Genomic DNA, 72089 nt, shown 5'->3' on the forward strand with positions numbered 1-72089 from the left:
CCGCTTATAAGACTCACATTTTGGTGGAACCCAAAGTGAATCTTATAAGCGGCGTTGTGTTGTCAAAACGTGGATAAGAAACCAACGTATCCTGCACTAGCTTTTCATCTCAACCTAGACCAAAGTATAATTAACTGAAACGATTAATACGTTAACTAAATACATATTTGGATTAATATAATAATTATATTTTTTTAAACTTAGCGACTAAAGCTCGGACAGGAAGGCATTTGTGCATGACCGTGGGATATTAGACGGAGAATGGTAATTGATTTCGTCCTTAATGGCGGCCTGGACGAAGGGAGGGCCCTGCGGACTTTAAATTGATTAAAAGCGGTCATCTGAAAAGGGTACAAGCGGCGGAAGAGAATTCACAGAGGTGGCGGCGGCCAATGGCAGAGGCAGGAAGTGAATAATTACTTCCGCTTTCCCTTACATTCACTCGGTTAACTTGGGACTCCCTTGGATCCTGGACGATGCTCGTTATAACCCCCGTAGCGTTCTGATCGTGATCGTTAAAAAAAAAGATATGTAGTTCCTAAGCTAACATAAGAAATAGAAGAATTTTTTTTAAAGTGTTACTAATTTACGTCTTGCTACTTATTGGAAGATTAAGATATTATAATGCTAATTAAATGCCATCAAAAGATAACATTCTGTGTTTTTTGCCGCTATTTAGACATATAATATCGTTTGTTTGGGTTTTTGGAGCGGATTTATTTATATTTTCATCATAAGAGCTAATTATGAACAAACCAAATTGTCAGTAATTTGAAGTGCAAAAAAATACATTCTATATGTGTTGCAGGCAATGAATTTGAACAGATAGCGATGACAGGATGACGAGTTCAAGTAAAGATCCGCGAGCTTTTGAATATAGACCCAAGTTAAATAAAAAAAAAAAAAAATTCTCTTAAGGTCTTCCCTCGTCTTTTTATACAGATATATGAAATTTATACAAGGCACCACAAGAGCATTCTCCGCTCCGTCCTGTATACATTAGGCTGATCTTTGTGTTAAACCTGTTAACTCTGTTAGGTACTGCTAGATCGAGAAAAATGATGACGTAGATTTGTAAAAATCGGCTAGTTAACATTGTTCGATCTAACAGGCCAGGGCCAATGTTAGATGTTAGGTAGAAAATGTAGTCGCATGGCTATCCGTTAGGGTGTAAGTAACCAACATGGCAGCCATGAATTTAACAGCTTTTTGTTGTTTACACGTATTTTTATTCTTAAATACCCATTAATTAAATCATACTAATACATTTATTTTGTTAATTTCTGAATTGTCCTTATACTCTCATTCATAATAGATACATCACATATCCTATAAAATTGTAGGCTGTTAGACGTTAGGATAGAAGTTAGGTATATCGGCACGAATTGAAGTGTGTCATTTGTTAATACTTTTCGTGTGCATAGCATTTTGAATGAAAGTGTTGATTAATTTTACTATTTTATTAACTTCTGGCATCTTACAATTTAACACAAACCAAAACCCAAACAAAAATCAACAAGCCTTCAAAGACTGTTATAGCTTTATTTTTGGTTATACCAATCGCCCCGCGCAGCATTGCGGAAAAATTAACGTTTAACATGCTAAGAAAAGACGGAGGCGTTCATCGAACCACGTTAAATTTAAAAAAAAAATGTGAATCCACAGTAGGTATACTATTAACCGTTGTATGTATATAAGCTTATGTTGATTTTTTCTCATTTAAAACCTAAAAAGTTAGAGTAATTTTACAATTCAGGTCTTCCCTCGTCTTTCTATACAGATGTATGAAATTAAGACAAGGCCCCACAAGAGTTTTCTTTGCTCCGTCCTGTATATAATAGGGGTATTCACGATCTTGGTGTTAACCCTGTTAACTATGTTAAGTCCAGTTAGATCGAGAAAAATGATGATGTAGACTTGCAAGAATCGGCTAGTTAACATTGCTCGATCTAACAGGCCAGAGCCAATATGGGGGGTTAGATCCATTTGATTACCTGGTCCGATTGACGAAATAACATCTTTCAATTAATTAATCTTTATGTAAGGTCTTGGTTGAGATAAAAAAGTCAGTGTCACGAGCGGGATTCGAACCCACGACCTTCGGCTAAACACGCCGTTGCTCTACACTTCGATACAATCGGACACCAACTCCCTATCTATTGTGCCACTAACTTTTTCATTTAAACGAAAATCTTACATAAAACGATTAATTGATTGAAAGAAGTAATTTGGGGGAAGTAATTAAGGTTTTTAGTTGAGACAAAAAAGTCAGTGTCACGAGCGGGATTCGAACCCACGAAGTTCGGTTCGATACGCCGCTGCTCTAACACTTGAGCAATCGTGACTCGTTCCACTCGGACAGCGACTTCCCATCTCAACCCAACCTTTCTAATTTTCCCTTATTTTTGCCATTTTTCATATGTCGGGTAATCTATTCGATTCTCGGCAAGAAATGAAATGGCTACGAAGAGCTTGAGTGAAGAACCTTCATTTACATACTAAATCCATTAGTTTTCATGGTCCGATTGACCAAATAACGGTATCGATTGAGGTAAAAAATTCAGTGTCACGAGCGGGATTCGAACTGGGGAAACATCTATCTGTTCTCTCACCTACCTGCCGGACGGTACAGTTTAGTATATTTTTCCTGCCGTGCCGATCTGTTCCGCTACAGTGAGGTGACTATGACCACGAAACTTCATTGTACAGGCCATTACTTCTGTCAAGAAGGTTAGGTTGAAAAAAAAAGATTTAGTTTACATAGAAGATAGCCTCGGCGGTCATTTGGACGAGTATTATTAGAAAACACATTAAATAAATAGTAAGATATATTTTATAAATTAAACAAGTTATATCGTAAACAAGTTAAATACTTTCAGGTTGAATATCGTTGCCGACCATATCGATTTATCGCATACAATCTGCATAATCCGAAATTTGTACAAAGAGTTTTCAATAGGGAACACTAGGCCAGCAATTAGCCGAGTTGTACACAAAGGGGACTCAAGCTTACAAAAAACGCTAAGTCTTCGTAACAACTAATACAATGGGACCGGATAACAATATCTGTTCGGTCCGACCCACACAATGGCTGATGGTGTAAACATTCCGAATAATGGAGAGTTCCATTATAATCCTCCTTTTGCGGGCAATAATAGGATCTAAGAGCTTTGGCATCTTACAACCAAATAGCTTAGTCAGCCGCATCGGGTCATTATCTACTCCTATTGACTTCCGACTTGCTATTGGCTTGTTCCTCATTTGCTCGATAGGTTTGCATTCATCTATCATTTCTATAATCTGAGCCTACGGATATTAAATTAATTTATTATTTATTTGGCAAATTACTTGACAGGGCGGATTAACATATCTGGCTATCACACACGGTTACGAGCGGATAAAGCCTCAATATTAAGAAGGATTAAAAAATTTTACTGTTTGATCTCAACAAAAAATTTGAAGACTTTTACGTTCTGATTTTTCCTTTCCGAAGGTCGGATAATAGGTCATATAAAAAATAAAAAACAGCTGTTTTCAATCCATGATGTTTCGGATTTATTTTAATACTTCCTCAGGTGAGTTGGCTCCTATAATTAGAACAAAGATTTCGTACATTTTTAGACAAACATGGTTATCATTGTTTCTTTACTGATTATAGTGGTTAAAACAGTGCTCTCAGTCATTAATATTTTGTAATAGCTTATTTTAAAAGAAGCCAGTGTGATACATTTTTAAGTCCTTCAAACTACGAAAAATTTTTGATTTGACTAATTTGACTATTTTGATCATGACTAAACCTTCATCACCACCTATCATGTGACTTTTCAACCTCTTATCAACACCTTGTCACAGACAAACAAATTAACATTAAAACCCACTCAACAATTAAACTTACATATTTACAAAACCCACATTTTTAAACAACGATTTTTAACGAATTTTAACAATTATTATCGCAGATCTTAAGTTCCATCCAAAGTTTAGAATGGACTAGCTTATTTCGATATGTTATTTAACAAATTATAATAACAATCACTTATCATATCACAGTTTTGACGGTGATTAACAGTTTATCAATTAATCTTTATGTAAGGTCTTGGTTGAGATAAAAAAAGTCAGTGTCACGAGCAGGATTCGAACCCACTACCTTCGGCGAAATACGCCACTGCTCTACCACTTGATATATCGTGACTTAGATCTAATTTAAAGGGCTTTTTTACGCTGAAAAATATGGCGCAATAGGTTTATAATTTGGTCAAAAAAGACAAAGTTATGGCAGAAAGTTTGAATAAACCATTCGTTTATTATTAATCACATTTCATGTTCGAACTGCCTACCTACATAAAGATGCAAAGATTTGCTGTTTTTAACCATTCTTCAGAATGTTAGAGTCAGGGGAGCTTGATTGACCATTGGTAGAGCAGCGACCAATTGAGCTATCGTGACTTTGATCCACTCGGACACTAACTTCTCACCTCAACACACCTTTCGAATGTTCCTCCTCGGCCAATACTCGTTCTTAAAGATTAATTAATTGAAAAATGTTAATTGGTCAATCAGACCACGAACTCTAATGGAGACAGTTTATCTTTTTTTATGCAAAGAGCCTCCAGGAACTTTCGTTTTTACTATATCGTTCTTTCGTAACAATACCCACATCATCAAATAAAAATCATTTTCAACAATTGCATGCTGTGCCAAGGCAGTTTCCTTGATTTTACCATTTAGAACTGCATATTTATGTTGATAGATCCTACTCTTCAGGTACTGTCTGGTTTCACCATAATATACTTTATTGCAGTCTTTGCAATCACTGCAATTGTGGTATATAAATACCAGGCCAAATTATTAATCCTTTCTCAACTTTATCTTCCAATGGTGGGTAGTACATTTTTTACCGCATTACTATTTATGAAGGCCAACTTTACTAGAGAGACCTTCCAGATATCTTCTCAGCTGTTCCGATAAATCTTGGATATAAGGAAAAGTGACACAGAAAATTTAAAAATCGTTTTGTACTAATTTAATAAATCTTTGTTCTGTGTATAGGCGCTAACCTACCCGAGGAAGGATTAAAATAAATACGAAACATTGTGTTTTGAAAAAAGCTGGTTTTTGAGTTTTTTTTTTATATGACCTATTATCGCACAATTCGAGGAGGAAAAATCAGAAGTTAAACTGTTGAGGTCGAAATAAAAAATATCGGTATTTTATGCTAAAACATGCTGTGAAAAAATGTGTTGTAAATAGTAGGAATAGTAGGGGAATGCACGATGTTTGTAAGATGTTAACTCGTGTTAACTCAAATAGAGAAATGTTCAGTAAGATCGTGAACGCCCCCTTCTTTTCTTAGCATGTTAAACGTTCATTTTTCCGCAATGCTGCGCGCGGCGATTGGTAGAACCAAAAATAATGCTATAACAGTACTTGAAGGCTTGTTGTTTGTTATGGTTTTGTATTTTGTTAAATTGTAAGGTGCCAGAAGTTAATAAAAAAGAAAAAATAATCAACTCTTTCATTCAAAATGATGCACTCGAAAAGTACTAACAAATGACACGCTTCAATTCGAGCCGATATACCTAACTTGTATCCTAAGGTCTAACAGTCTACAACTTTATAGGATAAGGGATATATCTCTTATGAATGAGAATATAAGGATAGGTCAGAAATTAACAAAAGAAATGTATTGGTCTGGTTTAATTGTAACCAACATACCTACGGTCTAACGGATAGCAATGTGACTACATTTTCCACCTAACACCTAACATTGGCCCTGGCCTGTTAGATCGAACAATGTTAAATAGCCGATTATTACAAGTCTGCGTCATCACATAACAGAGTTAACAGGGTTAACACAAAGATCGTGAATACCCCTAGTGAATGAATTTCTTTGAATATCTATAAACGAAGTTTTTCTGTCATGTAAAACCAAAATCTATGAGGCAACAGTCGGTGGTATTTATAAGTTGTGATGGAAGTTGCAAGTACCAACGTGTCGAAGAACATATAATTTTCAAAGGTTATTATTATTTTATTTTTATAAAGTTGTATTAATTTTATCCCTATTTACATACATGTCTATCTCCCTAAAATAGGAAAACCTCTACGTCTTAGGGGTTGACACAGACATAATGATGGCTAAGGGGGACAGATCGGTTCTATCTCTCCAATTTTCAAATAAATACTTTTATTCGAGAACGGTGGGTGATGATTTCTATTGTGTAAATGAAACTATTGTACAACGGAATCTACGATCTCCAGATTGACCCAATTTTTTTTTCAATAATCTGGAAGTCAAGTGAAGGAATTTTCCTCGGCAATCCAATTCGGCCAATTCAGGGTTAACATCCATTTAACCCCATCAATCACTCTTTGATAACCCTAGTTCTACTATCCCGACTTTTTAGTGATTTGGATCGAAACGCCGCTGGACCACCAGACCGAAACAATCTATGTGAAACTTTTATTTGTAAATCAACGGATTGCCAAAAAAGGAAGCACGCTGAGGAACGCTGGCTAACAAGAGGAAGCAACTTCTATTATCAATTATAATCTTTTGGTTTATCTAATTCTTCCTTATTTGACTAGGTACATTAACGCCCGTTGCTATGTTTTAGTTATTTCATTCGCTATCTTTATGATGTTGTAATTAATTAATCCGGTCAGTAGAAAGCTCATGAATGATAATCAAATTTTTGTTCCATTTGCAAGAGTACTTTATCAAAATTAAACAGAACTCTTCTAGCAATAACACCACTATGGGCCTGTTTATTCATCATTTTACTTCAATTTTTTTAATTTTCTTCGTATTATAGTTAATTTGTAATTATTTCAATATGAATGAATATTACGTAATTAAAGCTGGGAGGAAATAGAAAAATTCATAACTTACAATTAATTTTTATTAAAAAGCATATCAGACAAAAATTATTACAAAACGAGAAAATTGGATTGTTTTGGAATTAAATTTTCGAAAATGAAATAAACGGAAAATTTCTGTAAGTTAATGTTTAATGATAAATATACAATATTAGCTACGTATAAATATTAATAGCCTAAAGTGAAAAATTATATTGCTGTGGACAGCGTTTGCATACGTTACTTAAGCGGGAAACACACCCGATGCAACGCTATGGGACGCTCCCGATGCTACATGACGCTTTGTTACGTTTTGGTAGGATGTGCACATTTATGTGACGTCAAGCGCACGCCACGTACAGACACATCAGCGTATATCACAAATCCATATCACAATCGCAACGCCTCTTTTGTTCTTAATGCACGATTTCGAGCAAAACCATGTAATAAATTGCTAGTTAAATTTAACTGTTTTAATTAAAGTTATTCCGGTGTTTTGATAAATTTTCTTTCTAACCATCATAATTAAATAATGTTTTTAAAAAAAACATGAATTTTTGTTCTCGTTTAATTATATTAAAATAGGAATGTTGTAATTGATATAACGACAAAATTACATATACATAGTTGGAAATAAACTACAAAAAATATGAGCGTCCTGGTCTGACGCTACTCGACGAAAATGGTGTACTTTATGAGCAAAACCATGAAATAAATTGTTAGTTAAATTTTACGAGAAAAACCGTGTAATAAATAGTTAGTTAAATTTATTATATCAAAAAATGATATTCCGGTGTTTTGATCAATTTCCTACCAAACATTAAAATTTAAAAAAAAATTAATGACTTTTTGAGCTCGGTTAATTTGGTTTACATTAAAATAAGGATGTTGTAATTAATAGAACGACAAAATTACATATACAATAAACTAGGAAAAATATGAGTGTTCTGTTCTGACGCTATTCGACGAAAATGGTGTAACTTTATGAGCAAAACCATGAAATAAATTGTTAGTTAAATTTTATGAGCAAAACCGTGTAATAAATTGTTAGTTAAATTTTATGAGAAAAAACGTGTAATGAATTGTTAGTTTAATTTTATGAGAAAAACCGTGTAATAAATTGTTAGTTAAATACATTATATCAAAAACTGGTTTTCCAGTGTTTTGATCAATTTTCTACCAAACCATGGAAATAGATTAAAAAAATTAAAATAAAAGCTAATGAACTTTTGATCTCGGTTAATTTGGTTTATATTAAAATAAGTTTGTTGGAATTAATATAACGACAATAATCCATGTAGTTTGAGTAAAAATACGAGTGACCGGTTCTTTTGTTTTCGACTGTACTCAGTGCCACCTGACGAAAATGGGGGGATCGCGTAGCATAGAGTAGGGTAGCGTTGCATAGCATCGGGCAGATGTGCACGGGGGTCATGCGATCTTATGGAAAATTGGACTTTGGATTTGCTTCGGGTATCGTCGGGTAAGTGTGTCCCGGCTAAATGGCCGATTCTTCTTCACGAAAACGCCAGGCGATATGTCGCAATGCCAAGTCTGCGGAAACTTAAGGACCTCGGATATGTAACCTTACCGCACCCTCCATATTCCTCCGACCTCTCGCCTCCCGATTTCCACTTTTTTAGGCAATTAGATCACTTCTTGAGGGATAATATGTTTAGAGAACTGGTGTAGAGAAAAACGCCTTCCAAGACTTTGAGACTTTGTGGTGAGTCGAAATAAAGATTTTTATGTCAGTGGAATTAAGCCCTTATTAAATGTTGGCAAAGACGCATAGATTGTGATGGAAAATATTTCGAATAAATTGTCTTTATTTTAAAGCAATTAATTAATAGTTTGTCTGCCTTGTTAAAACCTGCATTATTTTTTGCACTACCCCAATATAAATCATTCTTTCAACTTTAGAGGCACTAGTTTCCAGTTATAACTTGCGATTCGGTTAACCTGGAAATCTATTTGTATGAAAAAGTTCAAATTATAATTAAACCCTTAAGACAAATCTGTTCAGACTAATTGATAGAAGCTTTTTTCCTTGGTGCCGGGGATCTAAAAAATGTTGATTACCGAACAAATCCTCCGGAAGCCGGGCTCCTCGCTAGCGTGACTCCAGCATGATTTATCGCCTACGTTAAAATTAGCCCCGCGTCCGTGTCCAATTCTCTTTTTCCTCGGAAGAAAGCAGCCCCGCTCGAAAAGTTTACGGCGCACCCCTTAATGGCTAAGAGTTAAATACGAATTAGTTTACACGACAGCAAAACCAGTCATAAAAATACTGTAACTCCGGTTTCGAAGCGGGAGACAAAATTACCGTACAATAACCACCAATATACCGGGTATTATTATTGGGTCCGGAACATAATGCAGGTTTTTGGTTATAAAATAATAAAAACAATTAAATAAATGATTTTAAACATTTTTTATTAATTAAAATACACTCCATCACTCTCAATACACCTGTCCCAACGCGATGGCAATTTCTCTATATCCTCTCCTCACAGTTATGAGTCTTTATATACACGCATTAAAAAAAATTTTCCTGTTGTCACGTCATGAAGCCTAGTGTTGTCGTTTAACAGGGTCGGCCTTTTCTCAAGGCTTCAATAATGACAATTTCTGGAGCATTCGGGATACGGATAGGGATAAAAGGAGCGGCCGCAAGGCATACTGCAGGTCGACTCGAGTAGATCTATTGTGCTCACCTGTTATTTATAACTCACTGGCCAACTCCAGGCTATTAACCAGCCTCGACATTTTCCAGTGGCTCCTTGGTGTAGGATCTTCCTTGTGGTTTTTCTTGTCCTTGCTACAAGGCCCTGCACCAACATAGACCTCCATAGAAACATCGAATGTGTTTTGCGGTCTCCTCCTCTTCGTGGCAGTATCTGCACAGTGTTTCTTCTGTCTACTCGTATCCGGTGCATGTGCTTTCTTAACTGGCAGTGCCTTGTGAGGGCAACCTTCCCTATGGGCCCAGGCAAGCCCTACCATCTACTCCGGGGCCTGGGGGTAACCAATGATGGAGGCAAATTCCCCTTACCTTCCCTATCCTTCCTTACCTTTTCCTTTTTCCTTTCCTTCCCCCTTCTGCTTTGGCAGAGGGTTCCTGGGCTACTAAACCCGCACCCCTCAGGCAACGGTGCATCAGTAGGGAGCTCGCAAGATCTCCCGGGTGGGCCATCAGTCCCACCTTAAAAACAAAACAGAACCACGGGAGTAGAGCACCCAAGCGGCTCTGCTATTGAGGTTGGACTCGTGGTGGTCGTGGTTTGCAAACAAATTGTACCTTAGCTGGAGGGTACCAGCCAACCGGAGCCGGAGAAAGAGTGCCTTCTCTATCTCTCCGGGGGTGGTGAAAGGCATGGCCGAGAGGCTATGCTGGAAACCACAAAATCGTCTTTTTTAAGGCATATGTATGGATGTGCCCTTTTCAGGGCACTTCTGAACTTGGTTAGTATTGCACTACCTCGCTAGCCAAGGGATGTTACAAGTCCATGCATGTAAAATCTTCCTGGTGTCCCTTCGGAGCACTAGGCGTCTGAGAAGTCCCCTTGGGGATATGTCCGGACGTAAAAGATCCTCATGGGTCTCAACGCTCATGAGTAAAGATGGGAACATCTGCCCTGTCAGGAGTCCAACCAGAATCCCGTTTCGGTTGCGGTTGCCTTCCAGTGTTCTATTGTAAGTTTTCCGGATGGTTCTTCTATGAATCTCTTCGCCTCATACCGGTGGTGTTGTTTCACCAGGTTTTGGAATCATTAAAGAACCATTTTAAGATGTATCCTGTTTAGTAGGAGGCTGCTAGGCTGTAGTAGGGTTTTGGGCCAAGGGAGCCCATGTTGTCTCCCTTTTTTGGCAGTATGTCAACCTTTTCTTTGCCTCTATGCCCTGAATGTACAGGGACCAATGGCAGGATCAGGTCATTAGTGTCGCTGACATCCGTCAGGGCCTTGATGCAGTTCTAAACATTCTTTGCCTTCACGTAGCACGAGCTAAGGCCCTGAGTGCTGCCTGGCTGTCAGAGAAAATGGCCATCTTTCGGGAATGTATTCCTAGCTTTTTTATTTCTCTGGCGCATTGTTCAAACTTTATGAATGCAGACTAGAAAACTGTAGGATATTTACCTAGGTTTACCGTAGTTTGGTCTTTGGGTTCATCCCAAAGACCCCAGCTCCGGTACCCTTGTCGGTTTTGGAGCTGTCACTATACCAGTAAGAATTTTTCTTTAGTTCCTTTGGCCCATTCTTACCGTTCTGGTATCAGTACTTTTACTTCTTGGTAAAGTTCTACTTTGAAGTAGTGACAACAATTAGCATACCAAGAATGGCATCTGCCTCTATCTCCTCCCTCAGTTTCCATTGCTTATTTACATGGTCTAGCGGACAGCAGTTGTCCATTTCTGAGCCTGTGGGCTGCTACTCTGCCTTCTCCTTGGATTAAAATGTGAAGAGGTGGGAGGTTTAATAAAAATTCCTGGGCCGCAGTGGGCGTTGTTCTTATGGCATCAGTGACACTGAGACAAGTTTGTCTTTAGGTGCCACTTAGCAGCCTTATTGCTTTGACCTGAGTTTTGGTCCACCACACCACCGACCGATATGTCAACATTGGTCTTAGGACACAGGTGTATATCCGTAGGGTCATTTTGAGGTTTAGCCCCCATTTTTGGCGCAGAGCCTTCTGGAGCATTGCTTCAACTTGATTTCGGCATAGATTTTCTCGCTAGGATTCAAGAAGCTGATGTAAATAAGCCAGATCATTTATGTTCCGTTTGTTCACCGACTTTAAACCCCTAAAACGAAATAACGCGGAAATCCTGTCTTGACATGTTAGTAAAGGCGGAAATATTTCCAGGTATCGAAACGCTACTAAGGTAAACGAACATCCGTTTGCAACAGGATTAGAAAGCATTAACACTCATACAAAAGAATAATCCATCAAACGTAAACAGTTTGTTACATTGAGGGGTAATTGAAAGAAAACATGAAAACCTTATTATTTTCTGGATAACCCAATATTTGTTTTCATTCGTTTTGGAACTCTTCTCCTTTCTAAAAAATATATACCAACCCAAAAATTCAATGATTTGTCCTGGAAATATTAAAGTTTTACTTCGAAACTTTTTTTTAGAAAAGGTTTTTAATACAACCAGCAACTGGTTATAGTTTACAATAGAACAATACAAATGAATTGATTTGGTATATTCGTAAGCTAATTAATAACAATGTTACCTAATTAACTAGTAATTGTTTTTTTATTTTATTTTTTATTTTATTTCAAATGAAAACCCAACTATTGATAACTAATTACTTTATTTCCTTATTTAATATAAATCATAGATCGTTATTAATTCAAGATAATGTGCAAGGTTTGCATTATTCATTGTATTTTCACCTGGTGTAAATTGAAATTTTACGGAAATGGTACGTTAATTACTTACTTCATCAGGATCGATCAGTCAAATCATTTTTATGTGCAAAAATTGTACCTGCATTTATATATGCAACAGACTAATGATAAATATATTGGTTTGTTTTACAAAATTATTAGTGACAAAATCATATAAATATATGCGTACACATACACATATACAATATATATATTCAAATGGCATGAAAACTGGAAAAGTTAAGTCACCCAATGACGTCCTAACTTTGTTGTTATTAAGTCCAAGGGAGCTACTTGGCCAATGTCGTTTTAAACGGCGGGTTCACTGGTCGGGATTGTGTAGATAATATATTGGATGGGAGAATGGAAGGAATCTGGATGTCGATGTGCAGGATGAAGTTCGATCCGAAGTTCGATCCGAAGTTAGGATCATTGGTATTAAAAATTATGGAAAATTTTATTAGCTTCGTGGTCCTCTTGACAAAATAAATTCTTTTCAATTAATTAAGCTTTTGGTTGAGATAAAAAAGTCTGTGTCAAAAGCGGGATTCGAACAAGCGACCTTCGGCTAAATACGCCGCTGCTCGGACACTAACTTCCCATCTCAACCCCACCTTTTGAATTTTCCTTCCTTTTTGCCATTTTTCAAATGTCGTGTAATCTATTTGATTCTCAGCGACAAATTAAATGGCCACGGAGAGCTTTAGTGAACATATACTTCATTTTGCTTATTACATTTTATTAGGTTTCGTGGCCCGCTTGACCAAATAAATTCTTTTAAAATAATTAACGTTTTGGTTGAGATAAAATCCGTGTGGATCGAAGTCACGATAGCTCAAGCGGTAGACCAGCGGGGTATTTAGCCAAAGGTCGTTGGTTCGAATCCCGCTTTTGACACTGACTTTTTTTTCTCAAACAAAACGTTAATTAATTTAAAAGAATTTATTTTGTCAAGCGGACCACGAAAACTAATAAAATTTTTCATAATTTTTCATACCAATGATTCTAACTTCGGATCGAACTTCATCCTGCACATCAACATCCAAATTCCTTCCATTCTCCCATCCAATATATTATCTACACAATCCCGACGAGTCAATCCGCCGTTTAAAACGACATTGGCCAAGCAGCTCCCTTGGACTTAATTACAACTAAGTTAGGACATCATTGGGTGACTTAACTTTTCCAGCTTTCATGCCATTTGAATATACATATTAATATATACATACTTGTGACACTTACTTTTTATCTCAACCAAAACTTAATTAATTGAAAATAATTTATTTGGTCCAGGAGACCACGAAACCTAATAAAATGTAATAAGCAAAATGAAGAAATCCGTAAATATTTTACTATACTTGCGGTCGGTATAAGTACATTGTTAATGTAGAGTGTTGGAAATATCGCCCTGGAGATGGTTGTGTATGTACATTTATGTTAATCAATTTGTATTCTCCATCTTTTGGTCCATTGGTGGATATCGTTTAGATGGGCTTGGGTGTTGGAGGCAGCTGTTTGGTTTTAGTGCGAGGAAAAGATAAATGTTTCGTATGCAAAAGCAAGAATACAAAGAATACAAGAGTACAATTGTAGGAGAGGACTAGGATGTTTCCAGGTGGTATTCTAGCAGTGCCTACCTGACCGGTAAGACTTTAGGTTCAGGAACTAGGTTTGGAAACAAAACCATTTTAAAACAGAAGTTCATCTATTCACAATTAAGCACTTAGATCATTACTGGCGCGTTCAGTTTGTGAACAGGAATATATTGAAGAAGATTTATTTGTTAAGGGGATGTTTTATGTTGTACGAAATACCAATAGGATGTAACAAATCCATGTTGTTCATGACAACCCATACACAGCATCCTCAGAAAGTCAAGGTTTGTTCAAGAATTTTCACATTCTAGGGTCTTGGGTTGTAGATGGTACGATAGCAGGACTCCTTGAAATGATCTAATTGTGTGTAAGACATTATTCACTATTTGAGTTTTTGGCCTTATTTTTATTAGAAAGGAAATGACTTTCGACGTGCCTACTGATTAACATTCCAATATTGTCAGCTGTATGAAAATGACCTTTAGGACTTAGCTTTATAATAAAATAGGCAGCATCAATCTAAAAACACATATACCTATATCCTGGCGGTTGGTAATTTCTGAAACTCATTCTTTTAATAAAGCTTCTTAAGTAGGAAGTAATAAACTTCTGTTGAATTATAAAGTTGTCCTTTCTTTCTAAGGAAGCCTAATTATTAATTAAACCAAGTAGAGAAGGGTACCAAAATTTAGACTCGAATTAAAGGGGTTAAGAATTCCCCCGCATGGAATATGATACTCCTCTGTCTTCGTATCTTTATATGCGGGAGCTTAACATGTTAATAGGCGTGATCTTTTATGATTTAGGATGGGTTGTTAGTCGATAAAGTTGGCTCGTTTATTGTGAAAAACATGCGTACTTATACCACTCTCTATCATCCTAATTACAAATTATATAACTATCCAAATAAGAGCTATCTCATCGCACAGTGATTCCAACAAATTCCATTAATCCAATCCAGGTATACTGGATTTTTTTTAAAATTATTATATTTATTCTACATGCTTCATAAAAAATATTACATGTAATACAATAACCAAAAATATAAAATGTATATCAGATTTATATTATGGCGAAAAGACAATTACTGAAACTGTTAAATAATCATAAATCGTTAATAAGTAGAAACTATTTAAAAACTAAATAAACAAATAACTTAACATTTAACTAAACTACATTAAAATCTATTGCTTTAATGAATGTGTCAAAATGTTCATAATATTCTCTCTTCATGAGCTCCTTCTCATCAGGTGGCCACTTCTTGTCTTGCAGTAGGCACTTTCGTATCCAAACATTACGCAGTGGTTCTATTAGTGGGCACTCATATATTAGGTGTTTAATGCTTTGTTCTACTGAGAAATTAGGCAGGCATGAGCATGATGAAGATTCTCTTAGATGAAAGTGGATAAAATAGCTGTTGTTTGGGCTGTGTTCGGTTAAGATGGGTTAGTGGTGCGGATAGTTGGATGTGCGGCTGGAATATATCGGCAACTTTGGGAAAGAACTTTCTTGTCTGCCTTCCATTATTTGTACTTGACCAAGCATTTTCCCATTTTTCCAGGCTCCCTTCGAAAAGTTTATTAATAATTGATGACTTTGGAAGTTTGGTGTATGCTAAATTCAAACTCTGGTCAGTAGATGTTAATTTGGCCAGGCTGTCAGCTTCTTCATTTCCATCTATTCCGCAATGAGTCTTAACCCAGCCTAGTTGTACATTAACATTCTGTTTGACTAGAGTTTGAATAATTTTCCTTATTTGCTCAGGCAAATAGCCATGCTTATTATAATTAATAATTGATTCTAAGGACACTTGGCTGTCACTTAAAATGATAAATTTGGCAATATTCCCTTCTGAATTTTTATCCATAGCCCATTGCAAACTCTTCAGGATGGCCAAAAGTTCGGCTTGATTATTGGAACACGCATGATGCAGTCTGTTTTTTTTTTCATAAATTGTTGAACCATTTTGGAAACAAACAAAAAACACTACCTTCACCAACCTCTGATTTGCTTCCGTCAGTAGATATAAACATATAATCACCATCGGCCATTTCGGTAGTATGTAGATACTGGATGTCAATAGCATCTGCCGGGTGTTTCCACTCTTTATATTGCAATGGTCTATCGTATGTTGTGCTTTGAAGCTCAACATTACCATTTTTCACTATTTCGTGTAATTTTTTAAGTTGAGCTGTCTTTATTCCTATAGGCATTATATTCGCTACAATACAAGCCGCCTCATATGAAATGGTATGGTACCCTTTAATCATCCTTATTGCCATGATTGTTTGCACTCGCTGCAGTTTTGCCATTATTTTCTTATTATTTATAACAGAATCACACAGGCGAAGCATAGGCAATCCTCGGAACCACGCACCATCATACATCAATCTAAGGGCCTCCGAGTTTAGTCCCCAGCTTACTTTTGCTGATTTTGAAAGAGCATTGACTAACTTAATTGTATCGTCAGTTTTCTCTTGTATATGAGAATCCCAAGTTAATTTACTATTAAAAATAACTCCTAAATATTATAGATCAGGTGTACTGGATTAACTCCCACAACCCTTGAAAATAAAGCAACTCATAGCGTTGAAATTGTATAATGCTAACGGGATGATGAGCATATTCCTCAAAAGATTTACGAAAGGACTGAGTGTTTTCTTTTCCTTTAAATTGATCTTTTACTTGATTTTTAATAGAATAATAATATTTAATAGAATATATAAATTATTTGTATATAAAATAAATCAACATTCATGTTGTAAAAACTGTTGTAATCAGAAATGTAAACAAGACGAATAAGGGTCCCATTGAAGGTCTCTGCTGTAGGGAAACCTTATAATCACAAATTGATCATTTACAACGATTTTGGAAAAACGATTTTGCTGTTTTGGTCTGCCGAACATTTTTTGAGTTTTTAACCTCAGTTGTATCTCAGATCTCAAACGCTCAGCTAATCTACCAAAGATGCCGAAGGAAAGATATTTTTGTTGGTAAAAACTAATAATAAATAATAAAAGCAAAAACGCATTTTATAGAGCAAAAATAGCGAGGATAGAAACACCGATTTAATCGAAAAGGATCAAACTATAAATACATAACGAGTGAGAGCCAAAGATTTTATAGTAAAATATGAAGTATAAAAACTGGCCTACAAACGCATAGTGGTCACATGTGGACCCAAGTTTGGTTGTTAAAGCCTTGTAAAAAAAGACACAATTAAATACAAAATTTTCGAATCAGTGGAAATCTTATGTTAAGTTCACAGCGGCAATGTATTCATTCCCATCATCAGCAATGGATACATCACTGGGATTGATACCGTTGCTTCCAATATTCATGAGTGGTATAAGAACAAAATTCCCCATTTCATCAATTTCTCCAGCAATAGAACTCTGCACGGAAAATACCAAAAAAGAGCCTGAAATGTGGACACATAGACATCAAGCAGCATCAAATCTTTAGCCGGGAACACACTTACCCAATGCAACGCCATGCGATGCTACCTGGCAAATACAAAGTCCAATTTTCCATAAGATTGTATTACCCCAGTGCACATCTGCCCGATGCCACCCAACGCTACCCTACTCTACCCTCTGCGATCCCCACTGTCCAGATTTCCGTCGGGTAGCATCGAATACAGTCGAAGACAAAAGAACCGGACACTCGTATTTTTATTCAAACTACATGTATTATTGTTGCTATAATAATTACAACATACTTATTTTAATATAAACCAAATTAACCAAGATCAAAAATTCATAAGCTTTTATGTTAATTTTTTTTATTTCCATGGTTTGGTAGAATATTGATCATAACTCTGGAATACCATTTTTTGATATAATGAGTTTAACTAATAATTTATTACACGGTTTTTCTCATAAAATTTAACTACCAATTTATTTCATGGTTTGGCTCATAAAATTACACCAATTTCGTCGAGTAGCGCCCGACAGGGCACTCATATTTTTTGTAGTTTATTTCAAACTATGTATATGTAATTTTGTCGTTATATTAATTACAACATACTTATTTTAATATAAACCAAATTAACCGAAATCAAAATTTCATAAATTTTTGTTTTAAAAAATTTAATTTTAATGGTTTGGTAGGAAATTGATACAAACACCGGAATATCCTTTTTTGATATAATAAATTTAACTAATAATTTATTACACGGTTTTGCTCGTAACATTTAACTAACAATTTATTTCATGGTTTTGCTCATAAAATTTAACTAACAATTTATTTCATGGTTTTGCTCATAAAATTTAACTAACAATTTATTTCATGGTTTTGCTCATAATATTACACAGTTTTCGTCGAGTAGCGCCAGAACAGGACACTCATATTTTTTGTAGTTTATTTCAAACTATGTATATGTAATTTTGTCGTTACATTAATTACAAAATTCCTATTTTAGTATAAAGCAAATTAAACGATATCAAAAATTCATAAGTTTTTATAAAAATTATTTTTTAGTGTTTAGAGTTTTTATTAATATTATTTAATTATGATGGTTAGGAAGAAAATTTATCAAAACACCGGAATAACTTTAATTAAAAGAAGTAAATTTAACTAGGAATTTATTGCATGGCTGTGCTCATAAAATTTAACATATTTTTTGTAGTTTATTTCAAACTATGTATATGTAATTTTGTCGTTATATTAATTAAACATTCCTATTTTAATGTAAACCAAATTAAACGATATCAAAAATTCATAAGTTTTTATAAAAATTATTTATGTATGATGGTTAAGCAGAAAATTTATCAAAACACCGAAATAACTTTATTTAAAACAATTAAGTTTAACAAGCAATTTATTATATGGTTGTGCTCATAAAATTTAACTAACAATGTATTACATGAGTTTCCTCAAACTAATGCATTAAGAACAAAAGAGGCGTTGCGATTGTGATACCGATTTGAGACACACGCTGTGTGACTACGTGGCGTGCGCTTGACGTCGCATAGATGTGCACACCCTACCAACACTTGACAAGGCGTCGGATAGCGTCGCGTAGCGTTGCATCGAGTAATTATGTTCCCAGCTTTAGACTTTTTTTATCTTCAATTCAAATCTGTTCTGGGAATGCCTACAATATTCCAAAATCTTGGGAAAACACCACTAAAGTAACCCTGATGTGGGTACGCTACACAAAGGGATTGAAGGGAACGAACAGGGCTTCGAGCAAATAACAAAAGTAAGTGCTCCTCTCTGACCCTTATATTTGATAGGATTATAACCTTATATCGTCACACCCACAAGTATGCCGAAAACGAAATTGAACAGATGTAAAAAGAAATGAATTCCCATTAAATGCATTCACAAGTGTAAAACAAAATACTGATAACATTTTAACCAGGACAATAAAAATCGTCCTCTCTCTCAGCAGATAGGAATTGAAAAAATGATAAGCCTCTGCACTGGCTGAATTGAAACTTGCCGACTCTTCCATGAATCAGTGAAGACATCGAAACATAACTTAGGTGATTGTGAAGCGTTAGACCGAAAACGGCTCAACCATTTCTGATAGGGAACATTTACGACGAGGTAAATAAGGGAAGAGGCACCGAGGAAAGTGCACTTTTATAATATATAAAGCAGGGTAAATTTAACCACAAATTTATTAGATCGCAGTGGAAGCATGACACCGCAGTCATAATGACCCAGAAAAAAGAAAGATTAATAAATTTAAAAAAAAAGTATTTATGGGGAAAACAATAATTAATTAGTTAATTAAGGTTTTGGTTGAAATTAAAAAGTTAGTGTCACGAGCTGGATTCGAACCCACGACGACGTTAGGCTCAATGCGCCGCTGCACTAATTTAGTGGTTAGTGCAGCGGCATATTGAGCCGAAAGTCGTGGGTTCGAAGGTTTGAATTCCGCTCGTGACATTAATTTTTCATCTCAATCGAAATCTTTAGCTAAAAAGAATAATTAATTGGTGTACTGAATACCAAAAAACAGAAATATAGCTAACAGCTAAAATATGGCAAAAAGAGTGAAAATTCGAAAGGTACATCACCATAGATCAAGGGGTTAGAACAGCGGCGTATTGAGCCGAAGGTCGTGTGTTCGAATCCCGCTCGTAACTTTTTCATTTCTAGACAATTAATTAAGGTTTTTAGTTGAGATGAAAAAAAGCTAATGGCACGAGAGGGATTCGAACCCACGACCTTCGGCTAGATACGCCGCTACTCTACCACTTGAGCTATCGTGACCTCGATCCTCTCGGAGATCACCTCCCCATCTCAACCCCACCTTATGAGTTTTCCCTCCTTTTGCCATTTTTCAAATGTCGCGTAATCGGTTTAGATTCTCGACGACAATTGAAATGGCGACGGAGAGCTTTAGTGAAGTGTACTGTGCCATTAGCTTTTTTTCATCTCAACTAAAAACATTAATTAATTGTCTTGAATTAATTGGTCAAGCGGACCACGAAAATAGGAATTAAGTATTTAAAAATGAAGTACACTTCACTAAAGCTCTCCGTCGCAATTTCAATTGTCGTCGAGAATCCAAACCGATTACACGACATTTGAAAAATGGCAAAAAGCGGGAAAACACATAAGGTGGAGTTGGGATGGGAAGTTAGTGTCCGAGTGGATCGAAGTCACGATAGCTCAAGCAGTAGACCAGCGGGGTATTTAGCCGAAGATCGTTGGTTCGAATCCCTCTCGTGCCATTAGCTTTTTTTCATCTCAACTAAAAACCTTAATTAATTGTCTTGAATTAATTTGTCAAGCGGACCACGAAAATAGTGAATTTTTCATTTCTACCAAAACCTTGCATAAAAATGTTAACTAATTGAGAGAAGTCATTTTGTCAATCAGACCACTGAATATAATGGATTTAATAAATAATTAATATATAATTAATAGAATTGTTTGACGACTCAAGGAAAAATATATTTTATAAAAATCAGTGAACCTAAATGGATTTTTTAAAGAAATTAAAATAGATATTAAACGTGTGATATTAGAGAAAAACCTAATATTATTAGGCGGCATCTAACATGTATAATCCCCCTTTCCGTTTATCGCCTATAAATTAGAACACGGAAATAAACCTTCTCGAAGTACCAATAAAATGTTGATATTTATCTACCCAGTTAAACACCATATGTCGCTTATCTAGCACAGGCTGAAAAGTAATTAGTCCTCAATCTTTGATTTTTTTTCAACGACCTGCTGTACTACGTAGAGAAAATAAAAATAGTTCCAATTAGACCTAAACCTCTTTTCAGTACTCCTGTAGAAAATGGACTCGTCGGGCATGGTTGACAAGCGGGAAAAAGTTATTTCAAGAAAGGCCTAGAGTATTTTTAAAAGCTTTTAAGAGTTTTGTGGAAGACTCTTTGCCCGAAGAGCACAAATGAATGAAAATGTACCTTGATTGAACGTAAAGAAAATAACACTAACGGAACAGCATTAGTGAGACTGTATGCAATAGTTGACTGTCATCTAGACGTCACGATCATTAAATAAAGAAGAGTTAAATGGAAAACTGCCTGGATAGAAGTATTGAGATCAACTAGGTAAACGTGGGAGTAATAGAACGAATGTTTGCTACTCTAAACCTGCCAAGCGTAACGAAACATTTCATGGAATACTACCAAACACAATGTGTTAAAGTTAGGAAGACTCGTTTGTTGTAAAGAAAGCTAGCTCAGACAAAATTGACCGGAGCCTTAATTGCAGGTTATAGTCATACGGTTATTATTAGTGTCTGTTTAGATCGTTTGTCTAATAGTGAGATTGAGAATTTTGTGTTTTGTTTTGAATTTGAGCGCCTCGATCTGTTTACTGACTCTCTGATGTACTACATCCATATCCTAACATCGATATCCACTCGTTTGTACCTCAGGTTATCAAATACAGAATATAAACAAAAGTTAAAACACCTATACAAACATAGATTTCTGGTCACATTCACTCCCCCAGAGTACTCGATCATCCAAGGGGCGAGGTTAAACCCACTCCATTCTCGCTAATAACTTACTTTTACTCTCCTGACGTCACACACTCACCCCAAAGTACTCGATATTCCTCGGAGCGGTATATATAAGAAATTTTCAATTGAACATGTTTTTATTAGGAATATAGATTATATTTAAGTAGGAAGCAATCGTTTTTCGTAAAATCAGCTGGTTTTTTAGCAAATGTTCTAAATTTTAAATTATGCCGTATTTCAACGATTTTTTCGAAGTGGTTTTGTTATATAATGTAAAGCAAAAAATTGCCATTTTTACAGTACAGTTTTCTGAAAGTATTTTTGGTCTATTATAATGAGTTTGGGATCTGGTTTCTGGTCCGGTAGGGAAAAAAGACTCCGGGAATACTTGCTTAGCTTTCGGCCTTTACAAGACCATCATCAGCGCTTAAATAAATATTACAACATTATATTATTTCATTAATTAGAATTTTTTTTAATTTACGGCATTTTATTTCTCATATTAACATTACAGAATTACGAATAAAACCGACAACATCGACTACGAGGTCTCGAAGCACATGAGGTTGGTTAAGTTGGAAAAAAAACGACCGATTTACTATTGAAATTGTTGGTGTGATCTAGTTCTACATCAATTATAGGAAAAACAGAAAAAAATTTGTGATTTCAACTTAACCAACCTCAGGTGCTACGAGACCCAGACGACATCGACTACGAGGTCTCGAAGCACACGAGGTTGGTAAAGTTGGAAAAAAAAAACGACTGATTTACTATTGAAATTTTTGGTGTAATCTAGATCTACATCAATTATAGGAAAAACAGAAAAGATTTGTTTTCATTTCAACTTAACCAACCTCATGTGCTACGAGACCCAGACGACATCGACTACGAGGTCTCGAAGCACACGAGGTTGGTAAAGTTCGAAAAAAAAACGACTGATTTACTATTGAAATTTTTGGTGTAATCTAGATCTACATCAATTATAGGAAAAACAGAAAAGATTTGTTTTGATTTCAACTTAACCAACCTCATGTGCTACGAGACCCAGACGACATCGACTACGAGGTTGGTAAAGTTCGAAAAAAAAAACGACTGATTTACTATTGAAATTTTTGGTGTAATCTAGATCTACATCAATTATAGGAAAAACAGAAAAAAAATTGTGATTTCAAGTTAACCAACCTCATGTGCTACAAGACCCCCGACGACATCGACTACGAGGTCTCGAAGCACATGAGGTTGGTTAAGTAGGGAAAAAATAATGACCGATTTACTATTGAAATTGTTGGTCTAATCTAGTTCTACATCAATTATAGGAAAAATAGAAAAAAAATTGTGATTTCAACTTAACCAACACCATATGCTACGAGACCCCGACGACATCGACTACGAGGTCTCGAAGGACGTGAGGTTGGTAAAGTTGGGGAAAAACGACCTAGTAGTCGATTCGTCGGGGTCTTGAAGCTCGTGAGGTTGGTTAAGTTGAAATCAAGACAACGTTTTGTCTGTTTTTCTTATAATTGACGTAGAACAAGATTAGACCAACAATTTCAATAGTAAATAGGTCGTTTATTTTTCCAACTTAACCCCTACGAGGTCTCGAAGCACATGAGGTTGGTCAAGTTGGAAAAAAAACGACCTATTTCCTATTGAAATTTTTGGTATAATCTTGTTCTACATCAATTATAGGAAAACAGAAAAAATACTTGTCTTGATTTCAACTTCACCAACCTCATGTTCTTCGAGACCTCATAGACGATGTCGGGTTTTTTTCGTAATTCTGTAATGTCAATGTGAGAAATAGGATGCTGTAAGTTAAAACAAACCAAAAAACTTGTAATTAATGAAGTAATATAATGTTGTAATATTTATTCAGGCCCCGTTGATGATCTTATAAAGGCCGAAAGTTAGGCAAGTGATCAGATTCTACTTCTTTCTCTTCATGACCAGATCCCAAACACAACATTAATCGTTGTGGTCGATTCTTCTTCATCCATTATAATAAATTTTTAGATCATTTTTCTTGGTATAGTACTAATTCGGACAGATTTTGTAAAAATAGGGAAATCGTTCATTTTTAGCAAGAACCTGAATTTTTAACAAACGTTTACACCCATTCATTATATACAAGCAAAATGAAGTTCCCAGCTTCTGGGTGTTTTTTTAAATTACTCGTATTGATTGTTTAATTATTTTTGCTCTTTAAAATGAGAAAAGTAATAGCTTCATTGTGGCGACAAGAACAAACAAAAAAAATGCGTTTAGACACATTCATAGGGATGTATACCATAAATCTAGAGAGTTTTTATACATCGTTGTTTTCTTTTTTTTAAACAGTCTTGAAATAAGACTCAGACACGTGGCTTTTCCCATCATGCATAACTCATTCGTCACACAAATCATAATACATGATGATGTCGCGCCCGAATTATAGATAAATACGGCCGCGCAATTCCACGTAGCTAAAGTGGAAAGGAGACAGACATTGTTATGCATCATTAATGCTTAATAGTAAGTTCGAACGACGCGCATGTCATAAATAATTATGTAAGCTAAATACATACTGCAATTACTCCAAACTTTAATTATAACAGTTTTGGTTAGTATTTGCTTAAGATGCCTGAGTGATTATTTGCTAATTAGTCTGTGGTTAGAGAAGTTAAAGGAAGAAAAGTATGCAAAAAATAAAACAGAAGGAAAAGTTATTGGTATTAATGATTATATTAACCTTCTTGGATAAGAATTTTATATAAATTGTTCAAATGTAAAGAGCTAAAAATTCGAATCACTGTTGAGATATTTGGTTGATTAAACATTTTCTGCCTGGAGCGCATGCAGTCCACGGTGTTTATGGAGCAGTTGGTGGTTCGGAGAGGCGGCAAAGATGACTAATCTTAATTACCAGCCTGCACCTTGGCTCATCTGCTAATTGTGGATGGGCCAGATACAATTATTTCGACTCCCCGAAGCCGTCATCAATCATCGCAGCCTCGAGGCTATGCCCCCCCTCACCGCATTGATTAGCTCAGATGAGTAGTGCCGAGCTTGTTGCGGAGGGTTATGGAGCTCGTCATACAGGCCGCAAACCGCTATTAGTATAAACTTAATTCAGCCGGGTCGACACGATTAAACATGCAAATTTCCTTGTCGAGCCGAGCAATTATCTGATTCTCCGATATACCTATTTTCTTCAGAACGTTTTTAAATATTTCCTAAAGTCGTCGGAGAATCTCTTTACTTTCGATATTACGATATTACTACGATACTTTTATATCAATTTATGTTTTAGTGGTCAATTGACTAAGTTACGTCTTTCAATTAATTATTCTTTTTATATAAGGTTTTGGTTGAAATAAGAAAGTCAGTGTCATGAGCGGGATTCGAACTCAAGACCTTAGGTTCAATACGCCGCGGCTCTACCACTTGAGCTATCGTGACTTCGATCCACTCGGGCAACCTCCCATCTCAGAGGTAAAATTCAAAAGGTGGGTTTGAGATGGGAAGTTGGTGTCCATGAGGATTGAAGTGACGATGTTCAAGTGGTAGAGCAGCGGCGTGTTTAGCCAAAAAGGTCGTGGGTTCGAATACCGCTCGTTACACTAGTTTTTTCATTTCAACAAATAGCTTAAGATTAATTAATTGCAATCCGTCTTTATGTTAATAATGTACATTAATAAACTTAAAAATACCACTTACATATATAATTTCCACCAACCTCAGATACTAACGTAGAAAAATTTATTGATTTTATGAAATTTCTACAAAGCTTTCACAAGCAATAAGTCATTCCAATTTTACGGAGTTTTACTGTTTATTTACTTACCATCATAGGTAAATGTGGTTTTGATGTTGACAATAAAATATATTTATGTACCTAGAATATATTAAGAGTGAATGTATTTATTAGCGCGAGTGTGTAACGTGGGAGCGTCGACGTATATTTAGTATTCCACCACCCTAATTAAGAGAACGGTAGATAATAGGAATGAATGTGCGAGAATAAGAATGGGTTCAGATCTAGGAAGTGCATGCGTTGTGTGTTGAATTGACCTAGGTGTTGACACCACCCGGAGCTCAACCACGGTGGCTAGACGATAAAACCGAGGCCTGCCAACACCAGAGGTTGGGAATTCTTCAGGCCTGCAGGAAAGTTATTGACTTAAAAAACTGGAATTACAGGTGGACTGCGAGAAGGGATATATGTACACCACTAAATATGAACATAGACGGGAGCAGGTTTGAGCCTATCGAAATCCAAACTCAAAAACATATTTGAAAGAGTACTAGGATGGTGTTGACGTATAACATTGATTTTTACTTATTATTTAGAGATGGTGAGATGCGTAATGTTAGTGAAGTATACGTCATTTTGCTTATTTCTTCTATTAGGTTTCTTGGTCCGATTGACGAAATAAATTATTTTCAATTAATTAATATTTAATTAAAGTTTTGGTTGTGGTAGAAAAGTCAGTGTCACGAGCGGGATTCAATAAGCCGCCGCTCTACCACTTGAGCTATCGTGACCTTGATCCACTCGGACACTAACTTCCCATCTCAACCCCACCTTTTGAACTTTCCCTCCTTTTTGCCATTTTTCAAATGTGTAAACTATTTGATTCTCGGTGACAAATGAAATGGCCGTGAAGGTATACTTCATTTTAACTTATTAAATTCACTAGTTTTCCTGGTCCGCTTGACCAATTAATATGTTTCAATTAATTAAGGTTTTTAGTTGAAATAACACATAAAAAAAGAAACATGATTGATCATAATCCAATTTTTAATTAAACTATACCCAGATGAATGATTTTGATATTTTATTTAAATTTGGTTATAAATCTTTAAGGTATTAGTTGAGATATAAAAGTCTCACGAGGGGGATTCGAACTCACGACGCCGCTCTCTACCACTTGAACTATCGTGACTTCAATCCAGTGGCAACGGGGGGCTGTTAGTAAAGTTATACGCCATTTTACTTACTAAATCCATTAGATTTCGTGGTCCGATTGACCAAATAACATCTTTCAATTAATGGAAAAAGACAGGCACGAGCGGGACTCGAACCCACGACCTTTCGCTCAATACGCCGCCGCTCTAACCACTTGAGCTCTCGTGACTTCGATCTACTCGGACATCAAATCTCCATGTCAACCTACAACCGTTCGAATTTTACCGCTTTTTGCCATTTTCAAATGTGTAATCGGGATTCGATTCTCAGCAACTTATGGAGTGTCCACGGGAGCTGTTAGAGAAGAGATACTTCTTTTTCTTATTAAACATCAATCCATTTTCGTTTTAGTGGTGAATTGGCCAAGTTACCTCTTTCAATTAAATATTCTTTTTATATAAGGTTTTGGTCAAAATAAAAAGATCCTAGAGGATCAAAGCCACCATAGCTTAAGTGGTAGAGCCGCGGAGTATTTAGCCGAAGGTCTTGGATTCTAATCCCGCTCGTGACACTAACTTTTTTATCTCAACTAAAAACCTTACATAAAAAATAATACTTTTTTTTTATCTTTTCTTAGTTTTGTACAATCACAAATAGGTATAAATACTCTAAACAAAAATAATTTATGAATCTAACTTCAAACGTGCATTTCATAGACAGTATAAATTTACACTAAGTTATAGTGACTATAAGCAGTATTCGGACATAAGAGAGAAGTGTAAATTCTTAACAAACAAGTCCATTCTGACTATATCAATAATTAAATAGATAGTTAAATTAAAAATATAGATAATAAATAATATAAAAATATAATAATATATATTTATTAAACACATTTCTCTCGTCCGATAACTTCAAAATAGCTTTCAAAAATTATAAAACAATCCAAACACTTTTTCCATAATTAAAAAGCCCACACCAATAACCAATAAATCTGACGTAATCTACAAGATCAACTGTTTAAACTGTCCGGCAACTTACATCGGTCTTACATCCCAATATCTCGACAAAAGAGTAAAGCAACATATCTATGATTGCAAAAAACCCAAGCAAAATCCTACAGCACTCGCTACCCACCATTTTGAACACCAATACAATTTCGACTTCAAAAATCCAAAAATATTACATACAGAACAAAACAAACATAAACGTAATTTCTTAGAAATGGTTTATATCAACAGAGATAAACACAGTATCAATTACAGAACAGATACATGTAAACTCAGTCGCAGATACGCCAATATCATTAATCACATTCAATACAGATAACATACCTATATCATCACATTACATTCCACACATCAAATATATTTCATAGTCTAATTGTCCAACAATTCAGCTTTTCTTTTCCTATTTATCCCTTTCTATATAATCCTGAAAGGATAATCTGACCGAACCATTACCAACACATTGTTTCCCTTCGTCGGCTCTTTACACCTCAAAAAAGCAGACGCCTTATACAAAAATGTCTTTTCTATACCGACATCCTTCCCCACCCCTTCAAAATTCCACGTATATAAACATAAAACAGCAAAATCTCACTGGCACTCTCAACACGACACGCAAGACAAGACACAATTACACAGAAGACAAACACTTTGAGTGAGTAGAAACTTTGATTGAATATATAATATATTTTGCATTGTATAAATTCACTTTTCCACATCCTAAATGTATTTGTTAATTGTAAACAATGTTTGTAAATCCCAGGCCCTGAAGAATAAAGATCGAAACGTTGGCACGATAAAGAAAATGTTTTTCCGAAACCTATATCACACCAGACCGCATCTCACGATTTCTGAATAATTAAAAATATAATTAGTTTCAATAATTAATAAAGTCAATTGTGATTATTAAAGACAAACACAACCGTGAAACAAACCCTCACAGGAAACAAACATGACACCACATGATTGTGAGTATGAAATATTTGAAGATATGATGTACGTAGAGATCATTAGACGGGTGAAAAAAAAAAACTAAATGCTGGGTTCACCGAGCTTTCGGCTTTTTATAGTGCCATCATCAGGGCCTATTTTATTACAAATTCAAATAAATACAAATTAACATACAATTAACGTAATTAATGTTTGTTAATTGTATGTTACTTTGTATTTATTTGAATTTGTAATAAAATAGGCCTGATTATGGCACTATAAGATGCCGAAAGTTCGACGAAACCAGCATTTAGTCTTTTTTTCTCCCCTCTAATGAGCGCTACGAAGATTAGGACCCTACATGAAATATTTGGTCCAAAATTTATATTATATTTAAATCTGTATTCTATAAGTATTTTTTCCCAAACAACGTATGTTTTGTAGTTCGCTGAAGATGACCCGAATAAATGCCGAAACGTCGGCAAAAATTATCTGAATTCAGAGGAAGTGGGTGCGGTGAGTGCAAGTCTCTTCAACAACGTGAATGTAGACATGTAAATTTTCCGTCATACAGTCCTCCACTTTTTTCTCCAGTCTTTGATAAACTGAAGATATTGTTGAATAAAATTTCAAAAAATAAATAAATGAAATGTGTGTTTTTATACGGCGGTACGCGCTGTGCGTTGTAAATTTGTCATAGTAAATGTACTTAATTTTTTTTAAAGCCTTAGTCTGTTTTATTGATAATGAATTATCACTTTTACAATTCATAAGTCCCGTCGGTAGTTATCGCTATGGGGTCTGTACGATAATCGCAATTTCATTTTTCCCTACGCTCATAATTGCGTGTTTGCTCAACATAATTCCTCTCGTTTCTACCAGCAGTCCGTTTGCACACTTACCTTATCGAACCTGAATGTATGAAAAAACGAAAACAAACAAGCATATATCAAGGCTTGTAATGTTTTAGCTTTCTGCTTTTATTAGATGCTTTCTCCAATTTCATTTAAATTTCAAATGAGCTCATTAGCTAGATTTTCCACGTTTATCAATGTTAGAAAAAAAAACCTTCCCGACTTCGTAAAAAATGTATATTGTTATTTATTTCATGAAAGGATGACCCGTAAACTTTTTTACAATCCTTTTAGTAAGCGATTAGGGGAGAGTGGGCTAGACTGAACCCTGGGAGAAATCCAGGCCCAGCCATCCTATATCTTAAGTGATATGCACTTGGCTCAGTAAAAAAAAGAAGGCTGAGTTAAAAGCCTTAAAAATAGATAAGAAAACGCGCACATGTCTGTGTTAATATATTTGACGGAACAACTGCGCCTTTTTGTACATTATCAGAAACATCGATAAGTATATTTATCAAACAAAAGGTTGTTCTTAAAATACTAGCTAGAAATATCATAATCGTTGCATTTGATTAGTTTCGACTTATTTACCAACTAACTACTTTTTAAAGTTAAATAGAAAGAAAATTAAAAATTATTGTATTATACAGATTGAAAATATTTTCATCTTTCTATATTCAGCTTGGACTTTACTTTTATTGGTCGTGAACAAAATGAAGAGTGAGAGAAAATAAAGGAGGTTCTACTGACCAGAGTATTATCTAAATTTAACTATTTAATGTTTACTTACTTTTTCGTCTTAATTTGAAAACTTGCTGGTAAGCACAAGATGGTTACATTGAAACTTGAGGAGAAAGCTTAACAAAAAAGCACGTCGTATTGGATCTTCTTGAGGTTATTTTACAGGTGAATAAAGAACATCACTATTGGGTTTCACCAAGCTTTTGGCGATTGGCAACACATGCGACGGAAAGTGGTCATTTCTTCATGTTGGACTCCTCTGGGATCCTGGGCAGAGAGTTGAACTTGGAGAGACGACTACTTTTGGAAAAAGTCTTTGTTCATGTTACGAAAAACACTTGTAATTTACAAATGGATCGACTGGGCTCCATCATGGCATATTCGGAAATCCTGCAACTGTTCATGAATCGAAATAAAGGGCAAAGTGACGTCGGTGTGTATAATCACACCGGGAATGATAACAGGGATTTTCTCTTACCATGGTATAACCGACCGATGTGTGTTCTCAATTTTCTTCAAATCCTTGTACATAGTTGTATATAGTTAAATTAAAATTTTAAGTTAAAAAACAGTAAAAAAGTTGTATATATATAATGTATCTGTGATAAAGAAATACATTTACCTGAGATTTAGTGTTAACTTATGAAAAACTGAAACCAAAGGATGACCGATGAGGGTCACTCGACTTTAAGCAAGACCGTTTTTGTTTTTTAGTATATAGATTCATTTTCACCTTCACTTCAAAAAAACAACAAACATGTGCAATAAATTGAATTTTCCTAACAACTGGGTTAAGTACGTAATTGTATTGTTATAATGTATTTATATAAGATGTGTTATGTAACTCTGTTCGTTGGCCTGATGATGGCGGAACATTCGCCGAAAGCTTGGTGAAAACCAATAGTGATGTTGTTTATTTGCCTGTAAGATGACCTCAAGAAGATCCAATACAACATCAGTTTAAACTACGTAGGTCGATCAACGTCAACTAGGAAAAAGCATGTGGCATAAGCGTCATTAACTAGAACTGACGTAGCGTTAATCTAGCCGATATTCGTCCAAAAACCGATCTTGCAGGCGGTTGCACGTACTCAGTACTGCGCAGGCGCCAAATTTATGTTGTGAATCGTATTCAGCGCAAATATTTGTAGATGTGGATTCGATTTATTATAAAAGAAAAAGTTTGATTGCTCAGAAAGCTCACTTGAATGTATTGCATGCGTGTCCTGTTGTGCCTGGTTATTCTATCATCGTGAACATATTTTCTGGCCTTTTTGAACGTTTGCATTTGTGGTAGTTTTATGCGAGTGTCATGTTACTGAATGGACAAAAGGGGTGATAACAAAGATGATTGCGAACATTTCTTACGGAATCGGTTACGCAAGGATAACTCGACAGGTATATTACGAGAAAATATCGCGGGAGTGCTTCAGTGGGACACGTGGACCAGTGAAATGAAGACAGGCCTTTTGCTTGTGGTTTTCATTGTTCATGCCTCGGGTGAAAACGCCGGTGAAAAAGATAAACGCAGTCTGTCCGATTTCGTCGACTCGAGTGGGTACTACGGCGCCAGAACTATCACTTTTATTAAAGAGATACCGCAGCCGTATCCTGTAGCTGTCGAGAAGAAGGTTCCGTACCCGGTGCATGTTCCAGTCGATAGACCTATAGCTGTTCACGTACCTCGGCCGTACCCGGTAACCGTGGAAAAACAAGTTCCCTATCCCGTCAAGGTACCCGTACCGCGGCCTTATCCAGTCGAAAAGACGGTCCACGTCCCGGTAAAGGTTCACGTCGATGTTCCAAGACCATTTCCCGTTATCAAACCTGTTCCGGTTTACATCGAAAAAAAAGTGCCTGTACCTTTCGTAAAGCACGTACCTGTCCCGGTCAAAATTCCCTACGATGTGCCTAAGCCGTACCACGTATCCGTCCCAGTGGAGAAGAAGGTCCCGTATTACGTCGAGAAACCTGTGCCATACGGCGTTCAAGAACCCATCGATAAGCCTTACAAAGTCATCGTCCCAAAGCCGTACCCAGTTACTATCGAAAAGCCTTACCCGGTGAACATCGTGAAAAAAGTCCCCTATGAAGTTAAAGTGCCTCAATACGTCCAAGTGCCTGTTCCAGTGTATGTAAAAAAGCACGTTCCCGTCCACGTCCCAGTGCACAAAAAACATTATTAATAAAATGGTACATCATGGTATACATTAACCATATACATCAAATTATATAACTATATAAATTAAATTGTGATAAAATAATCAAATATATTTTTTGGAAGTACAATTTAGTATATAATTTTTTTTACCAAAACCTCTGAAAATCTGCTTTAAACAAAATCGTGACATAGTTCGACTTCTCTTATTTCCATAATTTTTAAATATAATTTGTTATTGTAGATTAAAGCAGTACATTCAGTAAGATATCCTAACGTCGAACAATTCTTTCTTTCTTCCTTTTTTTCTTTTTTTATGTTGTATGTACACTAGCCTATGGAGAAAAGGGTGATTGACTGACCAGTGTTTGAGAGCATGCTTTTCTGATTAAAAAAGTAAACAGTGGCCTTTGGATTTAAAAAAAATTATTTATTATTTACTTTTTTTGTTTACCTAATACAGTTGTTTTAATTACAAAAGTAAAAACATGCATTAGTGCAGGTAAATCGTATGTAAATTGAAATAATTGCATGCAAATCGTTGTGGTGAATTGAAGAATATCCCTGTAATTATTATTTAACTTAATAATGTTCATGCAAAACAAGCTAAATAAATAATTCTAATAAATAACTTCTTCTTTTTTACGGCTAGGGCCACCCTCGACCATGCTTTTGATATGTAGGAGCTTTTCTGCCGATCGGAAAACCGTCTCTGCTATTTCTTTTGGATTATGTTTTTATTGAATTTTTAGCGTCAAAGGACAGGATCGCGGTGGACAGATGTGGTTGTTTAGCGGGTATCCTAAGCATATTAATTATTTATTAGCTATACAAACATTTTAAAAAAGATAAAGGAATGTAATGAATAAATAATTATTTGGAGATCGTGAGGTGCGGTCTGGTGTGACGTTGGTCTTAGAAAATCATTTTTTTATCGTCCCAACGTTTCGATCTTTATTGACATCATCTTCAGAGCTCAATAAAGATCGAAACTAATTATTCAGAAATCGTGAGATGCGGTCTGGTGTGATGTAGGTTTCAAAAAAACATTTTCTTTATCGTGCCAAAGTTTCGATCTTTCTTGAGATCATCTTCAGGGCTCAATAAAGATCGAAACTAATTATTCAAAAATCGTGAGATGCGGTCTGGTGTGATGTAGGTTTCAGACAAATATTTTCTTTATCGTGCCAACGTTTCGATCTTTATTGAGATGTATTATTTTTTATCCTACATGTATTTGTTAAATGTAAACAATGTTTGTAAATCCCAGGCCATGAAGATGATCTCAATAAAGATCGAAACTTTGGCACGATAAAGAAAAGGTTATTCTGAAACCTACATTACACCAGACCGCATCTCACGATTTCTGAATAATTATCGATTAACGGTCACTAACCACCACACAAAGATCGAAAAGTTGGAACGATAAAAAAATTTTTTTTTTCTAAAACCTTCGTCACGCCAGAATGCATCTCACGATCTCCAAATAATCATTAATTAACGTTAACTAAACACCGCACACGTAACGAATAAAACCGAAGATCGTTGGATCGAGTCTCATCGGTGACACATCTTTCTCTTTTCTATATCTTTTTCACCTTAAATTTTGTTGTTTAACAAACCATAAAATGTAAAAATAGTGATAATTAAGTAATTTGTCAAAAAACGAACCAATAAATTTCTATTTAAAATATTGCAAACCAAAACCAAGTTTATGTGTTTTTATTGTAATCAAAATTTATACATTTAAATGTAAGTTCATCTATTTTTCCTTAGATACATTAAAGGTTTTCACAAAACATGTGCTAATTGTGATATTTTGGAACTAACAGCACATATGTAGTTAGCACAGTCTTGAGTCTGTTAACCGGTGTTTGCCATGTGCTTTTTTTTCAAAATCCTTTTAATGTTTACTTTCCACGTGTGTTACTCAAAATTCTGTTCACTTACATTAACTGATATTATTTTTATAGCACATTCAATAGAATGTGCCTTCTTATTAATCAAATTAAAAAACAGCGAAGAATGCCGGTCACGTGTCCAATCATCTACGCATCTCTCACTTTACAAGGAGGTACAAATTTCTCCTGCATTGTTCGACCTGTATGAAGATAATTTTGACGGGCTTTGTCTCAATGAGTTGCGATAGCTATTTAAGCTAAGAAGTGAGGTTTTGCACTTAAACTTCGGCTGTTTGGATTAGAGGGGGTTCTTCGTGTAATTCGCGTTCTATTGAAACTGTATCCCACTTCTTGGCGGAGTGCTGAACCCTGGGTGAGATTCGGTTATTGCATCTCTGATGTTTCACTCTCCCCTGAGTTGCCCTGTTATGGTTTTTGAGTGGCTCAAATTCTCGTCCCTTAATTCGTTACGCAAGGCTCTGGAACTACAGATCATAGAGTTAATTAAGGAGTTTAATTTTTGATTTGTATTGTATAACATTAATAACTTCTTTCAATTAATTTATCTTTATTTAAGGTATTGGTTGAAATGAAAAAGTTAGTGTCACGAGCGCGATTCGAACCCACGACTTTCGGCCCACGATAGCTCAAGTGGTTAGAGCGGCGGCGTATTGATCCGAAGGTCCTGAGTTCGAATCCCGCTCGTGACACTAACTTTTTCATTTCAACCAAAACTTTCCATAAAGATTAATTAATTGATTAAAAATATTGTAATTAAAACAATTTAAAAAAATGTTGAAACTATAAAATAATGTAAATGTTAAAAGACAACATTGTTGAAAATTTATGAAAAAAAATATTATTAAGAACGGTATTAAAATAAAAGAAGTGAAACAAATAATTCACGAACACTCTAGATCAAACTATAGTCTTGAAGAAATAAAAAATTCATTTGTTATTGTCAAGCTTTCGGCCTATATATTTTAAGGTCATCATCAGGAACTTTTTCTTCCTTTCTTTTTTTACGAGGGTTCGCAACAGTAGAGATCAATCACATAAACCCTCGGGGTTTTTAAAAAAAGCTCATTTGTAAGTATGTCGCGTTCAAATGCAGGACCGCTGGATTCGAACCCGGGACCTTTACCTTACAGTGATGAGCGCCTTAACATCAAAACTTTCTATCTTAGGTTAGCTAATCCCTTCTGAGTGCTATACAGTTCGGACTCCAAACATCAGTCATAAAATAATTTGTCCTATTGCCATCCAAAGCTTTAATTGATGCTTTTAAAATTCTTAATTTGGAAGGCCACATGTATGCATAAATCCTATTTTAAATTACATATAAAATTTATTCCTGTTTTTTAATTATATTTTCAAATTTTTCTTCCATAATTTAAACATTTCCCAAAGGCTTGTATGGCTAATATATTTTTTTTTTAGCTAACTTTCTTATTTAAATTGCGATTTTGGGCAAGGCAGTTTATAACCCCGCAATATTTCATTTTTCCTAAAAAAAATTCCTAAAAAAATGCAATCGTACACGCACAACTCTCATTCAAACATTAGCAGAAAACATTCAATGGTACAACAATTTGGGAAAAGGCTTAAATCTCATTATAAATTCCAATAAATTTTAGCAAGCTGAAAAGTGTTCTTCGAAAGAAACACTGGGGACCCAGTAACTCCCAAAACAGTTGTTATTTCTCTTTTCTTTCAATGTATTGCCTAGGCTATAATTATTATTTTACTTTATTGTGTATTTTTTTAGTTTCTGCTTGTTTAACGAACGACCCCTGGCAGATGGATCCAAGATCCATGTCCTTAAATGCTTTGAAATTACAAATGTAATTTTTTTTAATTCATAAAACAATATGATTATTTTCAATTAATCAATCTTTAAGTAAGGTATTGGTCGAGATAAAAAAGTCACGATAACTCGAAGTCACGTTAGTTCAAGTGGTAGAGCAGCGGCGTATTTAGTCGAAGGTCGTGGGTTCGAATCCCGCTCTTGACACTGACTTTTTATCTCGACCAATACCTTACTTAAAGATTGATTAATTGAAAAGAATTTAATTGGTCAATCGGATCTCGAAATCTAATCGAATTATTATTGTTGTTATTATTATTATATTATTACGGTTTACAACTACATAAAAAGAAACATTATTTAATGTTGAGTTTAATTCCTAATTCGTTTAATTTAGTTTCTGTTAATATTATTACGATATTTATTGACACCGTAAATATTTTTGCTCTCTTACTCAGTCAATATAAAGTTATTGTTTTATAATTTAGTGGGGTTCTGAAGAAAACAAGACGCTCAGAACGTACATCCGACCGGTCTATTTCAGAGCTATGGAGTGAAAGAGGGGACTACTATTAGTAGGTGAAATGTAGCAAAGACGTCTTTCATGTGGTAGAGCCGAGTGATGTATGCCCTTCTTCCGTCATCAATTAGCCACAAACCTAGGTAAAACATAAGCTAAACTGGAGATGAAAAATGCCGCTCGGCTATTTTTTAAAGGCAACCCTCTGGAATATTACTGGAGATTTTTTATCTCCAACTTTGCCTTGTACTCCAATTGTAATAGGGCCTAATGAGACCGAAACCCTTTCAGACGGGAAACCCAATTCGTTTCCTACTAAATCATTGATGCTGTCACGTTTGAAACAAGAAACCCCGGCTTCTTAAATGTAATATTATATCTATCATCCAATCTTTCAGAAATGCTTTATCAAAGAAACAACTCATATATGTATATTTACCAACATACCACAACACCCACAGATAATTTTTAGCTGATTACAAGGTATTCCAAAAAATATTTAATTTTTATTTGTTTTTATTGGGCAAAACTTATATGAACATTTTGTTCATTTTCTTAATGTATCGATTTTATTGTAAACAACTATTTCACTAAGGGCATTTTTGTGTTTTTTGTCTTTGGATATTCAGCTAAGTTTCATTTATTCTTCATTTTCTTACGTATGCTTTCGACGCTACTTAAAAATAAAATCGCCCAAATCTCGATTTTTAACAAGTAGGCTTACCTAAACTCAAAAATAATTTCGTTTGACTAACAAAATTGATTAAAATTTATAATACATTTTTGAAAGAAATGCTGGGAAGAAAAAGTTTCTCATGCTATAGGAAAATGTTCACAGGAAATAAATATCATCTTAAGGGTATAAACATAAAAATACTATCAGATAGCCAGACAGCTCTTAAAGTACTTCAAGCCTACGCGAAGAACACAAAACCTATAGTCTGGTGTGTGCAATCTCCAAACTATAAACTGTCCAGATGGGTACATGATGTTCTCTCTGCACTTATTATTAACAATAAATACAATGTAAAAAACTCGTATCAAGTTAGAGAATGGTAATAAATGATGGTGAAATTATGGTCTCTTTTGATGTACAATCATTGTTTACCTCAGTGCCGTTGGGATTGGTGAGTTACACGGTTCAAAAGAGATGGGTTGAGATCACGGAGCACTACCCGGACCTTTCCATAGAACTGTTTATGGAAACATTGGAATTTACAGCAATGAATGGATACTTTAAATTTGAGGATGAGTTGACAAAAGGATGGTGTGGCCATGGGTGGAGTGTTGTCTCCTGTCCTGGCCGACCTGGTTATGACCGACCTTTTGGAGTGGGTTCTGTTACAGTTGCCGTTTGAAGTTAAATTATTATTAAAATATGTCGATGACCTTTTAAGCATTATACCAAGAATTTATGTTCAAGAAATGCTTAGACTGTTAAACTCCTACCATGGCGCCCTAAAGTTTACAGTGGAGGAGGAAAATAATGGTAAACTTCCATACTTGGATTTGGTCATTGAAAGAAGTGATTACAGATTAACGACCAATTGGTACAGAAAGCCCACTAGCAATGATAGGTTCCTGGATTTCAACTCTTCCCATTCTTTCTCTCTAAAGGTGAACTGTGCCAGAAATTTGATCAACCGAGCCTTGGGCTTGAGCGACTCAAAGTATCTGGAACAAAATGTAGCCAAGGTCCAAAAAATGTTAAAAACAAACCACTACCCGGCGGCACTGGTAAATAGGCTCATAAATGAATTTAAAGAAAAATGTGTTCAAGATGCTGCTCTAATGGATAACATTACCCCCAATGCCATGATGAAGGGAAGTGATAAACCAATTTCATTTAGATCAATCACATATGTTCCTAATGTATCCCCGAAAATTAAGAAATTGTTTAAAGATAAGATGGGGGAAATTGGTGTCACGTATAAATTTAACCTTAGATGTTTACATTCAAACCTAAATAAAATAAGAATGTTGTAATTAATATAACGATAAAATTATATATACTTAGTTTGAAATAAACTACAAAAAATGTGAGTGTTCTGTTCTGATGCTACTCGACGAAAATGGTCCATTTTATGAGCCAAAGAATGAAATAAATTATTAGTTAAATCTTATGAGCAAAACCGTGTATTAAATTGTTAGTTAAATTCAATATATATCAACAAATGGTATTCCGGTGTTTTGATCAATTTTCCACCAAACCATTTTTTTTAATTAATAAAAACTAATAAATTTTGATCTCGGTTAATTTGCTTTGTATTAAAATAAGTATGTTGTAATTATTATAACGACAATAATACATGTAGTTTGAATAAAAATATGAGTGTCCCGTGTTTTTGTTTTCGACTGTACTCGATGCTACCGACGAAAATCTGTACAGTGGGGATCGCGTAGCGTAGAGTAGGGTAGCGTTGCGTGGCAGAAGTGTACGGGGGTAATACAATCTTATGGAAAATTGGACTTCGAATTTGCGTTGGGTAAATGTTCCCTGCTTTATGCGCTGTTAGTTTTTGTTGTGTTTGTTTCTATGTTTTCTTCTGGACGCTTTAGTGTTTTTAATTGTGTGAAATCTGAATTTGTTTGCCCAATTATAAGTTTTCCGTCTTTAAGTGTTATTTGTTTGGTTATCTCTATGTTCTCCAATTCGTTGAAATTTCGTCGTTTTGTGCGTTGTACATTAAAGACATGCTTGTTTCTAATGGATTAGGTTCGTCCATCATTAATGCTTTTCTAGGAAAATCATTTTTGAGCAGTTAAGACCTCGATACCAAACCTCTTTGAGAAATTTTGAATTATATTATAGAAATGCAAATTTTCCAGGATAATCATTAACAGAGTTATAATAAACAAAAGTGCACAAGGAAGGAAATCCCAACGCTTAATTAGGAAAAAATGTTTCTCATACAAAACTTACTTAGCTACACAATTACAAAAAATTTAATAAAAAGACGACAGGTAATGGTACGCAAATATCTATTTTAGAAAAGGCCTCATAGGATTGAAACCTGATTAAAATAAAAATTGTTAATATATATATANTTTTTTTCTGTGATGGATTTCAACTCTGCGGGTATATGAACTTTCGGGGAGCCAATGCGTGGTATAATAAAAGCCGGTTCGTAAGTATGACGGATCTTCTAGTCAGTTAGTTACGAGTCACTTGCAAATTAGAGTTGAGTTATTTAATTTAGAGTTAGAGATATTAAATCCATTTACGTTTTCGTCGTAAATCGACCAAGTTACTTATTTCAATCAATTAATCATGCTTTTATGTAAGGTTTTGGGGGAGATAAAAAAGTCAGCGTCACGAGTAGGATTCGAACCCACGACCTTCGCTAAATAAGATGCTCTCTACCACTTGAGCTATAGTGACTTCGATCCTCTCGGACACCAACTCTCCATCTCAGCCTACAACCGTTCGAATTTTCCCTCTTTTTGCCATTTTCAAAAGTCGTGTAATCAGATTAGATTCTCAGCGACTTATGAAGGGGGGCTGTTTCGTGAAGTCATACTTCTTTTACTTTTTAAATCCATTTACGTTTTCGTGGTCAATTGACCAAGTTACTTCTTTCAATCAATTAATTATCCTTTCTATGTAAAGTCTTGGTCGAGATAAAAAAGTCAGCGACACGAGTGGGATGAAAATGACAAAAAGAGGGAAATTTTAAAACTCGAACGGTTGTAAGTTGAGATGGAGAGTTGGTGTCCGAGAGGTTGAAGTCACGATAGCTCAAGTGGTAGAGTAGCGGCGTATTTAGCCGAAGGTTGTGGGTTCGAATCCCTCTCGTGACGCTGACGTTTTTATCTCAACCAAGCCCTTACATAGAAAGAATAATTATCTGATATTAAATTGGAGGTAAATGTTTTAATTTAGCTCTTTATTTAGTATGTAATAAAAATTTTTGTACATACTCCATGGACTGCCAATTATGCATACTACGTGGTTAGTAAGTCACTCAATCATGAAGAACTGGTTAGTTAATAAATGCTAAGGAACTGTTTTGAATATGGCCGGAAAGAAACGTGATCTCTTTTATTTCACCGGGGCTGCTTAATTTTCCAGTATATCTTTTTTACCGCTTGAGTTTAGTGCTTCTGGTAGCGATTTGCATTTAAGTTAGTACTGGAAGAGAGGTCCCGAAGGATTGGTGTTTCGCTATATCCCTCTCGAGACGCTTTTCAACTGATTAACGTTGTCAAATTCTTTTAAATTATTTCTATCTAAAATTTTAGAAAACGTCCTTGTGAAAACCTGAGGGTGGGCGTTAAAAATCGCCTAGACAACAAAATTGAAAATTGAGTTACTTCCCGTTAAATTAGAAGAGGCCTAATTCTTGCTATTAAATAAAATTTGCTTTAATTATTATAACGTGCTATGTTTCCCCGGCATTACAAAAAATATATTTGTTTATATAATATAAAATTTCAACCAACTTGCATGGAGATTCATCGTCCAAGATTGCATTTATATGTCGGCAGAACATAATTTTTTAAGAAGAAAAACTATGGTTATTTCTAGTGCTAATAATTACTCCGACGACGGATCCATTTTCAGAATAGCCGTGACGTGAGAAGTCTATTATTAAAAAGAAAACTTTTCAGAAGGAATAACTTCTTTCCAAAGAATTAGTAATCAGAAAATGAGTTTTGATTGTATCGATTTTTATTGTAATCGTAACCTTGTTTTGTAGTCAGAACTTTCGTTAAATTCACCCGGTGTTTAATATTTGTTTGGCTATTTAAAAACATTGTGAGCAGATTGTTTTTTGCATAGCTAATAAGTTGTATGACTAATTAATAATAATCAATTGTATAATGTAGGGGCGTCGGTGGCCGCAACGGTTTAGGCGTTGACACGGCGCTCATCACTGTAAGGTAAAGGTCCCGGGTTCGAATCCAGCAGCCCTGCATTCGAACCCAACACACAAATGGGATTTTTTTCAAAAACACCGGCACCCTGAGGGTTTATATGACCTATGCTGTTGCGAACTCTCGTAATGAAAAAAATTAGATAAACTATATTGAACAATTAAAATGAAGATATGTAAAATTCGAAGCGACACATTTCGTGTCTTTGGACGTTCGAGAATCTCTTCTAAAATGAAGCTCAAGGAATGCAAAACGGTGAAGCCAGAGAGTTCTACCACGGGAAGAAAGCCACACGTAGAGCCATCGGGGAGATTGGCAAAAGGGTAAAAAGGAAAAAAAATGGTAGTCACTAGGAAGTCAGTGGTTGATACGAGTTCTCGGAAGTCAGTCAGTAGTTGAGTGGAGTTGACACTAGTCAGTTAGTGACGAGTCACTTACAATTTATAGTTTAGTTAGAGAAATCACTGGTAGTTCTTAATAATGAGTTAGAAGTTTGAAGATTTTGAATGCGCAGTCGTTGGTTTCAAAAATTGACACGAGTGGGCTAAAACTTAGATTTTTATAGAGTGAGCGAGCTTTGGCGTGGAGTGTCTGGTATCGGCTTAGATTACTGAAGTGAAGATTTTAAGCAGTTAATCAACTTTTTTTTTAAATGTGACGACTTGGACTATCGGGTTTATCGCTCCAGTGACCTATTTGGAAGGAATAAAACCAAAAACAATCCTGGCGAATGATAGACTCTCCAAGATATCCGTGTGTCCCGTCCCTACTACATGTATATATGGTCATAACGATCTTACAGTCAAAGGTTCATGCAATCCAACTCTGTTCACAGTTGATGAAGAAAAAATGAATGGATTTACATACTTTTGGACAGTCAGGCAGATACTTGACCATACTAACTTGAAACTAGTTTTGTATTGCCTAATGTTCTTAGGAAATGAGTACTGGGACATGAAAGTACAGAAGAAAACGAACAGGGTGAACAAGGAGCAAAAGAAAGAAAACCCCTTTCTCAAACATGGCCAAATCTCGAGGTATATGGTAAGATTTATAAATCTGTCAATACAGAAAGGTGATGGGACTCCTCTTTTTCAGCAGGCAAGATGGGAGTAAAATTGTAAGCTACAAAACCTATCGCTGTTCTCTTCAAACTCATGTAAAGAATATAGCAATGTAGAAAAAGAAATAAACCTATTCTGTCAGGAGAAACCTTTTGGTTTTCACCTGAGACTTTTTCAAGTATGTGTTTAATGTGATCCCAGCCAGCAGACTTCTTAAGGTGGCCATTCACGATCGCTGCTAGCAGTCCAAAGCGACGCCGTTCCAAAAACCACGTCAATGGCAAAACTGAACTGGCGTGCCCGGCTGTGCTGAATATTCGACCGGTCCAAACTCCATCGCGCCACTCCAAATATCTACGGCGCGACGACGGCATGGCGCGTTCTTGAATGGGAAAACCTGGCGTGGAGGGTGGGGATTTTGGCGCGCTGGTCTGGTCGTGAATTTCAAGTTGAATTTCAAGTTCGTTTTCAAAACAAAGGATACAAATGCAATGAGAGATGCGGTATTGATAACCCCTAACAATGATCAGAAATCGTAGTAGAGAACTTAAGTTCTTTGTAGTTCATCCCTGCAGCGAGAAATCGTAATGTGGTTGCCAACCTTTCATGGAGAGTGATGATTTCTCTCATGACTCTCTTTTGTTTTCTAATCAAGCTGGTAACAAGCTGGAGTAAATATAAAGTGGTAGAGCAACGGCGTATTTATCCGAAGGTCATGGATTCAGATCACGCTCATGACACTAGCTTTTTCATTTCAACCAAAACCTTACAAAAAAGATTAAATAATGGAAAGAAGTAATTTGGTCAATAGAACACTAAATATAATGAATAAATAAGACGTTTCATCCATCCTTAAATAGTTCCTCCAATCAGCGGGTTCAAGGGAATGATCTTTCATCAAATTGATGTGGGTATTACGGCTTCTGTTCAGGAGCCACTTCTTATACCATTTCCTCTTCAATTTTTTACTTTTAATATGTAAATAAACAGAAGAGTAGCACAAGAGATCGTCATCCATTTTGAGAAGGTAATTCACTGGTTGACGTTCGGACCGACTGGCTGTGGAGCGGTCGTGAATGCCCCCTCAAATTTCAGGCACTCCAAATGGAGCTGTACGGCTTGGCGCGGTCCCATTTGGAGCGATCGTGAATGGCCACCTTTAGAGTGGTAGTCATCGAGGTTATTCAAAGTCAGCTTTTTGGTTTTCAGAGCTAATAGAAATTTTTAAATAAATTCACTAGTTTTCGTGGTCCGCTTCACCAAATAATATCTTTCAATTAACTAATCTGTAATTAAGGTATTGGTTGAGATAAAAAAGTCAATGTCACAAGCGGGATTCGAACCCAAGACGTTCGCCTAAATACGCCGCTACTCTACCACTTGACCTATCGTGACTTAGATCCTCTCGGACACTAAGTTCCTTGAAACTTGAAAAATGGCAAAAAGGAGAGAAAATTCAAAAAGGTGGGGTTAGATGGGAAGTTAGTGTCAGAGTGGCTCGAAGTCACGATAGATCAAGTGGTAAAGTAGCGGCGTATCTAGCCGAAGGTCGTGGGTTCAAATCCCGCTCGTGACACTGGCTTTCTTATCTCAACCAATACCTTAAATACATCTTTTAAATAAATATCGTAGCGATTTTAATGCCTCCTTAAATATCTTTCTGGAAGAACCTACTATCAAATTTTCTAAGGTTGAATATGTTCAAGACCATTAAACCAGTCGGTAATTGGGTCTAGCAGTTCTTTCATTGATTCTATTGATAGGTAGGATCGGAGTTCGTGAAGTTTTGTTCGAGTTGGTTATGATTTGCGGATTGTGTCGAGGATTGGAAGGATACTTCCTTCTATAACTAGGTTATCCGATTGTGTGATTTCATAACAAACTGGTATGCATTAAGAATGATATCTTTTAACTTGAAAAGAAGCCTGGAACAACATATTTTTTCATCAAGTGCAACTTATCCTTAATAACCACAACCCCAAAATAAATCTTCTATTGGTGCGTCATCTTACAGACCAATAAGCCTCAGTCCTATTTTATCGTTAATCTTTGAACGTCGTCCTTAAAAGGCTAATTCCTATATTTGAGCTTTAGATTATTCGATGAGATATCCTCGGCTTTAGAAAGCAAGCAATATTGCTCAGTTGTTCAGCTCAGTTTTGACGAAGTTTTCAATCCGATCTTTTTAAACCTCAATTGAATTTATTAGTTCAATTAACTTTGCTGCATCCTTCACAATTTCGTATTAACACTCAATAGAGTTGTGTTTACCGGAACGCTTCGCAGCGAACAACGTCAATGTTTCCGAAATGCGCTTGTCAATATTGTTTGTTGAAACGCTTTGACAAAAGCCATTGTCGAAAGATAAAGTGAGGATAGCGAGCTAATAAAAATCGCATATGTGTTCTCAATCACGCTTTCTATCCGGAAAGTTATTTGCAAGTGATTGAGGAAATTGCTCGTCCAAAATCGTATTTGAAAGCCTCAGATCAAATACACGTGGGTTTTTATTGTACCTACCGGCAATTTCCGCTCGATTTTGGTGTGAAACTCAAGTAAACATATTTCTACATTGAAATACTATCATACATAAATAATTAATAAATGTGTTTATTTACAGAAAAATAAATAAAAATAGTACATAACATAGGATATGGTTGTACTCCATCTGCATAAGTTGGCCAGTGAAAAAACACAGAGAAACAAAACAAAAACTGTGTTATATACTTATTTAACCGTGAATATAGAGAAATAGAAAACAACAAAATTAAATACAGGCTTTGACTCAGTTAAATCAGATGAAAAAGTAAGCAGAAGTACATATTTCGCTAACCGCTAAAATATGGCAAAAAGAGGGAAAATTCAAAAGGTTGTAGGTTGAGATGAGTAGGTGTCCGAGTAAATCGCTATAGATCAAGTGGTTCGAGCAGCTGCGTATCGAGCCGAAGGTCGTGAGATCGAATCCCGCTTGTGACACTAACTTTTTCACCTTAGATAATAAATAATTAATAGGTCAATTGTGACTACTAAATACATGTATGGAGTTATTATTATTGAAGTAATATTTGTTCTCTTAATTCAGTTTCAAAGATTTGTATTAAATTTTAGTTTATTTGAGTGTTATTTATTAATTGATTTTTGGAGTATCGGGATTGTAATCAATGATCGTACATGTGTACGTGCGGTGAGAAAATTCGACAAAACACCAGAAAATCATTTAGCGATAGAATAAATTTAACTAAAATTACATTATTTGATTTTGCTCTTGGTGACGCATTAAAAGCAAAACTGAATAAAAAATTGTTAGGTAAAAATAACGATAAAAGTACGTTTAGCTTGAAATAAACAATAAAATACGAGCAAACGGTTTTTGCTTTGAATGTAATTCACAAATATTGTTTTATTATTTCCGTTATATTTCCTGGTCCGATTGACCAAATAACTTCTTTCAATTAATTAATCTTTGTTAACGTATTGGCTGAATTGAAAAAGTTCAAAAAAAAGTAATGAGCGGGATTCGAACCCACGATCTTCAGCAAAATACGCCGCTGCTATACCACTTGAGGTATCATGACTTCGACCCACCCGACACTAACTTTCCATCTCAACCCCACCTTTTTGAATTTTCCCTCCTTTATGTCATTTTTCAAGTTTCAGGGAAGTTCAGGGTCCGATTGACCGAATAACTTTTCTCAATTAATTAATCATTTTATATAAGGTTTTGGTTGAAATGAAAAGGTTAGTGTCATGAGAGGGATTCGAACCCACGACCTTCGGCTAAATACGCCGCTGCTCTACCACTTAAGTTATCATGACTTCGACCCACTCCGACACTAACTTTCCATCTTAATCCCACCTTTTTGAATTTTCCCTCTTTTACGTCATTTTTCAAATTTCAGGGAAGTTCATGGTCCGATTGACCGAATAACTTTTCTCAATTAATTAATCTTTACGTAAGGGATGGGATGTTATTGTCAGGGTGGGCCGAAGTCACGATAGCTCAAGTGGTAGAGCAGCGGCGTATTTAGCCGAAGGGCGTGGGTTCGAATCCCGCTCATGACACTAACTTTTTCATTTCAACCAAAAGCTTATATAAAAAGATTAATTAATTGAAAGACATACATAAAATTTTAATTTATGGTTTGGCGTTGTTTTATTTATATTGTACAATGCAGAATTCGATTTATACAGAAGACTGTTTAATTTGGAATAAATTAATAATAATTTTATTCAATGCATGTTTAATTAAAATAGGTCGTCAGCAGGTACTTGGTGTTGATTTAGATTTAATTTTACCTGTAGTTTATCAATTAGGTTTAATAAATATATCAGCTGTAAAATAAATAACTGTCGTTTGTTCTGTTTGAAACGTTTCGGATTTTAAGGGGTTTTAAATAAATCATCACCATCACTGTTTTACGTCATCGTGTTCCGTCAAGGCTGACAAGCCCGGAGGTGCCTTCTCGTCAAAAACTTGTCGTACGTGTCAACCCCGTTCACAAACAGATGTCTTTTGACACGTCGGCCGCATACAAGTGAAACACGAGACGAGCTCGAATAAGCTCCTTCGCCCGGTTCTTTCACAGAGGACTTTTTATGGCCTAGCCTGGAATAGAAATATCGTGTTACCGGAGATACAAACGTTATCGGCCCCGCTTGCATAATGGACCTGGAGATGTTATCCATGCCCAGGTGCTCTTAATGAGGGAGCTACCTGCTCGGTGGGGTCACCACAGTAAAATAGCCTTTCCCAAGGACCCTCTCAATTATTTTCATCTCAACTGTTTCGTCAATGTCCCACCGAGTGTGAGCGTTATTTTCTAGAATCACCTGTAATAAGTGAAGGGAGCATAATACATATGTCCCTAATCTTTTAAACTTTATCAGATATTGGGAATTCTGATAAAAACATAATGCACCTGTTGGCATAGTTCACCTCTTATTTATATAACATATATCAAAGTGTTCCAATTAAGCAATGTCAATTTTTCAAATGTTATGCTTCTTTAGATGTACCTTCACACGTGGTGCTCTTTGAATGATCTTTCGCTTAATATTTTCAAATGCAATAATATTTACTTATTTATTTAGAAATCGTGAGATGCGGTCTGGTGTGATGTAGGTTTCAGAAAAACATTTTCTTTATCGTGCCAACGTTTCGATCTTTATTGAGATCATCTTCAGGGCCTGGGATTTACAAACATTGTATACATATTACAATTACATTTTGGATGTGGAAAATATATTTTATATATTCAATCAAAGTATTTCTACTCACTCGAAGTGTTTGTCTTCTGTGTAATTGTGCCATTCTTGCGTGTCGTGTCGAGAGTGCCAGTGAGATTTTGCTATTTTGTGTTTATATACGTTGGATTTTGAAGGGGTGGGGAAGGATGTCGGTATAGAAAAGACAGGTGAAAGGACACTAACACCATCCACTATTACTAATAATACTACATTAAATCTATCGAATTCAAACAAACCAGCATACATTTCCATACCATTTATCCAAGGCCTATCACACAAATTAAACAAATTTCTCTTGTACGATAACTTCAAAATAGCTTTCAAAAATTATAAAACAATTCAAACACTTTTTTACAAAATTAAAGATCCCACACCAATAACAAATAAATCTGACGTAATCTACAAGATCAACTGTTTAAACTGTCCGGCAACTTACATCGGTCTTACATCCCAATATCTGGACAAGGGAGTAAAACAACATATCTATGATGGCAAAAAACCCAAGCAAAATCCTACAGCACTCGCCACCCACCATTTTGAACAGCAACACAATTTCGACTTCAAAAATCCAAAAATATTACACACAGAACAAAACAAACACAAACGTAACTTCTTAGAAATGGTTTATATCAACCGAGATAAACACAGCATCAATTACAGAACAGATACATGTAAACTCAGTCGCAGCTACGCCAATATCATTAATCAAATTCAATACAGATAACATACCTATATCGTCATATTACATTCCATACATCAAATATTTTTCACATAGTCTAATTTCCCAACAATTTAGCTTTCCTTTTCCTATTTTATCCCTTTCTATATAATCCTGAAAGGATAATCTGGCCGAACCCTTACCAACACATTTTTTCCCTTCGTCAAGTATAAAGTATTTCTACTCACTCAAAGTGTTTGTCTTCTGAGTAATTGTGCCATCCTTGCGTGTCGTGTTTAGAGTGCCAGTGAGATTTTGCTGTTTTATGTTTATATACGTTGGATTTTGAAGGGGTGGGGAAGGAAGTCGGTATAGAAAAGACATTTGTGAATAAGGCGTCGGCTTCTTTGAGGTGAAAAGAGCCGACGAAGGGAAAAAATGTGTTGGTAAGGGTTAGGTAGCCCTTTGCGCGCGACATACAGTCTGATGCTTAATGCAGACCCGACCACTCGGATTGTGCAAGCGGGGAGGGAGGTAGTCTTGGCCCTTCGGGGCTGAGCTGCCTCTACACCAACTCTGCGGCAGTAACACCATTCTGTCGTATGCGGAGGTGCGTCAGCTCTCATCTTGAGAATCAAAACGTCCGAAAAGGCCGGATAGGCTAGGGGTGGACGTTAAAGATCCTCACTGTCCTTTTTAGGACGACAGAGTATACGGGAAAGACTGTCTCAGGAGTGCCACGGAGGGAACCGACATGAAGACAGTCCGTGGTTGTTGGGTCCACGTTCCGATTTTTAAACACTAAGGTGTATGCGTTAATTTTGTAAATGTTATAATAACTATGTTATATGGAGTACCCTATCGGCCTCCAGTGTGTGTGGGAAGCTGATATGACACCATTATCGGTAGCCTTCTTAAATAAATAGATTTCGTTCAGATACAGAATCTAAGGTCGGCTATAAAAATGGGATGAAGAGAGAATTGTGACGAGTTTCACGCGGATTAAAATGTCCGTGTAGCATATCTATGTTTATTCTAATTCGGATAAAATATATTTGCAATTAATATTTTAATTCCATTGGGGGAGCTTTTCAAACTTGCGGAGCGATCCATCACAGCTGTTACGGAGTGGGAGCGGTAACAACTCAACAGAAATAGTTGAAAACCGCTTCAAACTCAGTTTAGATTGAGTTGGAAATCGTTACCACCCGATAAGAATCGGTTTCTTCCTTCTTTCTTTTTTACGTTGTTTGCTTTGTTTTCCGTGATAACGTACATGTGAAGCCAGGTTTTCGGTACGTAAGTTTTTAATCGTAACCGTTTCTTGAGACAAGTCGGTTTCAACTGAGTTTTAGATTGAAAAAGTTTTAAGCCTCTCAGGAACAAGTCAGTGGAAACTGAAAGATCAAAATGTCATTCACCCTTAAGAGAATTAGCACAATACTGTTTTCAGCAGGTTTTTGCTTGGTAAAGTTTTTTGAACATTATTAACTTTACTGTAATAATTCAAATATTATTAACAATTTCCTGTACTTAAAATATAACTAGAAAACGAGCAAAATAAGCCTTTAAAAAAAATGAAAACCTAACCGACGCCCCATGCCCGAGTAGTCGCAGTGGCATCGGACTCCCCTTGTCTATGATGTCATGGAATATAATTGAGAATAGTAAGATTTTTTTGCCAGTTGTTTCACCTAATAACAGCTTAGAGCGTAGAACAAAACAAAATGAACACATTCCTATATATTTGAGTTCCTACGCCACATGGTATCGAGCACAACAGAAAACCATCATTAGTTTTATCAAAGAGAAACCTCCAACAGGAATGAAACTAAAATGTAGAGATAGCAACAAAATAATGAAAGACTATCGGATAATCATGGCTCTAAAAGACGACATGAACAGGATGTTTGAATTCAATCAAAATTTCCAAATAAATCTACGTAACACAAAAAAAAAATGACACCATCCTTTGGTACACAGATGGTTTCAGAACACAAGAGAGTGCAGGGGCAGGAGTATTCGGCTCTGGAACCAAACACCCAGGACCCATGGGAAAATACACCAGTATCTTCCAACCTGAAATTCAAGCAATCGAGAGATGTATACAACTCAACATCAAGGGTACAAAAACAAGAACATAGCCATAAAGTCAAGCATCCATCAAAGCACTAAGCTCAAATATCGTAATATCGTAATAAGTAGTTCAAGGATGGCGGTATACTGCAAAACCAAATTAAACATATTAGGCACGCAGAACAAAGTCAGCTTCTGCTGGGTCCCAGGACACGTGAGAGTAGAAGACAACGAGAAAGCGAACAGCACTGCAAGGAAAGCTGCTACACCGCTGATAGGGCCCGAACCCTTCTATGGCATAGGAACCCACACTATTAATGAGTACCTAAGACAGACGCACAAAAAGAAAATGAAGAAACAATGTAATTCACTCATTGGACACAGGCAATCCAAGAATACCTCAACAAATTCCGGATGAAAAGAAATTACACCATGTGTCAAAGGAAGCAGGAAGAAACTGCGACGCCTAATAGGATTCTTAGCAGGACACTGCAAGCTAAATAGATACAAAAAGAAGATTGGAATAATCCAAGACGGCACATTCTGCCAAGTGGCAGAGGAGACACCAACACATCTACTAACAAACTGCGGTGCTACACTTGCCGCAGGAGGAAGTGTTTTGGGATGTACAATCTGACCATAGAAGAGCTTCAACCACTGAAACCGGGTGGCTTACTAATCAAGTTTCTTGATGAAATAGGACTCACCGATGTGCTTTAGGCAGAGATGGGGGGATACAGTAGCTCTTGAAGAGTGCAGTATATTACCCCACAAATAGTCCATCTACATCTATATATTTGCGTTAATCACATTTACTTTTAGGTGCCTTAGGAGGTCGCGAGGACACTGATGCTTTAGCCGCCGAGAAGATTATTTGGAAGACTGCTAGATGAAAAGGTCCTGACAAAAGGTCTGTGTGGGTAATTGTTTGTGCAACTTCTTGTAGCGGTTTTTCGCTACTTCAAGGGATATGAAGATCATTATGAATGGTAAAATTGACTACATAGTATTGACGATGAAGGGTAGAAAGTCACCCAAAATTTGATGCCGTATCCAAATGGGTCTCAAAAAGTCAACCACACAAGTATTTTCTAGTCAGTTTTGATCGTTTGCTCATCAAATTTGTTTCTAAAAGATTTTTCAAGAATTAATGTATTAAGTTTAAATGAAATTGTGTTTTATATCTATCCACAAAAGGCCAAACTCTGCGAATCGGCAGCTATTGCACATGCACCAGTGATTGTTCGTAATGATTGTTATGATTAGGCAAAAACTCACAACTCAGAACAAACGTTAATCGGCTGCTGAAAGTAGGATAGTGGAGTTAATTTTGAACGCAATTAATGCTTTTTTTTCTTATGGTCCATTGAAATCTGATTCACATCGGTTTAACTAACCTTAAAGCCAGAATAGCACAGAGAAGTAAAATTTGAACGCAATTAACGCTTTTTCTCATAATGAATAAAAATGACTCATATTTATGTTTTAGTGGTCAATTGACCAAGTTATTACTTTCAATTAATTATTTTTTTTATGAATGGTCTTGGTTGAGATAAAAAGTCAGTGTCACGAGCGGATTTGAACCCACGACCTTCGATTTAATACTCCAGTGATCTAACCACTTTAGTTATCGTGATCGTGGCGTATTTAGCCGAAGGTCGTGGGTTCAAATCCCGCTCGTGACACTGACTTTTTTATCTCAACCAAAACCTTACATAAGAAGATTAATTAATTGAAAGAAGAAATTTGGTCAATCAGACCACCAAATATAATGGATTTAATAAATAAGATAGTTGTATATAAAAAAAACTTTCCAAGTAATCGTATGTATAAAAAAAATGAGTTGTGAAAAAAACTTCAGTCAAGAAAACGCTTAATTTCAATTAAATAATCTTTATGTAACGTTGAGATAAAAAAGTCAGTGGAACGTAAAAAATATAATTAATTGACTGACTCATATATTGATATTTATAAAGTCGAACATATATTTGGGATGAAAGCATCCATAAAAAAAGTTTCCAGCCGACAGAGAAACGGTAGATATAGACGAACACTGCTGATCATATTTTCAGCATAATTTTTGCACCAGCCGAATACATTAGAAGTAATGCTTAAGTAGTATAAATTCAAATTGCTTATTTTATTATGACTTTTTCTCACACAACTAAATTGAACCTATTATTTTTATGCAATTTTTTTTTATCGAAGGGACAAACTTTCGTAAAAGGATTTTGTTCTTTAAATGATATTTGAATTTTGTATGTTTTGTCCTTTTCAGTGATGTGCTAGTTTTTGACTCTAATAACTTAACCATATGTAGTATTGTGTGGTGTTTAGTGACCGTTAGTTAATGATTATTCAGAAATCGTGAGATGCGGTCTGGTGTGACGTAGGTTTTAGAAAAACATTTTCTTTATCGTGCCAACGATTCGATCACATCTTCAGGGCTGAAAGTGTTCGTTTTCTGCATCGATGTGTCATTCTTGTGGGTCGTGTTGAGAGTGTGTGGGGGTACTCATAACTGTTTTCTAAAACTACGTCACACCAGACCGCATCTCACGATGTTCAAATAATCATATGTAGTATTATTATCCACACCTAAGTTAAATCATATTGGCCATTTTGATGTACTTCCAATGCAGCATTGCGGGTTTACAAACAATTGAATATTTACTATTCAAACTCGAGTTTTATAAACTTTTAAACACTTTTGAGTTTTTTACTGCCGAATAAATAATTTGCCTTGCCTTGATTATTTAGATAAGTATAGTATTTAGATACGAGATTTTCACCAAATCATTCTCTCACAAAATTCTTATTCTAAATATTCTCTTTCAATAAAAGATGATGCCCTAATTAAGACCAGTCGCTATGACACTTATAACTTAATTAGAAGGCAAGAACGCACATTTACAAATCATCATTAATGCGACAAAATTATGAGTTATTTTGTACAGGTGAACACAATTATATAGCATACTGTATAACAAAAATAGTTAATAAATTAATTATTATAACGATTAAATGTAAAAAAAATTACTCTTCATACCTAGATGGTTTTTATTTTCTTTAAAATAAAATTAATTACCATATTCAGTAAACAATATGTTGTACTTTCATTGTATAATATATAAAACTAAATAAACACTATACATAGCGGTTTGTATATATTATTTATTAATAGCGAGAGTTAAATTATTTCTCTTCATTTTACAATGACAATTAAAAATAGAATATAATTATTATAAAAGAATTTTTTTTTATTTAGAAGATTTTAGAAATATTAACAGTTTTTTTACTTATCTTTAACAACCTCTAATTTAAGAAATTATTATCCTTATTGTTAAGGTTATTGTTAAATAATAATTAATCCATTCCGATCAGCTCTACTTATTTGAACCAACTAAAAATTTAGAGATAAGATGGCTTTAGTGATAAAAAATTTGCAATGTTGACGTTAGGAAATGACTAATAAGACGAGTGTAAGAAGTACATATTGTTTTTACAGGATGTAGTTGCATTAAGTAACCCAGTTATGGAAGCAGCAACAACAGGATGGTTGCGTAATGAAAACGAGCATGGATATAAAAAGCTATGTCCAACCATGAACCGTATCAGTTCTCACTGTCGGTTGATAAGATGAAGTTCTTATTCGTTTTTGCGTTGGCAATCGCTTTGGCCCAGTGCGAAGTGAAAGAGGACAAGAAAGAAGAGAAAAAGGACAAACGAGGGATAAGCGAGTTTGGCCACGGATTTGGCGGTTTCGGCGGCGATCATGAGGACCACGTCAAGACCATCACAGTGACGAAGGAAGTCAAAGTACCTTATCCGGTAACTGTTGAGAAAAAGGTGCCTTATCCAGTTCACGTTCACGTCGACAGGCCAGTACCCGTCCATGTGGAGAAGCCGTATCCTGTCACGGTCGAGAAGAAAGTCTTCGTTCCTGTTAAAGTCCCAGTTCCCCATCCCTATCCTGTCGAAAAGAAAGTCCCTGTACCGGTCAAAGTGCCTTACGACGTACCCAGGCCCTACCACGTCGAAAAGCCCGTCCCAGTGATTGTTGAGAAAAAAGTCCCCGTCCCAATCGTCAAACACGTCCCGGTTCCTGTTAAAGTTCCTTATGATGTCCCGAAACCGTACCCAGTTCCGGTCACCGTCGAGAAAAAAGTGCCCTACATCGTGGAAAAGCCGGTTCCTTATGAAGTGAAAGTGCCAGTGGAAAAGCCGTACAAAGTCTTCGTACCTAAACCTTTTCCTGTCACTATCGAAAAGCCGTATCCAGTGACTGTAGAAAAGAAAGTCCCCTACGAAGTTCAAGTTCCGGAATTCGTCAAAGTACCAGTTCCAGTCTACGTACACAAAGACGAAACAGAAAAACATCACAATTAGATATCGATAAGTTTTTCAAATTTGACTCGGCCTTTAATTGTACTTACGTTCATTTATAATTCCTTTTTTATACTATATCAATTCTGTGATAATTTTTTAAATAAATGAAATATTTTTTTAATTTGTTTTCTTTCATGTCAATTATTCTGTCTTCCCATCTCAAAAATTATCATTTGATAAGATATACTTTTCCACCTGTAAAACGGAGGATGGCATTTATTTGGGTATATCCATGTTACTTGTGTGTGGGTGGGTGAGTGGATGTGTGCACCTGGACACGTCCCAACCTGGAAATAACCACCGCTATCCGGCCAGAGGGCCTGTATGTAATAAAAACTGTAAGAATGTAATAAAAACTTGATTAAACATTAAGGTAACAGTTTCAATGGGCCAGGTCGACAGAGAAGGACTCGCATATCCCCTCCGAGGATGTGACTCTTAGAAGTATGGAAGCCACGGCAGCGAATATTTCGGTCCCCTGTTCCGATTGTTGGGATGAAACAGGGTTGTTCTAATGTATATAGTAATAATAGTTGTATATAGGTGTCTGGTGTTGAGATTGAATGTATTTATAAGCGTGAATGTATTTATTAGCGTGAATGTGATGAGAGGGTCCGATAACGAAATATAGAGTAACCGTTGACCCTCAATTATGTTAGTTCTATAACATGTGCAAAGGAGAATGAAGGAATACCGACTACTCCACCACCGTAATTGAATGAATGGTATGTTAATAGATTTAAGAATGAACGTGAATACAAATGGATTTGAAACGGTTGATAACTCCCCCTCGGCCGTTGGACGGAAAAGACTGAGGTCTATCCCCGAACTGCCAACACCCGCGGATGGATGATTTCCGTTGTCTGTCGGTAATTTTCTGTAAATAGTAATAGCTGGAATAGCCTGAGGTCTACCAGATGCGAATATACTCAATTCGTCAAATTTATTTATTTTTTTGCCGGTTAACTACCAGGGTCATCGCCGGCGCCTCATGATTGGTCACGTAAATAGCTTTCTTACATTTGTCTTCTTAGCTATCTTACGTGTACATTCTTTTCTAAGTCTTCTTACTCCGCAATTAAACGACTGTTACCTTCCGATTCACCTAATTCACTTAATAGGAGATTCCTTATCTTGTTTGTTCTTATCCTCCCACACGTGATAAATTAAAATACATAACTATAATTTTCATAATTCACATTCATGCTAATTGCTACAGTACACCTAAATTGGAGGACGGAAGATTATCGTGATCTTGCGGCCTCCTCTCTTTCACACTAATAAATACATTCAAACGATACTTACAAATTCCACTCATACACTAAACTATCCCAAATTGTTTGACGGGCCTGTGGAGTACTCGATATTCCTCGACACGTCCTTTCACGCATCACCACTCACGCTAATAAATACATATTCTGAAAGGCCATTACACTTCGAGCCGATCGAAAAGCCAATGACTAAAATTATATATACGTACCTACACTAATTTGGTGGGCACGTTAGTACTCGATATTCCGTCACAGCCACGCCCATACATACTTCGACACTCACGCAAATAAATACATTCATACAAGTAGGGGGGATATACCACGTGTGGTGGGCTTTATATATAACCATATGCATTGATTAATTTTAGGTAATTAATAACCTTTCGTTTATAATCACTGTTGTCCTTAAATACTTTTGTTATGTCATTGGGAAGGCCACACCGTGCTGTGTGCTTTTTCTAAAATATATCTTACTGTTACAGTTGCGCCGCACATGGGGGACCTCCTCGGTCTTTTGCTGATGAGGGCATGCCTATGTGTTAGGCGGGTATGGCCTATCCTTCAATACAAGTTTGTTTGTGTGGTGTGAGTGTGTATGTGTATATATAACAGATATTCACAGCTATACATGAACAAATATAAATTATGTAAAATGTAATTTAATAATAAATTTTGAAGTCTAACCCTACATGCGGTCCTTGTATTGGTTGTATATATGTAATATGCAACAAATACCATTCTTTAGCATTCCTCATCCCTACTTAAATCGCCGATTCGTAAAATGTTTCAGACGGTTTAAGTCATGCGATGACCTCAGCTCAACATTCGAACCGGGAAAAGTTTCCCGAACCTTGTTTTAGACCATCAGTATTTTGATGGATAAGAAGGGGAAAAGGGATCTCCATTAGCAGATTGGAATTCCTCAAATGCGATATGGCCCCAATTACTCTTGACCACGAAAAGAGTGTAATCCTCGTTTGCACCCCCAGTTTTTTTCTAAATCACCCCCGGTTCTCTCTGTCAGCCATCTTATTCGTTGCATGCACTCATCTTCCCGAATTCATCAACAAACAATTGATCATAAGACTGCTCAAAGCGAGTCTGACATGTCAGTACGCATGAAACAATTGGATGAGACATTAAAATGTCTCGAAATGGTTACATCATTAAATTTGTTTTAAATATAATTATGTTAGTAAGAATCAATATCGCAAGTAGATATTCATATCCCTTACCCCCGTGTACTATTAATAATAGTTTTCATCCTGATGAAAGATCTCCGAAGGTTTGACGAAGGAACAGAGATTATTTCTGTTCTTTCAAATTCGCTTAATTTCAGATATTGTATTATAAAATTAATGTAATTATTATGCATATTTAATATAAAAAGTATCTCCGTGCTAATTAATATATGTAAAACAAATGCAAAATGAAAAAAGGTTTTATTTTTTGACAAATTATACAAAGAAAAGCAAACAAAATATCATGTTTTCCTACTTTTTGAATTTAAATTTATGTCTACGTTCTCTTTTTTTAATTTTAAAGGTTTTCTTTTCATTTCTACGAATTTCAATCAGGCCCTTCAGTGAGTCATGTCTCATTCCCGATATTAATAATATTTTTATAACATTTATTAGGTTTTAGGTCATCTCAATAAAGTTCGAAACGTTGGCACGATAAAGAAAACGTTTTTCTGAAACCTACGTCACACCAGATTGCATCTCACGATTTCCAAATAATCATTGACTAACGGTCACTAAACACCGCACAATTCTAACAGAAGAACGGAGAACATGGGATTTTATGAACAAATTTCAACTGCATATGGACACCAAGCAAAAAGTATTCTGAAGGACCTCGTCAACAATGAAAAAAAACTTGCATCGGCTAACAATCAGAGCACTATTTTGTTGAAATGCAGGCAATACAAGGATCTGAACATGATCTCAATAAAGATCGAAACGTTGGCACGATAAAGAAAATGTTTTTCTAAAACCTACGTCACACCAGACTGCATCTCACGATCTCCAAATAATCATTGACTAACGGTCACTAAACAGCACACAATTCTAACAGAAGAACGGAGAACATGGAATTTTATGAACAAATTTCAACTACATATGGACACCAAGCAAAAAGTATTCTGAAGGACCTCGCCAACAATGAAAACAGACTTGCATCGGCTATCAATCAGACCACTTTTTTGTTGAAATGCAGGCAATACAAGGACCTGAACATCATTTCAATAAAGATCGAAACGTTGGCACGATAAAGAAAATGTTTTTCTAAAACCTACGTCACACCAGACTGCATCTCACGATCTCTAAATAATCATCAACTAACAATCACTAAAAACTATACATTTATTGTTTATGTAATGATTTTGGGCCTGTGTGTTGTTTATGCTGTTGTCGTCGTAAATGCCTACTTTGGCGAGTATGTCATGTACGTATGTCGTATTATGTAGTTTCTTTTTGTTCAAAATGACAAAGAACATGGTAGCAAATCTGAGTAATTTTCGTGTGGTTGTGACGTGGGTTGTTTTGTCTTATAACGGATTGAGTTTTTGTATCTTAACCATATGAAATATTGTTAGTTGTTTTTAAAAACCAACTTCTTACTGAATTATTGAGTTTTATTATAATTTCGCTATCAAAAAGTAGCAAAAAATGACCTGGTGAAATTGCTCACCTTGGTTACCTGGAGAGAGGAGGGTAAAGTCTACTAAACATAAGCATGGATTTGGCTTGATGAAGACTGCATAACTTGTTGAAATGTACTACGCTATTATTTAAAAATAAGAATGAATATAAACTAGAGCCGAAATCTCGAATCCCCATTTTTATGGATAATGATTCAAAAACAATGTTCTTCCGGTCTTCGTGTCGAAAATGTTCATTTCCCCGTTTCGAGAGCCAAATCGAAATTTAATGCAGAGCCGTAAACCGGTGATCTATTTACAATTGGTCCAAGCTCCATAAATCCCACAGGGCCGAGGATCACGACGTGTCGTTGTTCGACCAAAATAAATAAAAGACAAATCAGCATTCGATATATATTTTTGGCGCCGGAGTGGGGCATAATTTATAATCCAGCCTGGGCTTTTGAGATCTGAACACTATGAGTTACGTATAAATCTCCCTCGCGAAGCGGCAGAAACGTCCCTTGTTTTTTGGCACCATGCAGTGATGATATTGTGTGATATCTCGTAACTTAACCATTTGCCGTTTATTTACGCCGTCTGATAATTCAAACCCTGCCGTCAAATGCAAAACTCAGAGGAATAATTATTTATGAAATTCATATTCCCTAACCCGCTAATTCCATAATGATAAATCAGTCGGAGTCTTATCATTGTTATTAACATCAAACACTTCTTGCAGTCGACCGGCAATTACAGCTTTCCTAATTTATAATAAATAACCGGCAGGATTCTATAATCATCCACCCGGTGTGTTGGAAGTCCTAGGGCAGATTACGTCTCATCCGTCCACCGCCGAGGTTGGGCTCCAGGGGCTATCAGCTTGGTCATTTCTGCCTCCCAACGTAATCAGTTACCAAATCCATTCATACTCTCACTCACCCTTAAATCAATTCTTTCTTATTTACATAGCAATCAGTCAGTTAGGATAGTGGAGTAATCGATATCCTTCCAACACCCATTAGGCCCCGTTCATACCTGAGCGATAAGACATGAGCCAGCCAATCTCAAAGCTAATTCCTTCGCTCTTTGAATTTTCCATCTTCACCTTTCACATTAAGCTGGGAACACACTTACCCAATGCGCCATGCGACGCTACTCGGTGCTACCCGACGCCTTGTCACGTTTTGGTAGGGTGTGCACATCAATGCGACGTCAAGCGCACACCACGTACAGTCGCAGCGTGTATCACAAATCAGTATCACAATCACAACGCCTTTTCTGTTCTTAATGCATTGTTTTAAACAAAACCATGTAATAAATGTTAGTTAAATTTTATGGGCGAAATCATGTAATAAATTGTTAGTTAAATTTTATGAGCCCAACCATGTAATAAATTGTTAGTTAAATTTAATTGTTTTAAATAATTAAATTCACTAATTTTGTGGTCCGCTTGACCAATTAATATATTACAATTAATTAAGGTTTTTAGTTGAGATAAAAAAGTCAATGGCATGAGCGGGATTCGAACCCACGATCTTCGGTTAGATACGCAGCTGCTCTACCACTTGAGCTATCGTGACCTCAATCCTCTCGGACAATAACTTCCCATCTCAACCCCACCTTTTGAACATTGGAAAAAAAGAGGGAAAATTGAAAAGGTGAGGTTTAGACGGGAAATTAGTGTCCGAGTGGATCCAAGTCATGATAACTCAAGTGGTAGAGCAGCGGCGTATTTAGCCGAAGGTCGTGGGTTCGAATCCCTCTCGTGACGCTGACTTTTTTATTTCAACTAAAAACCTTAATTAATTGTTTTAAATAATGTTATTTCCGGTGTTTTGATAATTTTTTTTATAAAATACATGAATTTTTGATCTCATTTAATTTGGTTTATATTGAAATAAGAATGTTTTAATTAATGTAACGACAAAATTACATATAGATAATTTGAAATAAACTAGAAAAAAAAATATGAGCGTTCTGTTCTCGAGCTACTCGACGAAAATGGTGTAATTTTATGAGCAAAACCATGAAATACATTGTTAGTTAAATTTTATGATCGCAACCATGTAGTAAATTGTTACGTAAATTTAATTGTTTTAAATAAATTGATTCCTGTGTTTTGATAAATTTTCTGCTTAACCTTCACAATTACATAATTTTTATAAAAACTCATGCATTTTTAATCTCTTTTAATTTGGTTTATATTAAAATAAAAATGTTTGTAATTAATATCACGACAAAATTACATATACATGTTTTGAAATAAATTACAAAAATATTAGTGTCCTGGTCTGCGCTACTCGACGAAAACAGTGTAATTTTATGAGCAAAACTATGAAATACGTTGTTAGTTAAATTTTATGAGCAAAACCGTGTAATAAATTGTTAGTTAAATTTATTATATCAAAAAATGGTATTCCGGTGTTTTGATCTATTTTCTACCAAACCATTAAAATTAATTTCTTTTTTAAATCAAAACTAATGAATTTTTGATCTCGGTTTGGTTTATGTTAAAATAAGTATGTTATAATTAATACAATGTCAATAATACATATAGTTTGAAATAAAAATATGAATGTCCGGTTCTTTTGTCTTCGTCTGTACTCGATGCTATGCGACGAAAATCTGAATGGTGGGGATCGCGTAGCGTAGAGTAGGGTAGCGTTACGTGCAGATGTGCACGGGGGCAATACAGTCTTATAGTCTTTGGATTTGCATCGGGTGGCTTCGGATAGCCTCGCAAGCGTTGCATCGAGTGTGTTCCCCGCCTTCTTGTACGACTTGGAAGTAAGAGCCTCTTGATACACATATTTTACGACACATGTCGCAATCGTACAGGCGTGAAATATTTTGCCGTTCCTTCACAGTTGTTTTACAGGCCTGAGCGTGGCGCATATTAAAAGACAATTATCGTATATTGCTTACGACCTTAAGATATGTATCTTATCGCGTGAACAATACCTTACACCTATTATATAACTCGGGTCGATGAGGTACTCAATATTTCACCTAGGCTTTCTCACACTACACGTTCAAACTAATAAATACATTTACTCTTGACATTTTCTAGAGACACAATATTATCAATATTATGTACAATAAAGCAGTTATGTTTCTTCCAATAATCGTACCAGGGGCCCAGATACTCGCTGCTGCGCTTAATATCTATATGGAGCCAAAGAATTGCATCCTTCAATCATTTGGAATTCAGTGAACAACTCTTCTCTGTATGGCGGACTCATAGAGCAGCTTTGGCCCAAAAGTAAGGGTCGATGTATAAATGGCTTATTCTTAAATGGGTGAGGATGACCTTTTTCCTCCGAGTCAGGTCCTCTGAGGACCTCTCACCAGCGCTCTTGTTAGGTGAGAACTGTCCTATTGATCCGGCCAAACGAGGCGTCTACTTTCTTTTAACCATATTTTTAATGTGTAGAGATTAGTGACCGTTAATCGATAGTAATTCAGATATCGTGAGATGCGGTCGGGTGTGATGTAGGTTTCAGAAAAACGTTTTCTTTATCGTGCCAACGTTTCGATCTTTTATTGAGATCATCTTCAGGGCTCAAAGTGTTTGTCTTCTGTGTAATTGTGCCATCCTTGCGGTCGAGTTGAGAGTATAGCCTTATACAAAAATGTCTTTTCTATACCGACTTTCTTCCCCATCCCTTTAAAATCGTATATAAACATAAAACAGCAAAATCTCACTGGCACTCTCAACACGACACGCAAGGATGGCACAATTACACAGAAGACAAACACTTTGAGCCCTGAAGATGACCTCAATAAAGATCGAAACGTTGGCACGATAAAGAAAATGTTTTTCTGAAACCTACATCACACCCGACCGCATCTCACGATATCTGTATTACCATATTTTTAATGCATTTTTAGTGACATTTCATAATAGACTGAACGATTTATAAATCATATTCTGATTACCATAATAATTTTGATTTAGGTTTTAATTAGAGGATATTATAAATCGCGTGCTGAGAGCTGGAAAGTGCTTTGTAATGAACAGTGGAACAAAGTTTCGAGCGATTTGTGTTATCTTCCTCGGGCTATTTAAAAGTACAAGTTACCGGGACGTTGTTTGTTCGAGTGGAATCCTTGATAAAATTACCCACTTTCGAGCCCTCTGTCTTGTTGAGTTCAGTTTTGGCCAGTGGTGTAAGCAGGCGTTGATGCAGGGAGTTTTACTTTTTACGACAGTTGAAAAAGTTATGGCGAGCTATGCAAAAAAATTTGTTTTCATAGGACCAACCTAGTATAGCATTAAATATTATACAGAGGGTGGAATAAATTACCTCGAGCCTGGATGATTAGCATTTCATTATTTAGTTCAATAAATATAAATATAATAAATATTGCAGTAACATGTTATCTTTTAATATAATACTGTCTCAACAAAATTGTAGTCAAAGTGGTACGTTTATTGAATACTCTTGTGATTTGGTCTTGTCATTTTTTTCAAATTAAATTATTTAAAAATGTATTTCACTTAATTATTCTTCTTATGTAAGGCCTTGGTTGAGATGATAAATTTAGTGTCACGAGCGAGATTCGAACTTTCGGCGTGGGTTCAAATCCAGCTCGTGACACTAACATTTAATTTAAATGAGTAATTTGGTCCATTAGACCACTAAACATAAATGGATTAATAAGTAAAAATTTACCTTGTTTATATACTCAACTTAAATAATTCATTGTTTTTCGTGGTCCGCTTGACCAATTAATATCATCCAATTAATTAAGGTTTTAAGTTGAGATAAAAAATTCAGTCACGAGCGAGATTTGAACCCCCGACGTGATAAGTTCGTGACACTGACTTTTTATCTCTACTTAAAGCCTTAATTAATTGGATGATATTAAATGATAATAATTATTTGGAGATCATGAGATGCGGTCTTAGGTTTAGAAAAACATTTTCTTTGTAGTGATAACATTTCGATTTTTATTGTGATCATCTTCAGGGCCTGGGATTTACAAACATTGTTACATATTACGACATTTTTACATACAAGATTGACACATTTCTCAACATTTTAAATGAACATATCACAAATTTAATTTTGATGACACGTCAATCCTTCTGAAGAATTAAATTTACTAATTTCGTGTTCCGCATGACCAATTAATGTATTACAATTAATTAAGGTTTTTAGTTGAGATAAAAAAGTCAGTGTCATGAGCGGGATTCGAACCCACGACCTTCGGCTTGATAAAACGCTACTCGACCACTTGAGCTATCGTGACCTCGATCCCCTCGGGCACTAACTTCCCGTGACGCGACAAGTTCGTGACACTGACTTTTTTATCTCAACTTAAAGCCAAACATTGTTACATATTACGACATTTCTACTATACAAGATTGACACCTTTCTCAACATTTTAAATGAACACATCAAAAATTTAATTTTGATGACACGTCAATCCTTCTGAAGAATTCTGATGGGACAACTAAATAAAAAATTTATTTATATCCAAGAACAATAACTCGTTCAATTTATAGAAATATATAACGGGAGATATTACCTCAATCTATTGTATCATTTTAACAAGTTACTTTATAAAAAGGAAACAATCAAAAATTGATTAACAGTAAATTACAACTATATAATTATAAAATAGAATATTAGTGTAATTTAATTTAATTTATGTATTAATATTTAAAAAGTTCCAAAAATGAATGAAATGACCTCAATTCTGAAGTTTAGATATAATTGTAAGACATGATTAGCAAGTGTAACCTTATCTAGAGCAGTAACGAGTTCTGTGCCTTGTGTTACTTGTGATAATTGCAAAGATATAAAGTTTACTATTTAACAAATAAAACAATAAGTATATATTCTTTATTTACAGGTTATGTTGAATTATTGACAAATTGTTGATTATTTTTTGATGGTTTCTTTCTTGTTTTTGTTAAAACAGGTACATTACGGTTGTTTTATTGACTTTTACGTTTTATCATAAAGCTTTCGGTTTTATGAGTCGTAGAAATTTCAGAAAGTGTTTCTACTCACCATATGTAACAAAAAACTTCTTATAAACCCCTGTCCAAATCTCAACGGCAAAAAAGTAATTTTAGGTTTTGGTGTTTTTTAATTTTTTGAGTTAGAACCAGTAAATGCTTATAAACTTCAGAATTACTGACTGTAGGAAAATCTGATTTTTGTCACCTGAACGAACGTTAAATTTGCTGAAAGGAAATCTATTTACATTGCAGAATTGATGAAAAAATTGTGCAAAAAAAATCAGGAAAAACAAAAATATTGAAATTTGGAATTTTTTGGCAGTTTTGGATTAGTAATTCCTGAAGCTTTGCAAATTCCGTCAAACGTTCTCCATTCAATTAGCTTCCAGTGGTGTACCCACCTTTTTAGATTGCCCTTATAGAAGGCCCAAAAATTTGGCATTTTATTGAAAAAACTCTGCTGTCGATGAAGGGAGGCACGTTCATTTTTCAGTCAGTCATTTTGTGTCAGTTTTTTAACGTTAATAATTTGCAATGTGGATTTGCAAAGCTCCAGGAGATCCAACATTAAAAAAAAATTCAACATTTTTGTTTTTTCTGAATTTTCTGCAGAATGTTTTTATCAATTCTGCAAAGTAAGTAGATTTTCTTACAGAAAATTTAACACTCTTTCAGGTGGCACAAACCAGATTTCTCTACAGTCCGTAAATTTGATGTTTATAAGCAATTTAGTGGACGTAAGTCGAAAAATTTAAAAACACACCAAACCTAAAATTACTTTTTTACCGTTGAGATTTGGACAGGGGTTTATACAACGTTTTTTGTTGCATGTGATGAGTAGAAACACCTCCTGAAATTTTCGACACTTATCGCCTGTCACTTTGTGTATATATANTATATATATAAAATGATTATTTTATCATATCATCAGTCTTGAGATGATAAATATTATAGTGATAAACAATGTGCAGACATATTTATTTTTACCATACAAATAAAATGGAGTCAGCTTTAAAGTACATAATAAATTGTTTAATCCAAAAAACATACAAAACATAAACAATTTTTTCATTTATTTTATACGTTTTAATTTTCCCAACAATCCACTAACAACAATACCCCGACTGAGGATTGGCCATACACGGTTGACACACGAGCACCTGCTTTTGCATCAAATACGAGCTGGAACTAAGTCCGTCAAAAAAACACTATTCAAATGGTGCTCGTTACGGTACTTATTTTAGAAGTATTTATAAACAATAAAAATTTAGGATTGAAAAAATATTTGCTTCTTTTTAGATTACATTTTATTTTAGGGTAATAATTTTCCTCTCTTGCTACAGTTGCCCTACTGATCAGCAAGATGGCAGCATTATCTAAATAAAAAAAGACAAATGCCTGAACATGCCGGCCACCTTGAAACAATTTAATAAATTGATTCAATACAAACCAATGAATTGTAAAACTGCCATAATATATAAATTTTGAAATAATTAGAAATTTTTAAAATAACGATAAATAAACAAGTATTAATAGACAATAAATAATAAAATTAATTTAAAATGAAAGAAAACTTTAAATTTCTTCTTCTGGAGACTCTTCACTTCTTATTCGAGAGCCCTTATGCAGAGAAAGGTTGATCAATGTGTTCCACATAATATAGGCGTGTCATGCCTTGGCTCCATACAGAGAGCGTGTAGGCATGCCGCCGGATATACGAAGAGTTCTCGAGCAGTAGCGAGTTTCAGATTCCCCTGTTCCGCTTTTTAGGGGAATTGGGAATTTTTTATTGTATATAGCTTACAAAATATGTGTTTTGTGTTTATGCGTCTTGTATAAGTGAATGTATTTATTGGTGTGAATGGAGATGGGCTGATGGCGAAGCAGCTTCTCCACGCCTCTCAGGTTGTGAGTATGACTTGATAATAAATTTGATATAATTATCCCATCGACCCCAATCTAGGTTAGTTTATTATAGGGAATAGGTAGATGAAGGAATATCGAGTACTCTCTCTACCAAACAGAATGAGTTCAATGATATGTTGGTGTGAGTGTATTTATTGGCGTGATTGTTATCGATGTGTAGCGGTGTTAAGTTAGTGCTTCGGGGCTGAAATGACCAAGCTGTCGGATGCCCCAGACAAAAAGTGAAAAAAAGAAGAAAAAAAAATAGTCATAACAGAATAATTTCTTCAAGATGTATGTAAGAAAAGAGTCAGGAGGTTTGTTAAACTATGCTGCATTAATTTTAAACTAATCTTTTTGAATTTTTTTAAAATATGTTTTCGTAAACAAATCTAGATTCATAATCTCAAGAAAAAAATATGTCGTGTCATTTGAAATTAAAAAATAATAAGTACGTAAAGAACTCGACACTGTCTTCTCATATTTATATTCAAGAAGCTTCCACTCAGTGAGCTAAGCCCTTCCGTGTACTTCATGTGGTTGCAATCAGCCTCCATCTCCCAGACAAGACTCAGCATCCAGTCATCAACTTGGACCGCACTAAATCTTTTAAAGTTTCAAATTTTTATATCATATCCGTGCGAGCATTTGATCGAGACAGAAGACTGAAGAAAGGCACACAATGGAAAAAAATCTTTATTTTTCAAGAAGAGTTCGGTGAACGCCGAGCTTAAAGAACTATAGGGGAAATGTATGTGGGAACCAGGGATGCTGTGGAATCCCCTATTCGCCTCGAGAGCAATCCTCTTGAATTATTTACGGGAAAGTGGCTCTCGTGAAAACGTTTAGCACATGTACTCCAGTAAGAAGTAGGGCCAGTCCAAGGAGTTACGCATTACCTATTGATGAAAAATGTACTCCCTACTAAACATTTTCTTGTTATGTATGCGAAACATATCAAATCTTAACTGATCTTTTCACTGAAATTGAATATAAAATAAATAGGACGGATACCCTTTCTAATAAAAAGAAATTTTATTTTTTACCTTACAATTAATTAAGGTTTTCAGTTGGCCATCAAGCCGAAGATCGTGGGTTCGAATCCCGCTCGTGCCATTGACTTTTTTATCTCAACTGAAAACTTTAATTGTAAGATATTAATTGGTCAAGCGGACCACGAAAGTAGTGAACTTATTTTTTACCCTTAATTTCCCGGAAATATAATTCTTTATCAGCTTCGAGAAAAATTATCTAAAATGTTCTTACTATTTTATAAAATAATTCCACTTCACTACATAGTTGAGAGTAGCCCAATCCATTTCCACAAGCTTGGATGGGCGTTAAAATGAGCGGAAACTCTAAATCAATTAAATGGGCGATAACAGGTAATAACAGGTAATAGGTTTGCTTACAGGGCGTTCATAATACGTCGAAGTTGGACCTTGCTCTGACAATTAAACTTCCCATTTTTCCTCTGGTTTTGACCTAACCTGGAAGATATTCCACACCGTGGCCTAGTTTTATCAAAATAATATATCAGAATAATAATGGGATATAGAAAGCAATAAGTATAATTTTTTTAAACTTAACTTGAGCTGAGTTAAGCGCGAGACTTTTCCCAAATTTAACAAATGAGTTACAAGAATCTTGCTTGAATTAGCTTAAGAAAATAATAAAAGTTGCGATCTAGTTTGAAGTAAACTGTGAAGTTCTCCTTCTCTCTTTTGATAACTTAAAATTGCTTTCAAAAGAATACAACTATTTGTACAAAATTATTAGATCCCACGCTAGTATCAAATAAGTCTGGTGTAATTTACAAAATCTATACAAAATCCGTTTAAATTACATCGGAATTATATCCTTACATTTGGATAAGAGAGCAGAACATAACTATGATTGAAAAAACCAAATCCTACAGCATTGACTATCCACCATTTTGAACACAAACAAAATTTTGATTTCAACAATCAAAAAATATTAAACATATACAATAAAATACAATAATCTTGCTTGAATTCGCTTAAGAAAATAGTAGAAGTTGTGATCGAGTTTGGTCATGGGTATTATCTCTTTCTAGGAGAAGATGTTAATGAAAAGGATTTCACGATTCTTCAGGATGTGTGGTGATTAGTGACCGTTAATCGATAATTATTCAGAAATCGTGAGATGCAGTCTGGTGTGATGTAGGTTTCAGAAAAACATTTTCTTTATCGTGCCAACGTTTCGATCTTTATTGAGATCATCTTCAGGGCCTGGGATTTACAAACATAGTTAACATTTAACAAATACATTTAAGATGTGGAAAAGTGAATTTATAAAATGCAAAATATATTTTTTTAAATTCAATGAAAGTATTTCTTCTCTCTCAAAGAGTTTGTCTTCTGTGTAATTGTGTTATGTCTTGCGTGTCGTGTCGAGAGTGCCAGTGAGATATTGCTGTTTTATTTATATACGTTAGATTTTGAAGGGGTGGGGAAGGATGTCGGTATAGAATTTTTGTATAAGGCGTCGGCTTATTTGAGGTGAAAAGAGCCGACGAAGGGAAACAATGTGTCGGTAATGGTTCAAAATCTCACTGGCACTCTCAACACGACACGCAAGGCAACAAATGGCACAATTATAAACTGATATTTCCTATGATTATGTTTTCCTTTCCAAACAAAACTTGGGAATTAAGGGGAAGAACTACAGTATTAAGTATTTTGTGGTGATTAGTGACCGTTAGTTGTTGATTATTCAGAAATCGTGAGATGCGGTCTGGTGTGATGTTGGTTTCAGAAAAACATTTTCTTTATCGTGCCAACGTTTCGATCTTTATTGAGATCATCTTCAGAGCCTCCTTAAACAAAAATGTCTTTCTATACCGACTTCCTTCCCCACCCTTCCAAAATCCAACGTATATAAACATAAAACAGCAAAATCTCACTGGCACTCTCAACACGACACCCAAGAATGGCACAATTACACAGAAAAGAAACACTTTGGGTGAGTAGAAATACTTTGATTAAATATATATAATNGTTTGTAAATCCCAGGCCCTGAAGATGATCTCAATAAAGATCGAAACGTTGGCACGATAAAGAAAATGTTTTTTTGAAACCTACATCACACCAGACCTCATCTCACGGTTTCTGAATAAGTATTAAGGATTGTAGAAATTCATTATTTCGACAATTATAGTATAAATCTTCCATTCTTTCCTGATTTAAAAAAAATCAGTATATTACAATCTCTTTAAAATGAGTGTCTTATTTATCAAACTTTCAGTAATAGAATCGTGGAATATAAAATTTCTAATCTACCGGCAATAGTAGAAGTTCATCCAATTAATCTTTTTTTCAGTCTACACACAAATCCGATTAGAACGCGCCTCTTTTTACATCATAAATATGATAAATCCAAATGACTAAATAATACTTTAATAGAAAAAAGTAATCCTCCCGTTGAATAATGCACTACTTACTTTTTATATGTACTATTGTTAAGAATGAAGCGTTCGGGCTTATACATCCGGGTACTATAACAATAAAATTGGTCGATTATCCCCCTCGCCCAAGAGAAACTGTCTGCGAGGGTGATCCCTCATCTCGGCTTGTGGACTACAAGATAAAAACCCAGGCAGAGCAAAACACAATCTAAACCGTTGGCCACTGCCCGATTCGCAATCACATCAATTATATACGACTTCCCTTTTTGTTTTATCTGTATTTTCTCCAACGAAAGTTTCATGACTATACTTGATTCCGTCGTAAAAATATGTTTTGTTGTTGTAAAATTTTGACTATAAATTAGAAAAGAAATAACCACAATTTATTCATTGGTCAGTGGAGTTTAACAAACTTTGATCTAGTTTGACAGTCTCTTGTCCTATTCCCTTTTTCTGTTCTTCAAACTCCAGGCTTTTCCACGCTTTAAATTTTTCTGGTTCGCAAGATGGTATAAAATAAAATATATATATATATATATATTTTTTTTTTTTGCTTTTATCGAAGTGGCACGCCTGAGACGGTGCCATTGGGGCTGTCCCAGAACCTCCTAGCCGGATTTCACCAGATTGCTCCATGAACACTGGGACAAGTAGTAAACTGTGGAGTTCATCCATCTCTTTTTTGATAACTTTAAAATTGCCTTCAAAAAATATAAACTATTCACACCCTTTTCTCCAAAATTATTAGATCCCACACCAGTAAATATTAAGTCTGATGTAATTTACAAAATCAATTGTTTAAATTGTCATCAACTTACATCGGAATTATATCCTAAAATTTAGATAAAAAAGTAAAATAACATAACTATGATAGCAAAAATCCCAAACAAAATCCTACAGCGATGACTATCCACCATTGTAAACACAAACTCAATATAGATTTCAACAATCGAAAAATATTAAACACAGAAAAAAAACATAAACTAACAGTTTAGAATTGGTTTGCATCAACAGAAATATTCACAGCATTAATTATAGAACTGGATGTAAAATCAGCCGCAAGTACACTAATAAACCAAATTCAATATCAATAACAAACATGTAACACAAAAACTATATAAAACAATTATTACAGTTCACACAGCAAATAATTCTACATAGTCTAAATCTCCAACAATTTATCTCTTCTTTCTCTAATAATCCCGTATATAAGAATACTGAAGAATTTAATTATTCAGAAATCGTGAGATGCGGTCTGGTGTGATGTAGGTTTCAGAAAAACATTTTCTTTATCTTGCCAACGTTTCAATCTTTATTGAGATCATCTTCAGTGCCTGGGATTTACAAATATCGCACTGGCACTCTCAACACAACACGCAAGAATGGCACAATTGCACAGAAGACAAACACTTTGAGTAAGTAGAAATACTTTGATTTAATATATTTAAAAAAATTTATATAATATGTAATTTAAAGAAAATACACAATCTTATTAGGCGTTTGGGGTATGAAATAATAAGCTAAATTGTGTTGCTCTGTAAAAAAACAAAAGTAATTTATTATTAAGAACAAATGTAAATAAAAGTTTTATAATACAAATTTACCTGTAAGGATACAAAAGAAACGACAATTAGAGCTATTATTTGTATTGGATTTTCAACACTTTAACAATACACTCTTAACTTGTTATCTACTCTACAGGTTAACCTCCCTCTTAACAATCGAGTCTAGGTAGTGCGCGGCAATTTTCAAAATTAGTTTAAACAAATATAAATGTGCTTAAAAAAGTATGACGTTAACATGTAACGTCGACTTTCTTTTACATATATATATATTTAGCATTGTATAAATTCACTTTTTTCCACATCCTACATGTATTTGTTAAATGTAAACAATGTTTATAAATCCCAGGCCCTGAAGATGATCTCAATAAAGAT

The 72089-nt window shown here is 35.4% G+C and overlaps 2 protein-coding genes across 2 annotated transcripts; both read left to right on the top strand.

Moving 5' to 3' along the window:
* Positions 1-31555: 31555 nt before the first annotated feature.
* On the top strand, positions 31556-32419 carry LOC106669039 (zinc finger protein 512B-like). The gene has a single exon (XM_014398285.1). It carries the CDS (start codon positions 31556-31558, stop codon positions 32417-32419), a length of 864 nt encoding a protein of 287 aa, XP_014253771.1.
* A 21755-nt stretch (positions 32420-54174) lies between these two features.
* LOC106669054 (zinc finger protein 512B-like) lies at positions 54175-55013 on the top strand. Its single transcript, XM_014398307.1, has one exon. The coding sequence runs from the start codon at positions 54182-54184 to the stop codon at positions 54929-54931; it is 750 nt and encodes a 249-aa protein (XP_014253793.1). The 5' UTR covers positions 54175-54181; the 3' UTR covers positions 54932-55013.
* Positions 55014-72089: the final 17076 nt, after the last annotated feature.

This window comes from Cimex lectularius, unplaced genomic scaffold, assembly GCF_000648675.2.
Source record: "Cimex lectularius strain Harlan isolate CLEC.00 unplaced genomic scaffold, Clec_2.1 scaffold183, whole genome shotgun sequence".
NCBI lineage: Eukaryota > Metazoa > Arthropoda > Insecta > Hemiptera > Cimicidae > Cimex > Cimex lectularius.

Bases quoted from the DNA above. Each gene is read 5' to 3' on its own strand.
- LOC106669039 (XM_014398285.1), top strand. From the start codon at position 31,556: ATGGACAAAAGGGGTGATAACAAAGATGATTGCGAACATTTCTTACGG.
- LOC106669054 (XM_014398307.1), top strand. From the start codon at position 54,182: ATGAAGTTCTTATTCGTTTTTGCGTTGGCAATCGCTTTGGCCCAGTGC.